Source organism: Phlebotomus papatasi, chromosome 2 (assembly GCF_024763615.1).
Source record: "Phlebotomus papatasi isolate M1 chromosome 2, Ppap_2.1, whole genome shotgun sequence".
NCBI classification, from domain to species: domain Eukaryota; kingdom Metazoa; phylum Arthropoda; class Insecta; order Diptera; family Psychodidae; genus Phlebotomus; species Phlebotomus papatasi.
In genome coordinates this window covers 104,442,658-104,500,665 of record NC_077223.1, presented here as the reverse complement: position 1 = coordinate 104,500,665, position 58,008 = coordinate 104,442,658, and the positions used below count along the sequence as shown (strand labels likewise).

The following is a 58,008-nucleotide window of genomic DNA, read 5'->3' as shown; positions in this document are numbered from 1 at the left end:
TCCACTTCTCATATTCTCCTATCCCACTCCTCACTCTTGGCGAAGAGATCTTCTCATAATGGTAATTTGGACTCACGGATGAGACCCAGGGAAGACATGTACCACAGATAACACATTTTCTATATGAATAGTGGAGCAGCATGAAGATCCAAGTGGAGAGACATTCTAGACCAAAGTTCGGGTTTGTCTGGGAGAAGAAGATCACATTGATGGGAAATAAAATGCGAAAGAACAAATGAGAAATATTTCATGAAAAACTCCCTCAGCGATCGAAAGACAAGACCCCAGAGAGATGGAAAAAGAAGCATCCGAAGCATCCCAGGAGTGAAAGAATTCAACGCAAGGTTAGTACAGAACAGTCCGTTCATATTATCTTCTTCTCTTACAATCACAATGCTCGAACATTGAGCTTGAGAATGAGAAATGGTACAGAAGAGGCAAAGACACAATAAACATCCCAAGCAATGGGAAAATTGAAGAGAATATTCGGTTTCTCTTGTGAAAAGAATTCTCAGGTGGACAAAATTGCTTCTCACTTTGATGCCCATCCCACAAATTTAACCCAAAAAAAAAAAATAAAGACCAAGTTCCATTCTTTGATCTGAAAGAGGAAAAAGAAGTTCTAAGTGACTCACTTCAGAGGAATTTTTCATACAAATAGATCTAAAAGAAAATAATTGAGAACTCAGCATTTCGCGAAGTCTTTTGCACTGTATCGATCCCTTGACTTTTTTATGTTTAATGCTTTATAAACGGCTTAATAAATGAGATAAAACTAGGAAAAAAGAAAAAAACGGTCACTAATACGGGCTTTAGACCTGAGACTTAGCCATATGGCTTAAATCCTCTAACTCCTTATCAGGCAAGATTTTTGAGGAAATTGTTGCTCCGGATTGAATATTAAGGGCAAATTATCCATTAGATTTTAAGGAATCGACAAAATCGTTGGTTATTTGGATTTTTGAGGCTTTCAGGAACTGGGTTAAACCTCCTATTCGAATTCGAAATCCAACGATTCTCCAAAAATTCTCTAATGGCCTCTACACATTGGGAGCAATTTTTGTCAAAAATTGCTTTTTTGAAGGAAATTCCCTGCAGCGTTGTAGGAGGAAACGTCAAATTTCTGTCAAAAACGCAATTTTTGACGAAAATTGCTCCCAATGTGTAGACGCCTTAATATAAAAAACTGGTTCATTTTTGAAACACGAGCAATTTAAAATTCTAACAGAAAGTACTTCTAACGCCTTGCGGAATTATCAAGTAGTAAAAACGTCATAGTTTTGATTTTAGAATCGATCTTCGAATTTCTCAAATTGCGCTTATATATACGGTAAAATAACTTCTTTAACCGTGCCGACGAAAATCCTGAAAGGCAAAGTCCAAATTAGGTCAAAATCCCGAAAATCGTAAATTCCCTAATGGGCTAAAATCCCGCAATGGGCCAAAATCCTCATTGGGATACATTCCAAATGGGTCAAAATCCGGAATAGATCAGATTCCCGGATGGACCAGAAATCCGAATTGGTCAAAATCCCGATTAAACCAAAATCCGAGTCAAAATCTCGAATGAGCTGAAATCCCAAATGGGCCAAAATCCTGAAAGTCAAAATCTTAATTGAGCCAAAATCCGGGTCAAAATCCCGAATGAGCCAAAGCCCCAAATGGGCTAAAATTTCGAAAGTGCCAAAATGTCGTCAAAATGGCGGGAAGGTCAAAGTGTCGAATGGATCAAAATCCTGATTGAGCTAAAATTCCCAATAGGCCAAAATCCTGAAAAATGAAAATCCCGAATAGGTCAAAGTCCCGAATGAGCCAAAATCAGGAAAGGTCAACATCCTGAGTGTGTTAAAATCCCGAATATGCAATAATCCCAAATAGGCCAAAATCCGGAAAGCCAAAACCACGAATGAGTCAAAATACCGAATAGTTCAAGATCCTAAATGGGCTAAAATACCGAAAAGCCCAAAGTCATGAATGGGCCAAACTCCTGAATGGACCAAAATCCCAAATAAGTCAAAACCCTAAATAAACCAAAGTCCTGAATAGTCAAAATCCCGAAAGCCAAAATCCCAAAAACCAAAACCTTGAATGAGTCAAAATCCCGAATAGGCCAAGATCCCAAATGGGTTAAAATCCCGAAAAGCTCAAAATCCCGAATGGGCCAAAATTCCGAAAGGCAAAATCTCGATTGAGCAAAAATCCGGATCAAAGTCCCGAATGGGCCAAAATCCGGAAAGGCAAAATCTCGATTGAGCCAAAATCCGGATCAAAATCCCGAATGGGCCAAAATCCTGAATGAGTCAAAATTCCGAATGGGCTAAAATTTCGAAAGCCAAAATTTCGAATGGACCAAAGCCCGAATCAGTCACAACCTATAGAGTAGCTATGTTACTTTTAAGAATTCGAGATTTTAGCCTTGTCGGGATTTGAGGTTTTCAGGGTTTTGGCCTATTCGGAATTTTAACCTATTTGTGATTTTGATTGTTTGGGATTTTGGCTTTCAGGAATTGAGCTTTTGGTAGTTTGACCAGGACCCCTTATTACGAAAATTTGGTTTGAATTTCGAAATTCCGTTTGATTTTTTTTAAACAAACGACATTTTGTGCCATTTATCTTTCAGTTACTTTCTTATTAAAAAAAAACGGTAATTTGAAAATCCGAAATTGCATTTAAATTTTCGAACATCAACGAGATTTTTTGCAAATAGAGTTCAATATACCTTTTAATTGGAGAATCAAACTCTATATGTAAGTGCGCCCATGCAATGATCCAAATGATTTTAATTTATTTTAAAATGTAGGCTTTTAAAAATAAAAGTAGAAAATATTTCAGCTACCACGCGGGAGGAAGGAAAATTAAAAATGTCTTTTCTTTGGCTTTTGAAATCTTTCTTCCAATTTGTTTTTCAGAAAATTAACTGAACACAATCAATAAAAAAGTGTACCATTTTTATTGCGGTCACGTTTATTAATATTACGAAATCTTAATTAATTGCTACTCATAATAGGTTTTCGAAAGGGTTTAAAATGAGTGAAACTCATTACATCCAGTCAATTTTAAAATGATACGTTCAATCAGTTTTTAAAAGCCTAATTTTGAAAGAAAAAATGAAGAATATCGTATTATTTTCACTTATCTTGATTTCATCTATTTGTACAAGTAAACCTCTTTATTTTCGAATACTGTTTCGTAAATCATTTCGAAATATTTTTTTTAGTACTAATGTGCATTTTTTGTTTATTTAGCTAAAGGATTTCGTTGTACAAGGGAATTTGATCCACATTGCTGTTTGACTACTAGTGGGTGGGACTATGGAGCCGCTAACTTGTGTATCATAAGATACATCGAGTCCCTCATTCCCAATCGTAAATATTAAAAATTCTAACATATTTTTTTATCAAAATATTTCACAAATGACTATATAAATATATTTTAACTTACAGCATGTCGTATTATAAGACGAGGATTTTGTTGAATGTAGAAGAAATAATAAAATAAATTAAATTAAATATTAAATCATTATAATGCAGTAACCAATATGTCTAATTTTAAACTATTTTACACATTTTTCTTGGGCACTCAATGGGTCAAGTGGTAGAGTACTCGCTCTATGAAGCAAGTGTCCCGGGTTCGAATCCCCTTTAGGTCACCAGGAATTTTTCTGGCGTTAAAGGTGTTCGAATTGCATCCAGTGAGCTTCACTGCACTTAATTCCACGGAGCATGGGACTGACAACCCCCATCCTTGTATAAGATACAGTAGAACCCCGCTATAGGTCATCGCCCTATAGTCCACTATTTATCGACCGTTGATTTCAAAACACTGATTTTAAGTTTGGTTATGTTTTTTAGTACGCGACATGCAATGTTGTCATAATTATTTTAATATTTTTGGCAAACTTTATTGAGTAATTGTGATAATTGTGATCCATAATGAAGAGAGCGAGGACAAGTACCACAGTCGCAAAGACAGTGGAAGCCGTCGAGTAATTTCAATACTAAAAGTCGTTGATCATTTTAAAAAATGACATGGACTATTGTGCGACCCAAGTATAATTCCAAAGGAACCATATATGGCCTATAGCGAGGTTCTACTGTAAAATAATAATGGATGTCCCGAACTCCCTCCCCTTGTAGGAAGGCCTAGTTCCTCTATGAAGCATTTTGCCACCATTATCATTATATATATTATTATTATCTCCGGTTCTAATTAACATTTTTACCTAAATTTTGGGCTCTCGGTTTCGTCTCGATGAGCACTTTCAGATGGAAGTTCAAAAGATCACCACAGGTGGCGTTACAATAGTGTCAAAATTTAAACTCGTATTTCTCAAAAATGCCATTGAACATTTTCATCAAGAGAACACAATCAATTAAAAAAGTGTACCATTTTTATTGCGGTCACGTTTATTAATATTAGGAAATCTTAATTAATTGATACTCATAATAGGTTTTCGAAAGGGTTTATAATGAGTGAAACTCATTACATCCAGTCAATTTTAAAATGATACGTTCAATCAGTTTTTCAAAATCTAATTTTGAAAGGAAGCATGAAGAATATCGTATTCTTTTCACTTATCTTGATTTCAACTATTTGTACAGGTAAATCTCTTTTTAATTTCGAATACTGTTTCGTAAATCCTTTCGAAATATTTTTTTTAGTACTAATGTGCATTTTTTATTTATTTAGCTAAAGGATTTCGTTGTACAATGGAACATGATCCACATTGCTGTGTGACTACTGCTGGATGGGGCTTTGGAGCCGCTAACTTGTGTATCTTAAGAATCGTCGAGTCCCGCATTTCCTCACGTAAGTCATAAAAGCCCTAATCTATTTTTTCTTTCAAAATATTCCACAAGCGACTATATAAATATATTTTAACTTACAGCATGTCGCATTATAACACGAGGACAATGTCCACGAGTGTAAAAGAAATAATAAAATAAATTAAATTAAATATTAAATCATTAGAATGCAGCGACCAATACAGTAGACTCTCGCTTATCCGTGGACTCTTTTTCCGGGTGACATAAAAAAATCCGTGAGACAGTTGAATTTTAAAAATCTTGTTGACATATTTTCCCCGTTTTGGGTTTTTTTTGTTAAAGCAAATGTGCTCTATCTTGTTAATTCTTTCTCATTGTAACTTTTTTTGGACAGTACGCATGTTTAGAGAGAATGTCGATTCAGTCAGATCAGAATTCACTCCATAAATTTGCAATGTAAACGAAAAAATCGTTAGATTTCAAACAATTTGATGTGTATCACTCTCAAAATCCGTGTGACATTTCGGTCCCGTTCCACGGATAAGCGAGAGTCTACTGTATGTCTAATTTTAGACTACTTTACACATGTCATAAATCTCATTTGTAGATTCCTTTTTAAATAACTTAAGCTAAGAAAAATCCGGAGGCATTAGTATTGCCAGATACAAACGTCAAATTGACAATTAAGCGTAATGCCCTAGACACACTTACGACTTAAGCCGAGAGACGACTTAGTGGAAATGGAAAATGATGGAAATGTAGTTTGACTACATTTCCATCATTCCAGTCATCAGTTCCAGTCTTGGTGGAAACACTTCAGGATATGTGGGCAAAGTTCCTTCTAACATTTTGGAGAAATTGATCAACAGAATGCCCCGAATTTGTGAGGCGCTTATCAAAGTTAAAGGAGGATTCTTCGAGGAAAACTAAATTTGATGATTTTATTCATGCTTATTTAAATAAAATAATTAAGTAAAAGAAATGAAATTGCAACAATAATAAGAAGAAATTTGAAAAATAATAAAAAATATATAAAAAAGTAGAATTTGGGCTGAAAATTTCAATATTCAAAGAAGAACCCCCTTTCAGAACACATCACACAGGAAACCGACCACAATCCGTACCAAAAATATTCCCTCGGTATTATTTTCAGTTTTTCTGACTCTTAATAATATTTACTAATAGTATTTAGCTTATATTAAATGATTATTAAAAGATTAGATCAGTTTTAGAATGTGGGGCTACTTTTGAATTTTTTTCGAAAAAGCTAATTTTTGACTGATCCTCAAATTATAAATTTTGTAGCTCATATATTTTCTCAAATCTTGTTTAAAACTGTTCTTAGGTTTATATATGAAACTATTTCAGTCAATAGAACTGGATATTACAGCGTTTTCCCGGTCCAAATCACGTGTATTTAAACTTACGAAGGGTGTATTTAATGTTTTGGCCGTTAGTGTATATCAACATTGTTTGATGTTAATTTTACACCTTTTTAAGGGTAAAATTAACATGAAAAAGGGCAACTTTAACCCCTAATACACCAAAAAAGAGTAATATTTACACCGATTTAGGATCAATATTGCAGGGTAAAATTAACATTTCCGGAATGTTATTTTAACTTTTTTCGGATTTCTCTCGATCATCTCTCATTTTGTTTTAATTCACATGGAGCTTTATCGTGAGTTCGAGTACTCCACAAAGGTGGGACGCCTTACTATCTCTTTTTGAATAAAAATTTATATATAAATCTGAATTTGAGGTTTAGTGTGTTTGAACTTAACCGCTTTTCAAGGGAATTGACAACACTGAGAAAAGAGGGGTGCGATTAACTTTTTTTCCTCGTAATTTTAACACTTTTTAGGTGTAAAAATATATCAACATTTTTTAATGTTAATTTTACACCTTTTGAAGTGTAAAATTAACATGGAAAAGGGTGACTTTAACCCATAATACACCTAAAATCATAATATTTACACCGATTTCGGATCAATAACTCAGGGTAAAATTAACATTTCCGGAATGTTATTTTAACTTTTTCGGATTTCTCTCACTCAGTGAAGGAATTGCGGTTATCCGAATTACTTTTTGATCAATTTGGAATAAATTCATGATCAGCCGGGGATTAACCAAATTTTGAGGAGGTCCCAGGGTGGATGGTCTGAGGGGAGCAAGACGATGTCTTTGTGCATATTTGCTGATTGCTTTTGCCGGGCCCGAACAAAAAAAAAGAGGAGACACCAAAGAGTGTGAGATGAAAAATTCATGGGTGAGAAAGATTGGCATAAAATACGCGCCACCGCAGACTCCTCTCTTTCTCATCTCACACAATGCCCAGCCAGTCCGGCCAGGGAGAATGAGAGGAGACTGAGCCAGAGAGAGCGATGTGTGTGAATTAAATGCCGACGATCTCGAAGCCACATAGTATTCCATGGTCCAGTATCGTATCGGATGCAGGTGTTCACCCGACACTCTGTCGCCGAGCAATCGTGACGTCAGTGCCTTGGATTGTCCATGAGGGAATATCACGCTATGTCTCTATATCTCTGTTGCTCTCTCAAGACGCTGAAATCCCCACAAGATTGGGGCGCACTGAGAAGATGAACCAACAGAGGAATGAAAAACAGCCACATCATTCATCCTTCTTCACTCCTCACCTCCTACCCCTTGGTCCCTGCTTCCTGCCCTGCAGGCATGATGCAAAATCTCTGTCGGTGTGGTCGGTGTCCCTGAGAGCTGTGCAGAAAAAGCTCACGGTTTCCGACGAGATTTGGCTTCTTGAACGCACTTTGTTCACGGCCTTGGTCAAACCAAACCTCATCTCTTTGTCTCAAGCATTACTCTTACTCCACATGAGATTTCATCAGGACTTTTGTCATCACCTATAAATTGTCGCTTCGGTCTCAGGGAAAGAATTTGTCATTCTTATTTATTTATCCATAAGACTGATTATTTATCTTCAAAGTACTACGAATAAACGAATTTGCACGCAATGCAGGTCACAAGAACTGAATTCATGGCTTATCAGCCTTATCAGTGGTCATTATAATTTGTTTAATTGATATAGACAGACGATGAAATGCTCTTAAAACTCAAATCTGTCTTGTAAACATTTCTAATTAAATAGGCAGAAAATGAGATTTTTTACTTATAATACTTTAAAAATTGGATAACTTTAACACTTTCCAGGTGTAAAAATATATCAACATTTTTTAATGTTAATTTTACACCTTTTGAGGGTAAAATCAACATGAGAAAAGGGTAACTTTAACCCATAATACACCTAAAAAGAGTAATATTTACACCGATTTCGGATCAATAATGCAGGGTAAAATTAGCATTTCCGGAATGTTATTTTAACTTTTTTCGGATTCCTCTCAGTGTTCTATTATTTGATCAATAAGTGGCAATATCCACAATAGTTTGAAAACTTTCAGGTTATATCAAGCCTAACCTCAAAAATTCATAGCGTATAATTCTCATTTAAAATATTCTCTTTAAAAATCTGCTCTTAATTGAGCTGAAAGACATCAATCTACACTGAGAAGAAAAAGAGGGTGCGATTAACTTTTTCTTCTCATAACTTTAACACTTTTTAGGTGCAAAAATATATCAACATTTTTTAAAGTTAATTTTACACCTTTTGAGGGTAAAATCAAAATGAGAAAAGGGTAACTTTAACCCCTAATACACCTAAAAAGAGTAATATTTACACCGATTTCAGATCAATACTTCAGGGTAAAATAAACATTTCCAGAATGTTATTTTACCTTTTTCGGATTTCTCTCAGTGTTTTAGCGAAATTAGTAAAGATCATCATCAATGTTATTATTTTTTAATTCCTCTTAGGTTAAAAAAATTGTGACCGACAATTTTCCCAACATTACAAAAATCTACAATATTTTTATTAAAAACTTTAACATAATACATCAAAAATATTTCAATCCGGAAGGATCTATTTTAGGTTAGAATTCGATGCATTTTAAATACAGTAGACTCTCTCTCAATTGAGCATTTCGGGCGAAATGTCATCCGGTTTATCGATAGATTTGGGCGTTAAAGCCTTTGTAAATTCCACAAAAAGCGCTCAATTATAAAGAATCACGATAAAATAGGAAGGACTACAACAAATTTGAACAAATTAGCTTAATAATTAAGCGTGAAAATTGTCAACAAAATTTGACGCCCGATTAAAAAAGAGCCGATTGAGTAAGAGTCTACTGTACAGTAGACTCTCTCAAATTCGGGCATATGGGACCGAAATGTCAGCCGAATTAGACAGAAATTCGGGCGACAAACTTTTTGAAATGCAACGATTTTTTATTCATGTGCATATAGATATTGAGTTTACACACTCATATATAACGTAAATTGCATGAAAATCCCTCAATAATGCAAAATCACATCAAAACTAAGACAAACCATGCCAAATTTGGGCATATTTGATTCATTTAATAATCATAATCAAACTTGAAAAATGACAACAAACTTTTTTCAAATGTAACCTGCCCGAATTAAAAATGTAGCCCGATCTTTAAAGAGCCGAATTTGCGAGAGTCTACTGTCATCATAGGCAGAACAAATTTTCGATTTCGATTTTTTTAACGATTTGATCAAATTTAGATTTAATTGAAAGGTTTTAAAATTTTAATCCGGATTACATCAATCTTCCCAACGGTCCTAACCAATAATGCAAAGATAAATTAATATTTCACCGACTTTATCATATTATATTAAGCGGTCTTCAGATTAGAAGTTTAGCCCAGTTCTTTAACTTCTTAAAATCCTAATTAACAACCAATTTAATTAGTCTTTCAGAATCTCATTCTCATGGACCATTTGTCCTTAATATCCCACCCTAGAAACAAAAGCATCATGACATAACCAGACTAAACAGCAACCATAATTTTACAATCAAATTTCGGTGGAAAAGTTCTTTTTTTCTACTGAAAAGCAACACTGTAGAGGCAAAAAGCTCTTTTGGCCTCTAACTGCTGAAGGTTTTTGACCCTTGGGGGGCATTAAGAGGCATGTATGGTGGATATACATATTGACAAATTTGACAATTATCTGACAGAACCTAGTCATTTTTCTTAGTTCCTAAGATCCATCCCCACAAAGACTTTAATTTTTCCCTTATTGGCCTCTACACATTGGGAGCAATTTTTGTCAAAAGTTGCTTTTTTGAAGGAAATTCCCTGCAGCGTTGCAGGGGGAAACGTCAAATTTCTGTCAAAAACGCAATTTTTGACGAAAATTGCTCCCAATGTGTAGACACCTTATTTTTGTTCGTTAAACATTTTTCCTACGATATTTCGGTTAAAAGTTAATGCAAAACTTTAGAAAATGGACCTTAATTTACTAATTATAGTTAAAAATGAAATTATTAAAAGATATTAAGCTAAATTTGGTCAAAAATAAATACCCTAGCGCTCAATTTTTTGAGTGGAATTATACTTATTTCCACCCTAAAAAAAAAATCCTATTATATTTCTAAAAATACTTAGAATAAAAAATCAAAATGTCGATTTTTATGTTGACGAAAGGACGTTATGGTGTATGTATGAGCTTTTTTGACATTTCATTTTTTTGTTGAGTTTCTTTAAGGATTAATCGTTGGAATTATACTTATTTCCACCACTGTAGGTTGAGCAAAACATATATCTAGGTTTAAAAAAGGTTAATAAATTTAAAAAAATAAACTTAAAGAAGACTTTGTTGCCTGAATCAGCAGTCGTTTTAGCTTCCTCATCATCTAATCAGCAATCCTTGCAACAATAAGGAAAAATAGGGGGAGGTGGAGCTACTTTGAGCTGTGGGGCTAGATTGCTATACGACTTTTTCGCCTATTTCTAAATCAAGCTGGTCCTTACAATTATTTTATTTAGATCCACAATTGTCTTATTTATTCAAATTGCATCGTGTTAGAACTCAGTTTCCTTGAGAAATATGCAAAAATATCGTATAACAATGTAGCCCCACAGCTCAAAGTAGCCCCACTTCCCCCTATAGATACGAAAATTGCTGATTTAGGTGACGAGTAAATTATTACGACAATTGCTGTTGGAAGTGACGACTTTTCTTTAGCGCCACTGACAGTGGGAGCTTGAAGACTACAGTTTCGACAACTCGGAATGGGAAGTTCTTGGGAAGAACTTCCGGAAGGATAACCTAATGCTTCAAATCCTTCAAATAGACCAATCGTCCAAGGAAATGGCATGAAAATCTCTGAATAACTTCGAAGAGAACAAGTAGAACCCTTTGAGACTGTCCGGAAGCTCAAAATTCCTCATTTTGAAGGGATATTAAAGGAGCTTATGGGTAGATAATATTGTTTGACTTACCTCAACGCTGATTTTTAAGGCAGAGATGCTCTGGTGGCTCAGAGTGACGGTTTTTTGGCTGTCCAGGATGAGAAGCATCCCAGAAGAAATTTCCCGCCTCTCCTTGTCTGCACTCTCTGTTGAAGACAAGACACCATTAATCATTCTGAACATAAGAATAAAGTTGATTCAACCTTTCTAAAAAGGATAGCCAGAAATTTTGGAATTCCAGTAATATCCTGCAAATTCCTTTCGGCTTCCGGAAATGGCAACATAACGGGGAGTTTTTCTACAATAATTTTGCATCCCATTTTTACCCTGAAATATGCTTTCCCAAACTTAACTCTTAGTATTAAAGTAACATAACATACATACCCTATCAGCAGATTTCACAGATTCTGCTGATAAAACACTTTTCACTTAAAATTTTCACAGAAACAAAACCACGAAAAGGACAGTTGGAATTGGAAATAAAATTGAAACGGGTGGCGCTGATGTCACGAAAAAGAAACCTTATAAAATATTCCGAGAGGTGGTGCTGCTAGTCAAAATTGGCGCGCAGTTGGTTTTTTTGCAAGATCCCATGTCGCAACTTTTCCAGCTAGTTTTTTTCTATTCATTGGCTTATAAAACTATTAATTTTGCATGTAAGTAGTGTAATAGGTAAATTAGTGCTCAGAGTGAAATTTCTGGATCCGATAAAATAGGAACAAAAGGTATTTTCAAAGGAATTTCACAATGTTGTGTTTCTAACCTCAATTTCTCGTCTTTCGCAGAGTGAAAGGATGTCTTCTGGAAGCCCAGAAAGTGATTTTCACGTTCAAGATCCACCGTCATCAGTTCCTGGATCTCTCGCATATGTACTGAGGCAGGAGAGATGTGATTCACCCCTGGATGAGTCGCAAATTGTGGAGAGAGAAAGAATAAGGCGAATATTGAGACACACGGAAAACTCACAGAATGTCTCTCAGTCCAATTTGTCCTATTTGGAGGATATATCCAGGACTCAAGACAGTGTTCCATCACCAGCGGATAAAACCTCATCTGATGAACAATCAAAAGTGGAAGATCAATCGAAACAAGCTGGAGATTCGACAGAAACTTTGTCTTTTCCGGAAGATGAAAAGGCGGAGGAATTGCATCAGGAAAGCCAGGAAAACACAAAGCAGAATCCAGGTGAGTCTGATAAATTGAAAGAAAATATTCCTAGATGTAGTGCCAAGGGGATATCTACTGAAACAATGGCAGATATTCTAAATGAAGTGCTTCAAGGATTATATATCCAATCAGATGAATCCCGGGAGGAAGTAATTGGAATCCCTGAGGTCACTTTCGTGACAATTTCGGACATAGGGGTAATTGAATCGAAGGAGGATGAAATGGATATTGACGAGGTGATTGTTTATGGAGATCCTTTGGGTTCAATGAGAGATGCGGTTGATATTCAAGATCCGGAAGAGCCTTCCGGAGGGTCTGTAGAATTAGAGAAGGGTACTATCCCCGAAGAGAGCCCTTCAACTCTGGAGACAGATACTGTAGATGAGTTATTTGAGGAAGGATCCGACCAGCAAATGCTTGATCTCTCAGATACTTCCCAAGCTCCGGAAGAGCTTTCCGGAGGCAGTGAAAATGATCTTCATGAGCTTCCTGAGCACTCACAGCAAGGAATAGTCCAGGAGCATCTTTCACCGCCAGAGAAAGATACCGTGGATGAGTTATTTGAGAAAGGATCCGACGAGCAAATGCTTGATCTTTCAGATACTTCCCAGGCTCCGGAAGATCCTTCCGGAAGCTCAGAATATAGGCTTTCGGAGCATTTAGAGCAGGAAATAGTCCAGAAGCATTTCTTACTACCAGAGAAGGATACTGTAGATGAGTTATTTGAAGAAAGATCCGACGAGCAAATGCTTGATCTTCCAGACACTTCCCAAGCTCCGGAAGAGCCTTCCGGAGCAACCGGAAAAGAACTTCATGACCTTCCTGAGCACTCATGTCAGGGACTAGTCCAGGAGCATTTCTTATTGCCAGAGAAGGATACTGTAGATGAGTTATTTGAAGAAAGATCCGACGAGCAAATGCTTGATCTTCCAGACACTTCCCAAGCTCCGGAAGAGCCTTCCGGAGCTATCGGAAAAGAACTTCATGACCTTCCTGAGCAATCACGTCAGGGACAAGTCCAGGAACATCTTTCGCCGCCAGAAAGGGATACTGTGGATGAGCAATTTGAGAAAGAATCCAACGAACAAAGGAATGATTCAGTGGGCATTTCCTCGCCTCCTGAGGAACCTTCCGCTTCAATGGGAGACATTTTGGATGAGATGGCAGGAAATTCAGAAGCTCCAAGAGCAACAAATTCTTCTTCCGGTGCCATCCCGAAGACTCCAAGGCCAGGAGGATCTTCAGAACGAGCTTCCGGAAAAACCTGGATGAATATGGCTGACTTCATGAAGATGTACAAGAAGAAGCAAGGAAATGCTCCTCAGAAAAATTACACCAGTCAGGAGGAGCTTCTGAAGGACCTGAAGAAATTGGCAAAGTGTCTGAAGATCCGGGAAGGATCAAAATTGAAGCCTGAAAAGTTTTTCCGGGGTCTGCTTCCGGAGTATCCAGCTGAACCGGGGTATCTGGAGAAGAAGTATGGAAGTGCTTTGAAGACTTCCAAAGGAGGTTCAGGAAAACTTCCGGAAGAAAGACTTCATGCTTGGAATATGCAAGGCTCTAAAGAGGTTCTTGCCGAACCTGTGGAATCTATCCGGAACGCTCCAAATGCCTCAGTGGGAGAGATTTTGGAGGAACTTATTGAAAGGGATGAGGATTCCAGGGCTGAAGGTCCTGTAGCTTCAGAGAAAGATACTGTAGATCGTCTGTTTAACGAGGATTCGGAAATGCAAACAGGAGATACCCCAGGGACCCCAGGCAATGTCCAAAGCTCTAAAGGGCTTCCGGAAGAATCTGTAGAGTCTGTACAATCTATCCGGAAGATCCGGAATGCTCCAAATGCTTCAATGGGAGAAATTTCGGCGGAAGTTATTGAAAGGGATGAGGATTCCAGGACTGAAGATCCTGCAGCTTCAGAGGAAGATACTGTAGATCGACTCTTTAACGAGGATTCGGAAATGCAAACAGGAGATACCCCAGGTAATGTCCAAAGCTCTAAAGGGCTTCCGGAAGAATCTGTAGAGTCTGTACAATCTATCTGGAAGATCCGAAATGCTCCAAATGCCTCAGTGGGAGAGATTTCAGAGGAACTTATTGACAGGGAAGAGCATTCCAGGACTGAAGATCCTGCAGATTCAGAAGAAGACACTGTAGATCGGCTGTTTAACGAGGATTCGGAAATGCAAACAGGAGATACCCCAGGCAATGTCCAAAGCTCTGAAGGGCTTCCGGAAGAACCTGTGGAACCTGTAGGCCCTGTCCGGAATGCTCCAAATGCCTCAATGGCAGAAATTTCGGTGGATTCCAGGGCTGAAGATCCTGCAGATTCAGAAGAAGACACTGTAGATCGGCTGTTTAACGAGGATTCGGAAATGCAAACAGGGGATACCCCAGGCAATGTCCAAAACTCCGAAGAGCTTCCGGAAGAATCTGTAGAGTCTGTACAATCTATCCGGAAGATCCGGAATGCTCTGGGAGAGACTTCCAAGGAATTTATCGACAACGAAGATCTTTCAAGAGCTAGAAGCTCTTTTTCAGGAACCATTCCGAAAATCCAATCCGAAAAGGTCGCCCCAAGGTCAGGAGGATCTTCAGAACGAGCTTCCGGAAAAACCTGGATGAATATGGGTGACTTCATGAAGATGTACAAGAAGAAGCAAGGAAATGCTCAGAAAAATTACACCAGCCAGGAGGAATTTCTGGAGGACCTGAAAAAATTGGCAAAGTGTCTGAAGATCCGGGAAGGATCAAAATTGAAGCCTGAGAAGTTTTTCCGAGGTCTGCTTCCGGAGTATCCGGCTGAACCGGGGTATCTGGAGAAGAAGTACGGAGGTTTTCTGAAGAAATCATCATCGAAGGCTGAAGGAAGTCCAACAGAAGAGCCAGAGACGGTTTCTGAGGAATCTCAGAATTCTTCGAGTAGCTTCTGCAGTGATGAGACAGTAATCTTCAGGCCACTGTGTATCCTTCCGGAAAGCGAGGAGCTGTCTGATTCAAATTAAAACGGATAATTTCGAATCAATTGAAATTCCCTACCTTCCGGCGCAGATCATCTGAGTGAGAAGAGTGAGAGAGACGGAGAGTGAATTAGTGATAAAGAGTGTGGAGTCGCCGGGGGAGATCCGAAGAGTTGGCCTTCATTTCACGTTCTCTGGCTGATTGAGCGAGAACATCGCGGCAGTGTGTCAAATTGAGTATTAAAGAAGGGTGTCAGGAAGTTTCTAGTCTGTGAAAATGATGGCTTTCCGAGTGCGCAATGTCCTGCAGATCAGTGGATGTGTCCTGCAGAGGAATATGTCCAGTGGAGCTGGCAAACGTGTAGGATTCATCGGCCTGGGCAACATGGGTGGTCATATGGCGAGCAATCTTATCAAAAAGGTAACGCTTACATAATGCATCTTACATATTTGCACTTGACTTCCATTCAATGGGGTCTTCTTATCTCATCCACCTCAAACTCCCCGGAAATTTCTCTGCCCACCCAGTCAAAAAAAATCCTCTTTCGAAGCTCTCGAAGAGCCAATGACTTGAAATTTAATGCAAAATCCACAGAGAGCGAAAGTGCCAATTAATTTACCAACACACCGATCCCATTAAACACGTAAGCTATTCTTGAGCTCCCGCGCCACGGATCTCGTCACTAACCGCGTGATCGGAAAAGTCTATCGAGAATTTTCGTCACGGAAAAAAAATCCTGACCTAGCAAATTGTGCCTCGTGCAGCAAAGGTTTCTCAATTCCATTAATTATTTAATGGATTTATTGAAATCACAAATGCGTTCTAATTCCTCTGTTTGAAATAGGATTTACCCCTGCAAATCACTTGTTTTCAGATTATAAACCTTTTAAGAGTCTTATCAGAAGGAGATTATTTATAGAATATTATCTACAGAGATCTTGGGAGGTTCTTCAAATACTGTTTTTTCCTGCAAAGAAATGAATGAGAATTCTATTCATGCCTCTGACACTAGAGTTTCCAATGAGGGATCCCGGGATCCCGAAATCCCGGGATTTCAGACATTTTTTGGATCGGGATTAATCCCGGGATCGATGCATTGATAAAACGGGATTTCGAAATCCCGAAATTTCTAAATATTACGATCCCGAAATCCCGTCCGGGATTTTCGGGATCCCGGGATTTTCAGGGTCCTGGGATATACGGGGACCCGGGATTTTCGGGATCCCGTGATATACGGGATCCCGGGATTTTCGGGATCCCGGGTATACGCAAAACGTTCAAGAAAAAAGGGATGTGAATTTTAATTTCATGAAATTTTCCTGATCTAAAAGGTGTGCTGGAGCCATTAAGAAAGAAAATGATGTGAATTTCGATTACAGGAAATTTTTCTGATCTAAAAGGTGTGCCAGAACCCTGGCACACCTTTCAGATGGCGAAAATTTCATAAAGTAAAAATTCACATCCCTTTCTTTCTCAAAAGTTCTGCACATGTCTATCATATTCTTCCGCACTCTTCTTCTTCTGTTGAACATCACACTAAATTAAATTTGGTTTCAGTTCAATTTTGTGTCCGAAAGAATGGGATATGCAAATTATTTTGAATAAAAAAAGGACATAAATTTTGGTTTCATGAAGTTTTACTGATCCAAAAAGTGTGCCAGACACAAAAATTAAAATTAAAGTTTTCGGCACACCTTTTAGATCGGGAAAATATCATAAAATCAAAAACAGTGTTGCAGAAAAATAGATATTCTAAAATCGAATTATAAAATCGGAAGAATTTTATTCGTGGAATACTATTTATAGAATGCTCATGAAAAAAATGATTATTTAGATTTCGAATTTTACTGTCTTTCGTCTTTGGTTTCTTGTAGAATATTTTTTAATTTTTGAAATACTTTCAGAGTTTTCGATATCAAAGTGCAGTTTTGCAGAAAAATAGATATTCGAAAATCCAATGATATGATCGGAAGAACTTTATTCGTGGAATATGCTCAAGAAAAAAATGATTATTTCGATTTCGAATTTTACTCCCTTTCGTCTTTGGTTTCTTGTAGAATATTTTTCAAATTTTCGAAATACCTGCAGAGTTTTCGATATCGAAAAGTAGTTTTGCAGAAAAAATAAATATTCGAAAATCTAATGATATGATCGGAAGAATTTTATTCGTGGAATACTATTTATAGAATGTTCAAGAAAAAAATTATTATTTCGATTTCGAATTTTACTGCCTTTCGTCTTTGGTTTCTTGTAGAATATTTTTCAAATTTTCGAAATACCTTCAGAGTTTTCGATATCGAAATGCAGTTTTGCAGAGAAATAAATATTCGAAAATCTAATGATATGATCGGAAGAATTTTATTCGTGGAATGCTCAAGAAAAAAATATTATTTCGAATTTTACTGCCTTTCGTCTTTGGTTTCTTGTAGAATATTTTTTAATTTTTGAAATACCTTCAGAAATTCTTCCGATATGATCGGAAGAATTTTATTCGTGGAATACAATTTATAGAATGCTCAAGAAAAATAATGATTCGATTTCGAATTTTATTGCGTTTACTGCCTTTCGTCTTCGGTTTCTCGTAGAATATTTTTCAAATTTTCGAAATACCTTCAGAGTTTTCAATATCGAAGTGCAGTTTTGTAGAAAAATAGATATTCGAAAATCCAATGATATGATCGGAAGAACTTTATTTGTGGAATACTATTTATAGAATGCTCGAGAAAAAAATGATTATTTCGATTTCGAATTTTACTGCCTTTCGTCTTTGGTTTCTTGTAGAATAATTTTCGAATTTTTGAAATACCTTCAGAGTTTTCGATATCGAAATGCAGTTATGCAGAAAAATAGATATTCGAAAATCCAATGATCGGAAGAATTTTATTCGTGTATGCTCAAGAAAAAAAATATTATTTCAATTTCGAATTTTTTGGTAAGGCTGGGTGATGGATTTTTTTTCAATTTTATTTTTTTACGATGGTTTTGCCACATGACAGTAAATTTTATTTTATCTATTTTTAATCATTTAATTTAATATTAAAATAATTTTTTGTTTTTGCTTTTTCGAATTCGAAAACTTGAATTTCGAATAAATAAAATTGTTGATCATGGTTAACACTTGGAAGGACCCTAGTGGCAGCCGCTGCCAATTTAGTTTTCAATGTTATTTTTTATAGTGAAGAATATATCATTTCGCCTGGACGCCTGATTGAATGCGTGCAGAATTTATCTGGCTATTTTTTCGTTATAAAAGTTTTAATAAAAATTAAATATTAATGTAAATATATTGCAAAAACAAAAAACTGCACTCGGAAGGACCAAGTGGCAGTAGCTGCCATATGCATTTTATATGGCAGTTTGACGTTCTGCAGATGTAATTTTCTTGATTGTTAGTGTATAAAAGCCTTAAAAGAACAAATTGAAAGTGTTTTTGCAAATTATTGAGAAGAATTATGGGAAATATTGAATTGGGAAATATGTATGAAATATGAATAATTATGGGAATTATTCATTTTTTCTCTTATTTACCAAAGCTCAAAATCCATTTTGTTAAGCGATGTTAATAGAAAATAGTTAATAGTATTAACTATTGTTCATATGTAGAATTTTTGCTTTGAAAAATAAGAGAAAAATTGAAATATTCAAAGGCTGCCGCATTCAAAGGCAGACCACTTTCCCTGACGCCATGATTCTGATAAAAATGAAAACATCGAATGGTTAAAAATCTTTAGATACAGTACCCAAGGAGGTGAAATTTCTGATTCAGACACCAGAAAAGAACTGACTGAGGCTCCGAATGTTAAAATATATGTAAAAATATTAAAATATTATGTAAAATCCGATAAGTGGCAGCGGCTGCCACTTGGTCCTTCCGTGACACTTTTAGTTAGGGTTCTTCGAAGTGTTAAAGACCCAGTAACGCAAATTCGGTGTTTGTACAGTAGTACGACAAGTAGTACTCTGTATAGTACTTGCCTTATGGAAATTTTAATGACCGTGACACAAGACGTTCCAGGAACTTTGTTCGGGGTTGAGTGGTGAAAATGCTGTGGGGAATTCGCAATTTTTGAATTTTAAAATAACGACATTTTTTAATTTCAACTGACCAACGGTTTTTTACCGGTTTTAACCGTATTTTTAATAATAAATCTAAAATATATACTAAAATTAAATTTATTTGCATTTAAATTTATAAAATACAATTAATTAATTTAATTACAAATTTTTATGTTATTTATATCGTACTTTCGCGATTTTAGTGGCATTTTGAGGATTTTTTTAATTTTTCATTACATAATTAGATAGAAAATTGTGTACATTTTAAATCCGGTTTTATCTTAAAAAGGTTTATACTGAACATTTTCCTTAATTTTAAATTTTCATAAATATGATTTTCTTAAAAAGATTATTAAAGAATGGCGTTTCATTCATTCTAGTGATAAAAATTAAATGATAATTAGGCACAAAAAACTATTTCTTTTAATAATAATTAACTATTGATTAATATTTTATTAAAAAAGTGTTCTCGTATTAATCCATGCAAAGTGTCACATTTGTGAAAAATCTGAGTCAAATCTCCAGAAATATTATGTGTAACTGGTATTTTCTAAGAATAAGAGTGGCGTATCGCGCTAAAATAACATGTTTTGCATCAAAGATTCATTTTTTCTCAAATATAGAAACTGTTTTCTGTTATGTTTTAGAAAGTTGTATAATATAAAATTATTTACATTTAAACGCAAAAACAACGTAGGGAAAGACAGAAAATATGTCCAGGAAATGACATTTCTGAATCTCAATAAGTGACGGCAATTAAGTTACTTATAGAAATAAAAACAAAAAAAATAAATATTTTAGAACGAAAGTTCTATATGAGCAGTCCAATCTAAATACTTGTAAAAAGTTCCACTTGAAATATTAATTATTAAAATACGAAAGAAGTAGAATGTTTTAGGGTTGCCATCTCAATATACCCAAATGCAAAATGTGCTACTTAAATCGTGAAAGTGCGAATACCATACAAAATCGAGAAAAATTTGAAAAATTTATTAAAATTAATTAGAAATTATGTTTTCTGCCGATGTTTTCCTAACCGCTTATGTCCGTCCTTCTCGTCATTTGACGTAAGTTTATAGTTGCTGGCTCTCAATAAGTGCTAACTCGGTACACTCCAGTTTTTCTGTAACGATGATACAAAATAGTTTTAAAAATCCCATATAAAAATATTTTCTTATTAAAAGTAAATAACGAAAAAAACTCTCAAATAAATTATTTTTAACATTTTAAAGACGATTGGGTCACCCGTGTGACCCGTAGATAAAATATTTTTTCCTGACTACCTAAAGTTATTTCTTTTTAATGTTTGTGCCCTTTTTTCGCTATTTCTTAACTTTACTCTTCAAAAGTTAAAATGAAAGGAGGGGAGTGAATGGGTAAAATCAGAGGCATGACATTTCCTATGTTTCCCATATGTTTCTAGCACGCCGAAAAAAATTTTGCGTTTATTAGATGTTTTCTGTCAATGTAGAATGAATTAGCAAAAAATATAAATCCAAAATAAAAGCCAACTTAATATTGAATAGGCAACCGAAAACCCCAAATTGGCAACCTACGTAGTTTTGGAGATATCTCGTGAAATGTGTACGAAATGAGGGAAAAATTTAAACTAAAATCGGTCGTATTTTTCAGAGCTAATGTCACGGGTAAAATTATTTGTATTCAGTTGTTAGTGAATGGATTTTGTTTCATTAGAATTTATTTTATAAAATTTTACTATGTAAAAAATTAAGAAAAAAGCTTACATTTGAGATAATGTGCAGGTGGCTGCACTTTCTGATAAATATTAAAAAATCAACAATTTTTAATAATAAACGACATTGAAGATCTTCAATCTAAGGGTAAGATGCATGAGATCTATAAGATCACCTGTAACTCATCCGATTGGGCTGAAATTTTACTATGTTGTAGCTGATGTCAAGACCTTTTCAGAACGTATATATGTTTCAGTCTACGTCAAGCATTTACCTAGGCTCACAGTTTTAAATTTTGAAATATTCATATTTTGGCGGCCTTTATTTTTTAGTCTTAATTATTTGAGACCTAAATGAAATATCTCAGTAATAATTAAAAATGGTGAAGACTTTTATTTTAAATATTTATTTACTTTTACATAATTGAAAAGATATAAACGAAAAATTCATATATTTATATTCTTTATTTTTTAATCTTTGCGACAACAGTTTTTCAGATCCTCAAATAATTTGCTGTTATAAGCAAAAACGTTACTTTTCTTTTTCTTTGTTTGTTAGACCACATCTTCTAACAATAGTGCTGTCTTTTTGTGATGGTTTCAATATTGGAAGCGCACCGTAGTTCTGTATTCATGAGAGTATCATATTTTTTAAAGTTGTAGGAATTTAGGATATTTTTTACAAATGTCCAGCTATTTGCTATATTTAAGCTCAAAATTGAGCAATTTTCAAATTACTTTTTTTATATTCCAATTTTTTTAAGCAAAACCCTTTTGTGAATAGAAAGTTACTACGCTCATATACATTATATTTTTCATTAGAGTGACAATTATCATTCATTGGTATCGTCAGAAAAATTTCTTGATTTTTTAGGTTATTTTTGTCCCTATCATGTAGAGGTAAAAAATGCACCGAATCAGACTGTTAGATTTTACAAGGTTAGATGTAAAACGTGTCACTGATTTTGATTATCGGTTTCATTTTCATTGTTCATTTTCGGCCAGTTAAAAGTATTTCGTCCTTAAAGGGTTAAACCTAACACGCAGATCCACAAGGATTGAGGAAATACGATTATTTCATCCTTAATTACGATCTGAAACCCTAGAAAAGATACTTCCGGACAGAAAGTGTTTGAGAAATGAAAACATGTTGCCCTAAATTACCCTAAAAAAAATTAAAGAAAAAATCCTATCAAAGAAATTCTTTTTAAACCCAATACACTTATCCATGGAGATTGAGGAAATTCTCACACCTTATTATAAATTGAATGTGGGGCCCAAAAAAGGCTTCCGGATGGAAAATGAATTAGAATGAGGTTAGAGCTTCCTAATGGAACCTTTTTTTCATCTACTGCCCAGATATTTTTTTTTCTTATTAAACAGCACTACTAACTTTGAATTTGGGACTCTTCAAGAATATTTTATTAAAAAAATTTGCCTTGGGAGCCCCAAAAACCAAAGGACGCTCACTAAGCGTCACTTTTATATTTCAGTGTTTTTAAGACCTAAAAAATGAAAAACTCTACAGAATTGCAATCAAATTATCACGTACCTGTACTGCTCTCTGGAATCCTGCTGGTCAATTGCTTGAAAAAACACTAATTTAGCATTTTTCACTAATAAAAAAATCACAACTCTGAGGATTCAGCCATCTGACAGACGAATCCGGAACAAAGTTCCAGGAACGTCTTGTGTCACGCTGTACAAATTTTCCATAACACAAGTACTATACAGAGTCCTACACGTCGTACTACTGTACAAACACCGAACTTTTGGTGGTGAATGTGGGGAAAATACCGTAGCGCCGCCGCATTGGTGGCCACCGCACAGAATTAAATTAGTTTTTGATGGTGACCACCACGCTCTGAAGAAATTGGGGGGTCGCCACCGTCAAAATTTTTCGAACCCAAAACTCTTTCGTTACTGGGGATTTTGTGTAAAATTCCAAAACTTAGATTTTCGAAATTGAGAGAAAAACTTAATTTCGAAAATAACCTCTTTATTCATATTTTCTTTTTTACAAAAATTATGGAATTTTTTGATATTAATTTTTGTCCAGGGCCACAAACTCAATGTATTCGACATTTCGGCCCCAGCTTGCGAAGCCCTCAAAGCCAAGGGCGCCACTGTTAGCAAGAGCTATCAGGATGTGGCCAAATCGTCAGACTTTGTCGTGACGATGCTGCCAAACAACGATATCGTCTCCGAGACGTACAAGGAGATGGTATCGTCCGGCGTCAACAGCAGCACCATCTTCATTGACTCCAGCACCATCGATCCCATGGTGGCGCAGGCTGTGCAGAAAGTGGTGAAGGGTCAGGGAGCCACCTTTGTGGACGCTCCGGTATCCGGAGGAGTTCCAGGGGCTGCTGCAGCCACATTGACTTTCATGGTGGGGGGGACAGAAGCTGAGTACGAAGCTGTCAAAGGACTTTTGGAGGGAATGGGCCAGAAGATCACTCACTGCGGAGGTTACGGAATGGGTCAGGCGGCCAAGATTTGCAACAACATGATGCTGGGCATTTCCATGGTGGGTCTGTCTGAGGTCATGAACCTGGCTATTCGCCTGGGATTGGACCCAAAGACCTTCGGAGACATTGTCAACTCTTCCACGGGAAGATGCTGGTCCTCAGAGGTCTACAGCCCCGTTCCCGGATTGGTGGCAACAGCTCCGGCCAATTTTGACTACGCCGGCGGTTTTGCCACAAATCTCATGACCAAGGATTTGGGATTGGCCAGTGGAGTGGCCACATCGTCAAATACCCCAATTCCACTGGGAGCAATGGCCCACCAGGTCTACAGGACAGTAATGGCACATGGACTGGGAGACAAGGACTTTTCTGTGGTCTATGACTTCCTGAGGAATCAGCAGGAGAAGAAATGAACGCCACCACCATCGGATTTCCCCCACAGAAAACACTCGAAAGAAAAGCTTTAAAGCCATGCATTTAACATTTTTCCTCTAAAATGAATTTCCTCTGATTTTTTCTTTTTGTGAAATAAAGTTCTTATAAAATCTGTTACAATCCGCCTCTGACTCTATTCCGGCGACAAAATGTCCTGCTTGTGAATATATTCCCGGACGTAGCCGTCAGAGACTTCACAGCTATTGACGCAGGTGTAGATGGCCAGAGTACCCCAATCCAGCGTAAGGCCATCCTCACGGAGGTAGTTCAGGAGCTGTGGCATAATCTGAAAGCAAAATCATCTGTTTAGTACAAGGGGTAAGTCATTGCAGAAACCTAAACCCCATAAACTTGGCAGCGGAACTAAAACGTTAGAAACACCGAACCACCTAGAAAGTTTTGAAACTACAGTAGACTCTCTCTCAATTGGGCATTTGGGGCGAAATGTCATCCGGTTTATCGATAGATTTGGACGTCAAAGCCTTTGTAAATTCCACAAAAAGCGCTCAATTATAAAAAAATCACGATAAAATAGGAAGAACTACAGCGAATTTGAGCGAATTAGCTCCATAATTAAACGTAAAAATTGTCAACAAAATTTTTCGCCCGATTGAAAAAAAGCCGATTGAGTGAGAGTCTACTGTAAAATGCAAAAAGAATGTTGCCAGAAACGAGGAAATGTTTTCAAGGAAGCGAAATTGTAAACACGAGAATGTTTCTGCAACACGGAAATATTATGAAAAATGCGGAATTGTATCCTGGGATATCCTAGAAATTAAAAAATTCAAAAAACGAAAAATATTTTCTATGGACGCAAATTTGGATCCAAGAAACACGAAAACTTTTCTAGAAACCCGGAAATGTTCCAAAAAAAGCAAAACCTCAATCTAGAAACAAGAAAAGCTCTTTAGAAGCCCATAGAAATATTTTGAAAAATGAAAAAAAGCTTCCTACAAGAGCGTAGAAACGGACCCAAGACAAATACGTTTCTAGGCTTTCTAGAAACACGGAAATGACGGAAATATTCCAAAATCAGAATCGCATTTTATATGAACAAGAAAATTTTTTTTAAAAAAAAATCGGTAATATTTTGAAATATACCAAGAAAGCTCTTTATACACGCAAGATCGCATAAAAAAAACAGAAACACGGAAATATTTTAAAAGAAAAACCGGAAATGCATTCTAGAAACAAATTATAAATGCGTAAATAGTTTAAAAACAAAAACGAAAAATATTTTGTATAGGAACGCAAAATCGGAACCAAGAACAGTAAAAAACGTTTGTACCGTTTCTATAAACTCGGAAATATTTCGAAATAAAGTGGGATCGCATTTTAAAAAATAAAACAAAACTTCATTAGAAACGTGCAATTTTTTAACAAAATGAAAAAAAGAACTCAAAAACGCAGAGTCGGATCAAAGAAACACGAAATCGTTCCTAGAAATACGCAAATATTTCGAAGAAAAGTTGAATCGGAATCTAGAAACAAGAATCCGTAGAACTCCTTAAATTTATTAAAAAAAAAAAAAAGCTTTCCAATAGGAACGCAGAAGCGTATTCACGAAATATAAAAACGTATTTAAACCAGGAACTCATTATGGAAACGAAGAAACCTTAGAAACGTGTTACGAAACGAAGAAACCTTAGAAATGTATAACGAAACGTAGGGGTAACTCATTCCCATTTTTTCTGACAAGAGTTTCACGATGCAATTTTCAGAAATACGAAAACGTTTCTCCAAATACGGAAATATTCCGTAAAAAGCGAAATCGCATTCTGTCAATAAGAAAATTTATTTAAAAATGCTTACTTAAATATTTTTAACACCGAAAAATTATTTTCTATTATAAACACAGAAACGGATCCAATAATACGAAAACGTTTCAACGGTTTTAACGGTTTTAATAAATACAAAAATAATCCGAAAAAAAAACGGAATCGCATTCTGGAATGAAAAATTTCTTAAAGGAACGTAGAATCACATACAAGAAACACGTAAACGATCCTACATACACGGAAAAAATTTAAGGAACTGCGAAATTATTTTTAAGAAACAATAAAGCAAAAGCGTGCAAGAACCGTTGAAACCGAATAAATGTCAAAAGAAATATGCACGTCAATGGCCAAAACGCTACCAGAACAAACTTATTTTGACGTTTATTCGGTTTCAACGGCTCTTGCACACCTCTGCAATAAAGTGTTTCGCTTTCGAGTAACGCGTAAAGATGGAACCTATGGATCCTAGAATTGCATAAAAACTAAAATCGTTTGTCATATATTACGTTAGTACGACAAACATAGGAAAATGCTTCCTATGTTTCCAGAAACAGGAATCATATCTCAATATATTTTCTTATAAGTTTCCCTAAGGCCTAAGCTCTTATAAGTTTCTAGGTTAGGTTCTTATAAGGTTATGAAAAAAACGCCTCGTGTATAGCCAGGTCTCCCTTTAACTTAAATATGTGAGGTTAAATTAAAATTTAAGAGATCGCAGATCTCTTACAGTTAAAAAGACATATTTTAAATTATGATTTTGAATTTAGATTTAAGTATGACATCGCATACTTGACCTAACGTCATATAACTTTAGGAGACTAGAAGATATTTCTTATAAATTCACTTTAATTCAAGGTATTTACAGTTAACAAGTTTAATCGCCATTTTAAACACGTCTGAAATGTAAGGTTATGCTAAACCTAACCTCAAATGACACTATTTCATTTGTACTGAGAACAGAAGTCTTTGCCTTTGAACAATAGAACTGATTTATTTTTGTTCCAAAAATTTAATAAATTAAGACTGTTTCATGTGAAATCTAATTTTATGGTAGTCCAATATTAAATTACAAAGTGATACTTATTTTCTTAATTTTTTAGAAAGAAAAACCTCGGTTTTTAGGCTATTAAATACCAGTTATTTTACTTTCTCTGTTATCTTTAAAGAATTTCATTGGGATTATTGAATTAGAAATTTGTGCTGACCCAGCGAGCACACTTAGCTGAAAAAAGTAGCGTTTTCAGCATATTTTTGCTGAATCGACTAGCAAAAATTTGCTGACTGGTCAGCAGTTGTCGAACAAAAAGTGCTAACCAAATATATGGAAATGGCACTGAATCGCCAATTTTGTTTCAAGATTAGCAGAATTAAGCTGAAAATACATATATTTTCAGCTGAATTGCAATCGGTTAGCATTTGGTGCTCGCTGGGGACTTTGACAGATAATGTTAAATTAAAACTGTCATTAAAAATCTGCAATATTTCTCATATAAAACACCACTAATGGGAACAAATATGTTGAATATTAATCCCTGTCTGAATTTCTATTGAGCCTTGTAATAAAATTATTTGAACCTCAAGATTGTCAGAAAATTTAGAGGTTATGAAACCTTCTGAATTGGCATGCATAATTTGAAATTTATCACTCAATCCTTTTTAATATTTTTCTACGAATCCTAATAAATTGTTGTGAAACACTTCTTCCTATTTGTAAAATCATTTAATTATTAGTTCCTATTTATATTTACTTATTTATATTTTACCTACACTTCTTAAATATTGTATAATTAGGTCACTGAAATGTAATAAAAATTGTATGAGCCGCTTGATTCAGCGGTGTTGTCTTGGAACTGTCGTGCAATAAACCACAGTGAACACTTCAAAGTATTTTTTTGTGTCCATAACAAAATTATGTTACTTTAAGCCTTATTCATTTTTTAATCAAAAACTTGAAAAGTGAGGTTATGTAAAGCCTAATTTTAAAGGTTTTTAAGACATTACTATATTTTGTATTGCAGAATATCTTCATCTGCAATCTATAAAGGCATTTCAGACAGTAATTTACTCACTCTAAAAAAGCGATCCAAAAGATCTTCAAATTTTAAGTGTATTTAATACTAATCCTTCTAACCTAACCTTGCAAAAATCCAACATCTGGATTATTTTAAAAAAAATCTAGAGCTTTGTTGAATTCTAGAATAACTTATCGACTAAGAAGATTCACAACAGTTTTCAACAGATTTCTAAATCACACAAAACATTGCCCAAAATATCTCATGAGCAACGTAATTGTATTTGGGATAAAAATTAGTTATCGGTTATGAACCGGCTCACCATCGATTCCAAACCGATTGGAATCGCTTCAGCCTTGTCAGGAATTTCAAGACCTTTCCCAAATTACTGAAATCTTGTATGCACAATAATTTAAAATAAATTTTTAATGAGTTTTTCATCAATAAAATCAAAGATTTTTTTTCAGAAATTTGTAAATAATTTGAATTTAGAATAAATTTGTAAATGAGGTTTCCAAAGATTAAAATATTACAACTGAATAATTTTTTTGAGTCCCAGAAATTTGAGGTTAGATTTAACATAACCTCACTCTCAAAATAACTAATAAAAAAACCACTGAAAAAAATTAAATAAATGTAATAATGAATTTTCTCACGAATTTGATAAAGAACTTACCTAAATACAGTAGACTCTCGTAAATTCGGCTTTTTTAAGATCGGGCTACTTTTTAATTCGGGCCGCGGTTACATTTGAAAAAAGTTTGTTGTCATTTTTCAAATTTGATTATGATTATCAAATGAAGCAAAAATGTTTAAATTTGGCATGGTTTGTCTTAGTTTTGATGTGATTTTGCATTATTCAGGGATTTTCATACAATTTACGTTATATATTTATGAGTGTGTAAACTCAATATATGCACATGAATAAAAAATCGTTGCATTTCAAAAAGTTTGTCGTCCGAATTTCTGTCCAATTCGCCTGACATTTCGGTCCCATATACCCGAATTTGAGAGAGTCTACTGTAAAATCAAAGATATTTTTTCCAGAAATTTGTAAATATTTTGAATCTAAAATAAATTTGTATATGAGGTTTCCAAAGATTAAAATATTACAACTGAATAATTTTTATTTGTGTCCCAGAAATTTGGGGTTAGATTTAACATAACCTCACTCTCAAAATAACTTATAAAACCACTGAAAAAATTAAATAAAATGAATAATAAATTTTCTCACGAATTTGATAAAGAACTTTCCTAAATATTGAGAATTTTGATTTACAAAAATTCAACAAAACAATTTCTAAGTGAAAATGCTACTTGGGTACCTTACCTGAAACTCAAAGACTCGATCATCGCCACAGCTTGAACACTTTGGGATGGAGTCCGGTGATGGGATGTTTGCAGAACTGATCCACAGTGGACTCCCCTTGCGACAGTACCTGAGAACCTGATCAGGTTCCCTGGAAATGACTTTCTGAAAGTGCGAAAATGCCTCATCCTCCTCCTGAGCAAATTTCAGCAATTCCGACTCTGGCACATCCTTGAACTCTCCAGCTTTTCCTGCTTCCACCATCTTCTCATATTCTGCCATTTGGCAAGTCTCCTGGTCCTCCTCTTCACTGGCATCTTGAGGAGAGGGCGTCTTCTCTGTCTCCAGGACAATTTCGTACTCTGGAAAGAGCGGTGATGCCTTTCCCATTCCACACTTTTCCCGATGTCCACTCTTCCAGTCCAATCGCTGATGAGCTGGCCCACAGTAGAAGGTGCTCTTGCACTTTGGACACTGGAATGGACCCCGACAGCCACAAACTACACACAGAGTGCAAAGATGCACAGTCTCAGCCTTCGTGTCATCCTCCTGGGGTGGTTCGAATGAGTAGAATTTGTTGCTCCTGGGCAGTTGATTGCGGAATACGATGAAATTATCATTCCGGTTGGCCTGACAACAGCCCGGATTCTTGCACATAAAAACATAGATTGTCCGGTGGAAAGTGTCTGGCTCATCCAGTGAGGCGTACATCTGACACAGAAATATACAGGGTTCCTTGCACGAGGCACATTTCAGCTCATCTGGCTGTGGGAGATTCTCCAAATCCAGCCACGCCGGACGTCCTCCGACTTTACTGGGAAAATATGTATTTGTCAGCAGATAGTCTTCACTCTCCTCCACAAATCCCAAATCCACATCATCCGCCCTTGCAGCTTCATCCATCCTGGTCAATTTTTAGGGCTCCGCTAGCACTTTAAAGGGGCTCGAATACCGGAAAACTTAACCAAAATCACCAAAAAAATTGACGTCTCGCGGAATTGAGGTTAGGTTTTCTGTTTGAAAATTTTTCTGTCTGAGAAATCTGGGGCATCCAGGGTTCCTGGTGAGTGTCCAAAGTGGCAAAATGAGCCCCCATGAGGAAAGGTACAAGACAGTGAAGAGTGCTTTTGTGAGGACCCTTGGAAGTTCAAAAAATCTGCAGGAAGTCAAAGAAATCTTCAGTCCGGAAGTCAGTCGTCGAAGATTGGAGCTGATTGAGACTCCTGAGGACTTGATAGCCATCCTGGAAGCTCAGTGTATCATTGGGGAAGATACAATCTATGGATTTCAGAAGATATCAGACGCATTGGATGATCCTGGTCTTGTCTGTTTGACACAGAATTTTCGCCAGAACATTTCTCAATTGCCTTCCGCTTCCTGCCCAGCAACTCCAGCAATCAATCAGTATGCTGCCCTGAGAAAGACTCAGTCCCTGAAAACCCTGGAGAATCAATCCAAAGCCAAACCTGACAAGGAAGACACTGAAAATGCCCTCCAGGAAAAGAGAGACACGATCTTTAAGCTAATCAGTGAAGAAATTGGCAGGAAATGGATGGACTTTGCCCGTGGCCTGAAAATGCGTCAAGGGGAAATTGATGCAATCTCTGATAATCACAGTAGCATCCCAGCCAGAGTTTACATAGTCCTAGAACGTGTGGAAGTGGAAAAACCCCGGGAATTGTTCAATCTCATCTGCCAAGCTTTGCAGCAGAGTCGCCGGAACGACCTTCAGGAACGCGTCAGGAAAATTCTGCTCGAACAATAAAACAAATTGTTTTTTTTTAATAAATTGATTTTAATTCAAATAAATCCCATGTGATATCGATTGCAATTGTGAAATACACCTAGAATTTTCCTTTTTTTTTTGGGTTAAATACAATTCCAGAATGGACTTCGAGATGGGGGTCGCTGAATTAAAGGGGGAGCTGAAGAAAAATTAAATGGGTATTCAGGGGAGCTTATAGTTCATAGATAGCATTGGGAGTTCCGTGCTTGCTATTGGCAGATGTATCATTGTGGAGCACGTACTGGATCTTCATGTTGGGCGGAAGTCTCATGCGATCGCGGATGTTCTGTCCAATCTGTAGATTCGCTGCCTTATTCTGACTCGATCTCGTCCAGACGCCTGAAAAATTACACATCATCCTGCTCAACAATCCTTGTAACTGTAATAATCCTAGATTTTTCACTGAAAGTTTCAGTTTTTTTAGGCAGATAATTAGAGGTTATTTTGAAATTTGAGGTTAGATGGTACCTAACCTATAAAAACATAAAGAGCTTCTGGTAAAAATCTGCATGCTACTGAAAAAAAAACAACCTGGAGCCTTATTAACACTTGAAAAAAAATCCAAAGGTTACCAAAATCAGTTGAGAAACTAACCCTCCAGATTAAAATGAAAATCGATATCTCTAACCTCTCTAACCCTTTGGTCTCCCCATCTTGGTGACAAATTGAATTTCAGTTCGAGTAATTGGTCCTCAAAATAGGTCTTGTTAATTCCAACTTAAGGCAAAGTTTAAAAGGGCAGTAAAAATTGAAAAAAATACCAGTATTTTAATAAAAACCGGGCAGCAAAAAACTAAAAGGGAGTTAGCACAATATTAAAAGTGAAAAGTGAACATTAAAAAATGAGCAGTAAATATTCAAAGTGTGCAGCAACAATTAAAAATGAACAGTAAAAAATTCAAAGTGAGCAGTAAAAAATTAAAAGTGAGCAGTAAAAAGTTAAAAGTGAGCAGCAAAAATTTAAAAGTGAGCAGTAAAAAAAATTAAAGTGTGCAGTAAAAAATTTAAAGTGAGCAGCAAAAATTTAAAAGTGAGCAGTAAAAAAATTAAAGTGTGCAGTAAAAAATTTAGAGTGTGCAGCAAACATTTAGAAGTGAGCAGTAAAAAATTCACAGTGAGCAGCAAAAATTTAAAAGTGAGCAGTAAAAAAAAATTTAAAGTATGCAGTAAAAAATTTAAAGTGTGCAGTAAATATTTAGAAGTTAGCAGTAAAAAATTCACAGTGAGCAGCAAAAATTTAAAAGTGAGCAGTAAAAAATTCAAAGTGAGCAGCAAGCATTTATAAGTGAGCAGTAAAAAATTCAAAGTGAGCAGTAAAAAATTAAAAGTGAGCAGTAAAAAAATCAACTGTACAGTAAAAATTGAAAAAATGAACAGTAAAAAATAAGTGAGCTGTAAAATATAAAAAGGGAGCAGCAAAAAAGTGAAAAATGAGCATTAAAAATAAATGAGCTGTATAAAGTGAAGATGAGCAGTTAAAATTAAAAGTGAGCAGTAGAAAAATAAAAAGTAAGCAGTAAAGTATTCTAAATGAGCAGCTAAAAATATTCAATTTGATCAGACAAAAAAATTAAAAAGTAGTTAATTATTTTTTAAAACACAAGAAATTTCCCTTTTTGACTCTATAAGTGAAAATAATATATTTTCTAAACAAATTAATTTGAACTGCTGGTTTTTTAATCTTTAGCTGGTTATTTTAAATTTTTTGCTGGCCAAATATTACTTTTTACTGCTCAATTATTCGAATTTTCAATCTCTAGAACGTTCTACATTTTGAGGTTAGAATTTAATCTTTATTTAAATTTGCAATGAACTTTTGAATTAGGATTTTGTTCTGTCTAAATTATTACTCAAATATTTCTCTACTCTAAATTGCAGAATTTATATTCCTGTTCCACAAAATATGGATTAAACATTTGAGGTTATGTTTCTCAAGAAAATTAATTTTTCTAATTAATATTTGTCTTAAAAGAGAATGAACCACGGTAATTGAATTCCGTCGTAAAAGTCTAACTTGCAAAAATTAGTTCGTTTTATTTTATTTAAATCCTAGTTTTTGAGGTTATGTATGACTTAACCTTAAAACAGAAATTGATATTCAGTTTGTTTACTGTCTTTGAAAAAGATCTAATGAACGATTATAGAGAGCATTCAACAAAGAATTATAATCGGATTTTTTATTAATGTTTTATTTAGTTTATTATATTTGCTACATTTCTTTTTGTTTATTATTCACAATTTGATTTCTTACAGAGGAGTCATTGTTTTTTGTTTTCCTTTATATGCTTATCCATTCGAATTCTTCGTGTAATATGATATCGCTTTATCATTTTCTTTGTCTCCATTGCTTTTCTTCAGCAATTTTTTGTACAGGAAGCCGCAGGGGTTCATAAGTTACGTAAAACGAACTTTTCAATTTTTCTGGATTGGATTTTAATTTTACCATAGACACAGGAAATTCGATAATGAACTTTAATCAGCTTTTTAACCATTCTAACAGGACATTTATTCGCACTTTTTTTTTAATTTCTGCTTAGTTTTTAGGTTAATTAAATAATTCATAAATAATAATTAATACTTCAGTCGAGATGCTTTTCATAGAACAAAATCCTAATTCAAAATTTCATTGCAAATAGGGGTTAAATTCTAACCTCAAAATATAAAACGTTCTGGAGATTCAAAATTCGAATAATTGAGCAGTAAAAAGTAATATTTGGCAAGCTAAAGATTAAAAAATGGGCAGTTCAAATTAATTTATTTTGAAAAAATATTATTTTCACTTAGGGGAAATGCTTCTAATTTTGTCCAGTTTCTTATTTTGGACACTTTGAGGATAACATTGGACACTAAAAATAAATTGATTAAAATGATGGATTTTTATTCCAATATTTGATGAATAATGAATTCTATCTAAATATTTGTTCTTTTTGGAATATTTTAACACTAAATACGTTAAAATTTGAATATGATTTGAGTTGAAATTGCTTTGTTGAAAATTCAGTGTGAGCAATTGCTTACGAGAAATATGACAGAACTTCGTGGCTTACTTCAGTCTTATTTAGTTTTGGTGAAGTACTAACAAAGTTTGTTCGCTGTTTTTGAGTGATATTATTGAATATTCATTGAATATTGTGTTGATTCACGTTACTGATGATTTGTACATTTGACCTGAAGTGAGATTTGCCTTGTGAATTATATTTTTCGTGTGAAAAATGGGAAATTTTTTAAGACATTCACCAGTGAGGTGATGATTCTTATTTTGGACAGGTGTTTTTCTCACGAAATTTCGTGAAGTTTTAGCTTTTGTGATGACTAGGTTGGACAAATGCCTGGAGAAACAAAGGAGCATCATCTCTACGAAAGAGATGCAGTGAGAAATGCCTTGAAAGGCTCCCGGAAAGGGCAGGGAATGAGCGAATCCGCACGTACTTGGAGTACCGAAGTCAACTCACTTTAATGAATGATATGGAAAGTTTCTGGGCGTCTTGTGACATTCCACGTTTCCCTTACATGACCAGGAAGAGGACTTGGTAAGATTGGTTCATAAAATGAAGAACAATGGGCATCCTGTTGAGGCGGATTATCTGTCCAAATTTACAGACAAGTTGTAAAAATTAATAACCAAGTTGTCCAAAATAAGAGTCAAATTCACCTCTACATATCAATTCATTTTTAAACGTATTAAAACTAATTTAGTAAAAATGAGATGATAAATAGCTTGCCAAGTTTCTAAACAATCCTTCTGAAAAGAGAGTAACAAGAAAAGTCAATTAGTATTGAAAATATGGCACTTCAATCTTAGGATATCGATGCTTATATGCAGACTGTCCAAAATTATAAGCACTTCCCCTATAGAGTCAAAAAGGGAAATTTCTTGTTTTAAGAAGTAAATAACTACTTTTTAATTTTTTTTCTGATCAAATTGAATATTTTTAGCTGCTCATTTTGAATACTTTACTTCTTACTTTTTATTTTTCTACTGATCACTTTTAATTTTTAGCTACTCATCTTCACTTTATACAGCTCATTTATTTTTAATGCTCATTTTTCACTTTCTGCTGCTCCCTTTTTTTATATTTTACAGCTCACTTATTTTTTACTGTTCACTTTTTTCACTTTTTACTGTTCAGTTGATTTTTTTACTGCTCACTTATATTTTTTTTACTGCTTACTTTTAAATTTTTGCTGCTCACTTTGAATTTTTTACTGCTCACTTCTAAATGTTTACTGTACACTTTAAATTTTTTACTGCACACTTAATTTTTTTACTGATCACTTTTAAATATTTGCTGCTCACTTTGAATTTTTTACTGCTCACTTCTAAATGTTTACTGTACACTTTAAATTTTTTACTGCACACTTTAAATATTTCTTACTGCTCACTTTTAATTTTTTTGCTGCTCAATTTTAATTTTTTTTACTGCTCACTTTTAATTTTTTACTACACACTTTAAATTTTTTTTAAAGCTCTTTTAAATGTTTGCTGCTCACTTTCAATTTTTTACTGCTCACTCATAATATTTTACTGCTCACTTCTAAATGTTCACTGCACTTTAAATTTTTTACTGCACACTTTAATTTTTTTACTGCTCACTTTTAAATTTTTGCTGCTCAGTTTTAACTTTTTACTGCTCACTTTTAAATGTTTGCTGCTCAGTTTTAACTTTTTACTGCTCACTTTTAATTTTTTACTGCTCACTTTGAATTTCTTACTGTTCATTTTTAATTGTTGCTGCACACTTTGAATATTTACTGCTCATTTTTTAATTTTCACTTTTCACTTTAAATATTTTGCTCTTTTAGTTTTTTGCAGACCGTTTTTTATTAAAATATTGGTATTTTTTCAATTTTTTACTGCCCCTTTAAACTTTGCTTTAAGTTGGAATTCATTTTGATAATTTTCATTTTTCGAGGTTAGGTCATGCATAACCTCAAAAAACGGTTTTTTTTTTGGAGTTAGAATTTGTTGATGAATATGTATAACAATCATAATTTTTGAAGCTTCACCCACTATAAATTTGGCTTTGTTGGTTATGTCAACAAACCTAAGCTCTGTTTAATTTTTTTACTGGTCTAACCGTAAATTATCTTCATTTGATCTTTTTTTTCTTTACTTTTTTGGCTTCATAATAAATTTTACGATAATTTGCAATCTTCGCAATAAATCAAGCTCACCTGCAATTCAACTTTAGTTTGAGGTTAGATCCATCCTAACCTCAAATTTTAAAATAACCTCTCATATATTTTTTTCAAAATTCAGACCTGGGAAATATTTTGAAAGAATAAATAAAAGAGAAAAACTTACAGATCTTGTCTCCTTTGCCACGTATGCTGGCCACAGCTCCACAAATCTCATCCGGATGATCAAACACTTCACCGATCAGACACAGCAGCATATCCAGCCACAGACGATCAAATTCCGTGTGTCGCTGGTATTTATCCAGGGTAATCATCCATTTGCCACCGCGCTTGTTGTATTGATCCTCCCACATGGGCTTGATACCTTTCTTGAAGAGATTGAAGTCCGTGCCAGATTTCATCTCACTCAGCAATTTGACATGGTTATAGAGACTCCAGAAATCCTCCACCGTGTCAACACTCGTAATCTCCACAAGATTGTCCTCCCACTTTCTCGTACGATTGTTCTCCATGTACCACAGGCACCAGGTGTGCTGAAGTGGATGCTTCATCTGGACCTCTTGCGGCAATTCAGAGCTAGAAGTACTTGAGGAATCACCTCCATTCTCCACATTCTCCTGTTCCTTCTTCGTCTCACGCTCTTCCTTGACGTCAGAACTCGTGGTCTGATACATTTTCAGCCCCAATTTGAAAAAAAAACAGCGTCAATTCCACAGCCAACTCAGACTTGACGAAACATTCCGGGAGGCCTCATTCTAACCTCAATCCCACGCCATTTACCACACAAAATCTCAATCAAAGCTATCTAAAGCTTAGCAAAACTCACATCCTGACCCTTCCCCAAGCTTTGTAGTGCCCCAAAAGCACAGAAAACGTTAAAAATCCGCTATTGCAAGCAAAATGGCAGAGAAGCTGCTGAAGACTTTCTCCCCACACATTTCCCTTAAATTTCCCAATTTCCCGACAATTCCAGTAAGTAAATTTAATTTTATTCATTTCAATAGGATCTTGGAACTCACCAGTGTATCCTCAGTCGCTGATCCAGCCATTATCTTCCACGAGAATTCACAAAATATGAAGAAATTCCACGAATATGCACTTTCTTGGGGTGTACAAAAATGTACTAGAACGCCTCGAACTGTCAACCCAGTTGACCATGCACCCTACCCAGTGGCCAATCCACAGCATTCCCTGTTGCGCCTGTTGCTGTTATAAAGTGAAATTATACCCCTTATGCATAATAAATAGTAAGGTCTATTCGAAACTAATAGGAAATTAGACATTTTCCTAACCTAGATAATTTAGTTTAGATAGTTTTAAAAGTACAAATTAATAAAGATATAAGAGTGTGTAATGTTTTCAGCGGTCATTGCCATCTTAGTGTTGATGATCAACTTCCAGAATGAAAGCGATGGAAAAATCATTCCTTTTTTTACTTTAAAGCTAAAGAATGAGTCTAAAGACTTAGGATATTATCATCCTATTGTGGTAACATATTGGTATTCTAGTAATATAATAAAAAAAACCTGTTTGGTTAACAAACAAACATGTTCAGTGCCCGCCTTGTAATACGGATGATTGGGTGACAATATGACAGATGTCCGCTTCATAATCCGGACGGATTTTTTGAATTTGTTCAACGTCTCGAAAATATAATACAAGTTTTTTTGTAGATTAGAATAAATGTTTTAAAGAAGCTTATAAAGACATAATTAAATAATTCAATGCTATTATACCTCATTTATTAAACAAAACCATTACAGAATAATTCATTTTCATTGCTGAACACATATGCATGCATAACCTCAAAATGATTTTAAATGTAGCCGTCGAGAACTCGTCTGGATTACGCCGATCCGGATTAGAGAGCGGGCACGGGCACTGTATTTACAAATATATTTCGTCTTTTTTTTAATGATGTAGTTGTGTCAAGGGAATACAACAGAAAGATGAATTTTTCTACGTTTTGGCAATGGTGAACAAAACAATGTGTGTCTGAAAAACTGCCTGCTTCAATCAAAAATCCAGAACTACAATGTCCAGGATTATTTCAGCAATGAAGAAAAAAAATGAACGTGGTCGGGATGGTGGCTTGATTGCTGAGCTTGAAATGGAAATTTGAAAAAAAAGAGAACCGCACCGACTCATGTTTACTAAAAGTCAAAATGCAAATAACGTCAATTTGAAACAGTCACGAATTTCAAAGATTTCAAAGGAAAAATAATATTCGCGGAAAAATTAGGAAGAATTTGAGAAAACGTTAACAAATGATTTTTTTAATCTTTAACCCTTTAAGGACGAGACACTTTTTCCTTATCGAAAATCAATTATTAATTAATTAAGCTGTCTATTGTCATTTAAAATCTAGATCTAGACTTTTTCTATATTGATATTTTTAACTTAAAGTTTATAAATGACAAAGCTGTTAGGTTAGTTATTCTCTAGGGGAGACTGGGGCAAAAAGTCACAAAACGGATATTTTATTTTTTTTACAAGTTACTCGAGCACTTCAAAAATTTCTAATTAGCGCAGTTTTATAGGAAATTTACCACTCTACAACTTTGTGAAAGAATTTTTCCTCTATTTTGTAAGGAAATACGTTTATTGAGCCAATTTCTAAAAGGTAATTTTGTGACTATTCTCAAAAATGCTGGGGGAAATAGTACCAGACATTGGGAATTATCATATTTCGATTCGCTTCATTACGGGCTTCCGTAAATTTGAAAAAATACCTAGAGGACATATTTTCATAGAACATTTATTCATCTACACCTTTGTAAAACACCGTTTTCTCTGCAAGAAAAGTGAGAAAACGAGAAAAGCGCTTTTCAAGCTATTATAGAAAAAAAAACAAAAGAATACAAATCGTTTGACCAATTTAAACAACAAGCGGCGAGATATGATAATGACGTTTCTTTTCGCCGTGAGACATCGGAAATTACTTCGCTCTTTTGTTACTTTTTGCTCTATATCTTTTGTTACTTTTTACCCCAAGTGGCCATTTTTAATAAAAGGATTTCTGGAGAAAAGAACTTTTATGAAATTCTAAAATAGATAGCGGATTGGTATTCAAATAATCCAAATTATTTAGAAAATATTCACCAGTGCATCAATTTTGGAATGTAAGTAGGTAATAATTGTTATCTTCTGCAAGGAAAATATTTCAAAAATAGGGCTGAAAATTTCGATATTTTTTATCTTTTAAATTCCATGTTCGAATTCTAAGAAACTTACGACATTGAAGAAGGTCTATGGAGGCTATCTATAGAAAAAAATTTGAGCTGCTATCTTTTTTACCTTGGAAGATATTGAATTTTGAATTTTTCGTTTTGTGACTTTTTGCTCCAGTCTCCCTTAGTGTTAAAAACATGTCAGAAATATTGAATATGAAAAAGTATGGCAAAACATTCGCCAAATTATTATAAAAAAAATTCTATTTAAATTTAATTACAAGAATTATTAAAAAAAAAAATAAAAAGAATTACGATATACATGAATTTGTAAATGGAAAAATCTAAAAACTAAAAAGTACAAAAGTGTATTTAAAAAAATTTAGGTCTTACGATGCCGAACGTATTTTACATTTCGTCTCCTGTCTTTCAATAAAAGGTTAATTTTATAAAAGATTAACTTTATTGCAAGCGACGAAATTCTCATAGAAAATGCATCGTAAAGGAATTTCTTTTTGTTTTTTCGTTAGAATTTGGATTTTCAATTTTAAGGACCTGCCTCGATCTGCCCAGCAATGTGTTGACCACTGGGATAAAAATTTTCTAGCATATTTTACAACAAATTGGTTTATAATTTTTCTTATTGGCCTACAAATTAGAATTTCCAAGCATTTTTGAACTCTGCCACTCTCTTGGTCCTTGTAAAATGTAAATTTATAAAATTGTTTATTATTTGTTTTATTTTTTTTTAATTTTTAAAGGAATTTAAAAACGAAGTACTAATCAGTGGGCAGTCTAGTACCTCAGTCGCCTGCTGTTCTAGTCCAACGTCTGAGTGCATTTTTCTGAGCAAGCTGTCATTGGGTGTTGTGTGTTTTCTTGTGAAAATTCCCTGAAAAAAGACAATAAAAGGGTGATTGCAGTGAATTAAGGAGCTTCTTTGTGAAGCTGAGTGTTTTGACTATCAGACTGCAGCAAGATATGGATTGCGCATGCAGTGGTATTTGATAAAAACTCAAGTGTTACAATGAGGCGTCAGGAGTTTTCACAGGTGAGGAATTTGGGTCTTTCCTGGGGTTTCTGGTGTCTTCCGGATATGTTGGGGTTGGCCCAGGAAGCTGATGATTTTGACGAAGGGGTTGGGGATTGGGAGGATTGGGTGGGAAAAATGCTAACGCCCAGTTTGACGAAGGTGAGGTTATGTCTGTTTATTGGGTCACTATTTTCTCATAATTCTTCACATCCGGAGGGCTAGTTATGAGACAAATTGATGGGCAATGGGTCTCGTGATGTGAGAGTGTCATTTGTGGGCCTGTACTGGGTGGTAAATTGAGTCAGCCGCCAAGCTCAATCGGGAAGCGTCCATGTCCCCCTCTTTTCAAGTGCTTTGTTTCCCAACCAATCGCTCACAAATCTCTTCCCTCTTGCCCTCCCCTGGACGTCTCCCATCGTTGCAGACGAGAGAGAGACTGAAATTGACCATGCTGGAGTCTCCGAGAGTGTCTGAGGATGAGGTTATTGTGGTGGATGCAGGTTCGTTTTGAGGATCAGTGTTTTTTTTTCCTTACCTTGATCAGTGTCTTTGACCTTGTGCCCCTCCACTTTTTTTTTGTTGTGCTCCAGACGATGCCACAGACAAGGAAGATGAGATCCGACGGAGACGCTGGAAGAGTCTCCTGACAGCCACGAGGAATGTGCTGTTTATGCCAAATAGTCTCCTGGGAGCAGAAAAAGTGCCCTACAGCTACCTGAGGGAGTTGATTGAGGTGATTGGAAGCACCTCGAAGGGCTCATCGGTGGAATATGTGGCCGATATGTGGAATATTGTGCTAAATTTGGTATCACTGATGAAGGCCACGTATGAGGAGACAAAGATTGACCCAGAGTTCAAATTGATCACAATCGATCTCCTCACACATTATGTTAACTATAAGGCCAGAATCACACAGATTGAGATCAACCATCGATCAATCACAGCCAATGAACTCGAAAGAAAGCGGGAGGATCTCTACATGAAGATTTTCCTTCTGCTTGATGGTGCCATTGAAGATATTCTAATGCTTCTCATGAATCTCGATGTCAAAAAGGAATACGATGGAATGCTCTATCCTCTTTTCAAGTTAGTCCCTCACATAGCAAGCATTTTTTCTCTTGAATTCTCCCCTGACTGTTGCCCCCTTTGCCTTTTTTTCAGAAATATTCTGACCAATCCCAAGTTCCACAAGAACATCGACAGCATTTCCTATGTCCGCAGGATTTTGTGCTTCCGCAAATGGAAGATACTGACGCTGCTGAGGAAAGAGAAGGAGATCATCTATGAATATGCTGATAAAATCATTCCACAGGTCATACCAAAAGCCAACAATGACTCAAGGATGTTCTTTGAGATCTTGTCTCCAGTTGCCACCAAGCGAAAGACGCAGCCGACAAGGTGAGTCATTACAGAAATCCATGTCCTTCAATCCAGCTCAAATTTTGCCAAAGTCTATCTCGGAATTCCCTCATCAGGTGGCTAGAAAACTTTCCTGGTTATAGGTCCTCCAATGAGCATTTATCGCTATAAATGAGTAGAGATGTCTGATATCTATACGAAAATAATGGCGAAGATTTTACAAATTTCTTCTATATAACCGTATAAAAGAGGTCCATATTCGGGTGAATGGGGAATTTTTTACATCCAAAATATAACAACTTTTTATTTTATACATAATCAATGCATTATGTACGGCAAAATGTATCGATTATGACTTAACAAAATATAATCACTCAGTAATGTCAGTATTATAACTATCGGCTGAAGAGCTGTCATTTCGTTGGAATTTTTCTTTAAAACTTGCTCAAATATTTTCCTCGAATCAATTATTATTTGTCCTCAACAATTTAGTAACATTTTGTATGCCTCGTGCACTTTTATCGCGTATGAAACTTTAATGCAATGAGTGTTTTCCGTTAGAGGATACAATTTTAGTGAACAATATTACATTCCCGACTTGAAATTCGTAATAGAAAGCTGGGAAATTTAAGAAAATAAAATTGTGTGGTTTTATTGTTTTTTTCAGCATATCATTAAAAAAAAACTTATAGATCTCAGGTTTTTATTGAGTTTATTGATAGAATACATCACTTTAAACACAATTCTGGACAAATATCGGTGCTCGTCAATGTTTTTTGCATACTTTTTCCATTAAATTGAGTTTGCCATCACCTATTTTCTGTAATTTTCCACGCCATAATCCTATTTTAGTTCCGATAAAATAAAATTAAGATATTATAACCTGATAGAGCAAGAAATGCGGAATAAAATACGTCTTTACACATTTTTGCTATTTTATCTACATTATGTCGTACAGTATATTTACAATACAGATTATTTACAACAATAATGTAACTACACAACATCAAGTGTCAAAACAGGCCAATTTTATAATTTTGGTGAACTTTTTCGACATTTCTGGGCACATTTTCTGCAACTCAGTTTTACAACAAATGATTAGAAAAGTGAGTTCTAACGCTTTCACTCCCGCTACACACTGCAATTAAAGAAAGAAATTTTTAGCAAACAAACACAGTAATAATTGACTATCCGTGAATTTTCCTTATCTAGCTAAATTTTATCACTTCTAACTCAGTACTCCACTCTACTGCTGACATTGATGCACTTTCATACTCTAATTTTGTGAAACACATCACATTTTTCACAATTTGAACTCAGAGATGTATCTTTGATTAGCAAATAAAGCAGATTTTGACAAACTGGCAGTGTTATATAAAAAGAACACAAGTTGGACATAACTTGTCTCCTTTACGGAACAAATGTAACTAAAATATATCAAAACATGATGTTCATACAATTTAACGACATTGTGTGAACATAACAGCAAGAATATGTAAAGTAATTATACTTTCGATATTTTCGACATAGATTTACACATTTTCACTCAAAAATGGATTATATTATGACTTATTTATGGATTATAAAAACATGTAGTCATAATTTTAAGGGGAAATACCAATATATTAACTCGAATTTATCAAATAAAACGTATTGTTCATAATAATAGAAAATAACTGATATTTTCTATACATTTTTTAGTTAAATTATTTTTATAGCATACAACGCACAAAGATTAGCACTGAATTTAACTAAAATTAGACATAAATATGACGTAAATGTTAAACAAAACGAATAAACAACACTTTATAGTGTTTTTCATTGGAAAACATGGTCGATCGATGAAAAATTCAACTGTGAAAAGGTACACTTTTAATTTTTCTGAGAATTTAACAAATTAAAATTTGTGAATATGAATGGATTTTCGCTTTATTTGGAGCCAAATTAACTAAATGATAAAACTGTGGTATAGAAAATATATAAATATAATAATTTAGTACTGTATTTACCATGAAAACAGTGATGTTTCCTTTTGGAGTAGCGAAAAATTTCCATTTAGAGCCGGTTTTGAATTAGCTTAATTTACCCTACAGACAATCACTCAAGAGTAAAATTCAAAATTGATATGTTTTTTGCGGAAAGTTCTAGACATTATCCGTTTTTTTCTATTTAACGTGGAGTATTTGAAGAAATTTACGCCAATAAAAACTTTATGAACCTAAAGAAAAGCGTTTCAAGCATTTTAAATTGTTTTTCAATACAGAAGTTACATTTTTCAAATCCCACTCAAGATATTTTTTTCTAATTTAAGATGTCTACACATTACAATTTTCGTCAAAAATTGCTTTTTTTGAAGGAAATTGGCTGCAGTGCTGTAGGCAGAAACGTCAAAATTCTGTCAAAATGCAATTTTTGACGAAAATTGCTTCCAATGTGTAGAGGCCTTTAGGAAGAACACGTAACTACACTGTTTTTAAATATTTGCTTAATTATTATCCATTCATTAATTTTATAATAACTGGCAATATTTTGCTGTTTTAAATATTTGTTTTGTTGGTTCTTGAGATATAAGAATTTCAACTTAATAAAAAAAGAACCTTTTCCCGTTAGACTCTCTATAAATTATGCGATTTTTTTCTCCGGTTTTAGTTAAAACAAACATTAAGAGTTTTAATGAGTTCACGGCCAAGTAAACTGCTAAAAATCTGTTCAATTTCGTATTTATTTAGAATATAAATAGGTTAATCAAAGATCTAATCATTAAATGGCCACAACCGTTTTATTATTTACGAGAGCTGAAACAAAATAATATTAAAATAAGAAACAATTTTGAAAATGATTGGTATCAAACTCAAAAAAATTAGACAAATAAAAACAGATAATTAAAAAAAAAAGTTCGAAATGCCTGCACAGTTTATTAAAAAAAACTTCATTGAAATTTATAATAAATTTACGGAAGTTGTATTTATTAAGTGAAATAATCATTTAAAAACCATTTAAAACTTAAAAAAACACGATATTTTAATTTATTTGCTTATTTTCTATGTAAATTAATCAAACGAATCAAACTCTCACCGGGAATACCACTCGAAAATTCTCCTCGGTTTTTGATGAGAAAATTTCGAATCGAAAATTTCGTGGATACCAAATAGGCGAGTTCCACACGGAGAGTTGGCTTTTCCCACAAAATCAAACTCTCACATCTGGAGAATATGGCCCCATGAGCACGGACTTATTTTAAATGAATAATTTTAAAATACTAAAAAAAAACTCAAAAAAACTGTCTTGGCTAAACTGCGATTTTTATATTTTTTTGTTATCATTTAGCATTTTTGACTCATTTTTATTGTTGTTATTGTATTTTTTTCCACGTAATACTTCAAGATTGTGCGAAAAGCAAACCTTGTAATTGCGAATTTGTCTGACAATTATTGTGATAAATAAAATACGGAAATACTTGTTTTCATTTTTCTTTGTTTATATTATGCCTAAATATTGTTTGGTTTGTTTCTTAATATTGTTTTCTCTTTCGTTTCTTAATTTGTCACGCATTTGTCAGGCGGGTTATTTTTGGATAATTAAATAATAATAAAAGTATTACTAAATAAAAATAAACTTGCGTAAGACGGTGAGGCTTTGATTTTATCAATGATACTCTGCTTTAATTCCAGAATTAATTATAATGTTAGCTCTACAACTGTTTGAAAAATTTATTTAAATTAACTTGAATCTTATTAAGCAACTTTATCGAATTAAATGTCTGTCTAGACAAAAATTCATGAGGTACAAGAAAAAAGCTTCTGGATATCTCTTTCGTGACAAATTTAATAATGAACAAAATTTGTATTGAATGATCATTCATAAGTTAATTCTCGAATTGCTTTCAGTATGAAAGCCATTTGAAGAACAAATAAATTTTTGAAGTAGGTTTACATAACAGTTAGAAAATAATGTGTAAATCTTTATGCTGATTTTATTTAAATAAAAATGAGCAAATAAAAAAAGCTAGAGTGCCTATGTAATCTGTGTTGCGAATTGAACAATACTTTTCCCAAAATATCTATTTTATTTTGTCAATTTAAAAATTATTCAGAGTTCCCACAGTGCAGAAAATTTCCGCGTATTGTGCGTATTATGTTGAGCTCTAAATTTCTTAATATTTTGCTCTCAAAATTAAGAAAATGGGTTCTTGTTGCAGAAAGTTAGTTCTCACAAAATGCAACAACTTTTTAGAATAAACAAAGTACCTTTAGTTGACACCAGGATCGTTTTAGTCGCAAAAGGGAAGTTTTATTCAAACTTTTCGACTCTTTAACAAATTCAAATGATATAGCCAGGGGGGGGGGGGGGTGGGTGACATTAGCTCTGAAAAATGCGACCGCTTTTAGTGTACATTTTTCCCTGTTTTCGCACACATTTCACGAGATATCTTCAAAACTATGTAGGTTGCCAATTTGGGGTTTTCGGTTGCCTCTTCGTTATTAAATTGGCTTTTATTTCGTATTAGAATTTTTTGCTAATTCATTCTTCTATGACAGAAAACAGCTATTAAACTCAAAAGTTTTTTCGGCTCGCTAAAAACATATGGAAAGCATAGGAAATGTCATGCCCCTGGATATAGCTTTAGACGGGATGGCCCAAGTTTGTTTTCGAATGTCTCTATTTTTTATTCAATAAAAGAGCCATTCAGTTAGATCAACATAATTAACTTAATTTTTTTAATTGTAATTCGCAAGGTCATTCTTGAAGAGCAAGTACGTAGATGTGCAGAAACAAGTGCAGGATTTCTTTAGACTATGGAGAAGAAGCCTCAGTGATCAGGACATGATCAATGAACGATTCTCCCGGGATATTATCAATTCGCTGCCGGAAGTTGAGGAATCTGTAAGTACAAGTAGTTTTTTAGGCATTTTCAGATTTTTCCCAGCAACTTTCGTCTTCAATCAACACAAAAAGTCTTCAATCAACAATTTCTTCAATCAACACATTATCTTCAATCAACATCTTTTCTTATTTTCTTTTCAATTTGCTTAAAATTTAACGTAAAATTTCAAACGAGAGATTCTTTCAATGGAATTTCATTTTTTCTTGCATTTTGTTTTTCATTTAACAAAAAAAAAATATCAAACTCAATTGCATGATTCAGGATCTTCAATCAACATTCTTCGAAGAAAGGAGTGAGAAGAGAAAGGAGCTGTCGAAAGGTGGTGGAAATGGGCTATGTAAGGCACAGGGAATAAGATTAGTTAAAAATAGTGTAGAAAAATCTAAAGCAGGAAGTTGGAATTGTAGATCAAAGAGTGACTCCATTTCGCATGTTCCTGTGATAAATTTATGTGATGGAGAAGACAAGATAGAAAAGCCCATGATTATTGTCGAGATTCTGGACAGTGATGAGGAGATTGAAGGGAGAAAGGCTGATGATACAGCTGAAATGCCCACAGAGACAGCTAAACAGGTTCCTATTGAAGATATTCATGAAAATTATGTAGAACGGAAGGATTCTCTGCCGGCTGTTCGGCAGAAAAGGGAGCAACCGAAGCGACGACTTCCGAAGAGGAAGATGCTAAAGGTTCCCAAGAGAAGAATCCACCGGACACGGAGGAAAAGAATCTTGGTGAGGAAACGAAAAGTTGAGACTACGTCTCTGCTTGGTTCAAGTGAAGTTGGTCCAGAAGATCCCAGTGAGGTATATTCCAATGTCAGTGATACCCCTCTAGATGATGATCTTCTGGTTGAACCAATTTCTGAGCATGATGTGCCAGAATCTACAAGGGATTCTTGCAATGCAACTCCAGTTCTGGATGAACATCCTATTCATGAAGATGAAAATACTCAATGTCTCGATGAACAGACAGATTTGGGGAATTCCAGGGTTATTTTCAGTACGTCCTTCAAAGGACGACACTGGAAGGATTTCTATTCGAAGGATCTCGAAGAACATCCTCCGAATGGGGCAAGAGTTTCAGTAAATCATTGTGATTTTGAAGTCACTACAGTAGAAGCAGGCAGAAAAGAGTTCGGCAGTGAGAACAATGAAGTCTTATCTGAATCTTGTGAACCCTGTCACAATGCAGAGAGCTCGATTGATAAGACATGCAGAGCAAATTCCAGTGAATTAAATGATTCGAGAGAATGTGAGAAAGAGGAATTTGAAGTAGCAGAAGAGGGCAAAAAAGTAATGGTAGAGAAGTCTGCAGAATCTTCACCGAGGAAGGCGGAAGTAAATATTCCTGAACAAGAGATAAAAGAATTGTCTCTTGAGGAAAAAGCTTCTGAAAAGGATCCAGAAGAGACAGTTGAAAATATGGAAGTTTGTAAAGTGGTGGTTCCAAGAGTTCCTGAAGAGGTTCTTCCAGAACTCTCTGAAGAACTTACTCCGAATGAGTCTGAAAAATTTGTTTCAGAAGGATTCGAAAGGTTTTGTAAAGATCTTGCTTCAGAAGTTCCTGAAGAGATTTCTGCAGAAGTCTCTGAAAATCTTCCTCCTTCGGTCCCTGAAAAAGTTAATTCAGATATTTCTAAAAGTCCTACTTCAAAAGTTGTTGAAGATCTTGTTTCAGAAACCCCTAAAGATTCAGCTGAAGATCATACTCTTGAAACTCCCAAAGAGCATCATTCCGATGCACTTGAAGAGCTTCCTTCAGATGCCTTTGAAAAGATTGCTCGAGAAGTTTCTGAAGAGTTTACTGAAGACGTTGCTGAAGTATTTTCTCTAGAAGTTTCTGAAGATCATACTGAAGATCTTTCTCCAGAAATATCTGAAAAGATTCCTCGAGATGTTTCGGAAAAGCTTACTGAAGATGTCGCTGAAGAGCATGCTCCAGCAGTCTCTAAAACGATTGATCGAGAAGCTCCTGAAAAGCTTATTGAAGACACTGCTGAAGAGTTTATTGCAGAAGCCTATAAAAAGATTCATCCTGAAGTTCCGGAAAAGCTAACTGAAGATACCGCAGAAAAGCTTGCTGCAGAAGTATCTAAAATGATTGATCGAGAAGTTTCTGAAAAACTTACTGAAGATACCCCAGAAAAGCTTGCTCCGGAAGTCTCGAAAAAGATTGCTCGAGAAGTTTCTGAAAAACTTACTGAAGATACAGCTGAAAAGCTTGCTCCGGAAGTCTCGAAAAAGATTGCTAGAGAAGTTTCTGAAAAGCTTACTGAAGATACCCCTGAAAAGCTCGCTCCGGAAGTCTCGAAAAAGATTGCTCGAGAAGTTTCTGAAAAGCTTACTGAAGATACCCCTGAAAAGCTTGCTCTGGAAGTCTCCGAAAAGACTGCTCGAGAAGTTTCGGTAAAACTTACTGAAGATACCACTGAAAAGCTTGCTCCAGTAAAGTCGACTCAAGAAGACAAGCCTTCAAATGAGAACACAAAAGTTCTAGTTGAAAAACTTGAAGATAGAGATAAGATGGATTCTGAAAACAAATATCCAGAATTTAGTGACATTTCAGACAATGAAATGAATGTTGATGAAATAGATAGGGCAGATGAGGAGCTTTCAGAAGAAGTTTCTCTTGAGTCTGGTCCAACAGAAGAAACGACTGTGGAATCGACAACACATCCAAATGGTGAAGATGACGATGAAGATGATATTCCCCTGAAGAAATTGTCCTCAAATAAAAATGAAGCGTTGAGAATAACTTACAGACTTCAGCGAACGAGGAAATACAAACCAGCAGGAACATACTGTGAAGATTCTCCACTTCTGTACGAGGAATTCTTTTCCAATGGAGAGATTTTTGAAGATCTGCCAAAGGAGACGGAGCCCGAACCAGTTGAGACTCAACAGGATTTCATGAAGGTTATGAATTTAGTACCACGTGAAATAGAGCCTGAAGAGGCAGAAGTAAATCAGGAAGAAGAACAGGAGATTACAAATGAAGATTCCCCTGAAGATCATGCAAAGAATGGTTCACTAGATGAATCTGAAGCACTGCCTACTATCCCGATTGAGAATGGATATGCGTCTGAAGATCCGGAGAAGATACCAACAGAAGAACCTCCTGTTCAAGAATCCAATGTTTCCAGTGCCCTTGGTAATAATGAAGATGACTTCAAAATCAACAAAGAAAACTCACTAATTTCTTTCTGCACTAAGCCATCTCTTGAAGCTCCAAAGCTCAAAATCCTATCACCTGAGGCTCTGTTTTGTGTAGAAAAACCCTCCAGTATACAAGAAGAGCACCTGGAAAAGAGCAAGAGAAAAGGTTTCAGTTACGGAAAGAAGATAAAGAGAAAACGACACAAATCCTTCCCTATACCAAGCAAGAATAACATCCTAAAACCGCCTTTTCTCAAGTCAGCTCTCAAATCCTCAAATACCCCAACATCTCCTATCAAGCGTCGAGTATCGTTCAATTTGGAAGTCACAGAGGCTGATACGGATGACTTTTTCAAATGCTACAGAGTTCGGAAACGAAGAGAAGATTCCTCCGATGAATCAATATCTGGACACTCGCACAAGCGAAAAGGTGGAAAGGAATCCAAGAAGAAGAAAAGACATAAGAGATCTCCTCTGTATCAAAGCAGTGCAATAAATGATTTAGATACTGAGTTTCAGGAGAGATTTTCACAATGTTTATCAATTGGAGATATACCAGAAGATGCTGAAGATGATTCTAAGATAGAGAGTTCAAAGAATTCTGAGAATATTCCAGAAGTTGCAGAAGAAAATTCATCTTCTCAACCTGAAACTGAAGATACGAATTCTTCAGAAAATGTACGAAGTATTGAGGATAACTCTCTGAATTCCCAGGAATACGATGATTTTAGGGAAGCTTCAGCAGAAATAGGTGAAGGTAGTGAAATATCGACGCCCGAAGGAGCAGATTTTATGAATGAAGATGAGAATGATGATGCAGGAAGTATTGAAAATGTTGAAACTTCTCACAATCAAGATGAAGATGATAAAAATGAAGATGATGATGTATTTGCTGAGAATGATGATCCATCCAATCCTATTGAGTTCGGAGATATTTCAGGAGATATCTTTGTTTCGAGTTCTTCAGAAAATGAAGATGATATGGAAGATCGGATGGAGGTGTCAGGCAGGAATGGTCAAAAAATGATAATGATGCATGTAGAGGTGATGTTGGAGAAGATAATTGATTCAAAGAAATTCTGCAAGCAACGCGGTATCAAATATATTTCTAAGCAGGATTATCAGGATGGAAAGAAGAAAAAGTCCAAGAAGTGCAAGCACAAACACAAGAAACGTCGAAAATCAAGAAGAGAATCGAGAGATATGCCTCCTGAGGAAGAAGTGTTGGAGGATCAGATGAAAATTGAGAAGAAGTGTAATGAAACAACGGAGGAAGAACTATGCGAGATGTCTCCGGCAGAGAACAATCAATCAGCAGAATTTGCTCCGGCAGTTGTTCCTGTGTCGGAAAAATCTCCAGGACCGATAAAATTGAAACTGAGATCGCAGGAGGAGTTGATGATACCAGAAATGAAGCAAATGCAATCGATACAGCAATCGATTCAGCAAGTCGATACGTTGGATTTGGAGAATGTAACTAGGTTAGATTATCACTATCTAGACAATCATTATTTGTTTGACTCATCAGAAGCTCATTCAAATATCAAGGAAGACATTGAACAGACCATTCAGAGTCTGATAACCCTTTCGGAGCCGGATGACTTTACGAATCGATCGGAGTACTTTGAATATGATAGTGGAAAGTCGAGCAATGTGAAATCTACGAATTCTTCAAAGGGTTCTGATCAGAAGACGCCATATACGGAAGAATCACCAGGAGTAATAGGTCTTCTCAATGATGATATGACAATGATGACATCAGTAATGCCCATTGATATTTGTCCTCAAAAGAATGGACCAATTGAAATGGTACGGAGGCAGCAGCAAGTGGTCAGCATGAGTGATATTCTGGCACCGAAAAAGGCTACTCCCGAACCTCCGGCAGAATGTCTGAGTTTCTATGATAGTGGCAGTGATAAGAATATCACGGGAGAGTCCTTTTGCGATGAGAACCATTCAGTTCGGCAGGATAACTCCAAAATGCCCGGATTTAGCGAATCACCTAATGAAATCAGATCATCCAGTCCATATGTACGAGTTCTTTCCTTCGATGACATTCACATGGGCAAAGATATGTGCGATGAACCATGTGATGTTTTATCCAAATTTCACATGACTCCTCCGCGGCAAGACAATGAATTTGTCACGATCAACAAGAAAGATTTAGCTGACATCTCTTCGGTGTCTATCTCTCCGGAAATCCCACAGAAAAATTCAACAGAAACACTTCCCACAGACAAACAACAATGTCAGGAAGTTGTGCAGCAAGTACAAGAGCCAGATAAGAGCATTGATGTAAGCGATGAAAGTTCAAGTAGTTGGAATTCCGGAGGGAATTCACACGAAGTTGCAGAAGCTTCGCGAAAAACTGTCGCTACAGAAAAACCTCCAGAACCACCAGCACAACCCAAAAAGCCTCAAGATAAACCTCGACCCAAAGTGAAATCAGACAAAGTGACCAAGATTCCACCGAAAGAAGCTCAGGTCTTCTTCCCAATTAAATGCAACGAAAGGATTCCCGTATCCAAGCATACGCCCATTAAAAATCGGTCTACAGCTACTTACTCATCGTCCAAGACAACTATCATCCGGAAGTCACCTTCACCAGCCAGACGGACAATTACCTCGACAAGAGAATTTAGGGAGAAGCCATCACATAACCTTCTCGATATGCCACAGTTGATTGATGATGATGTGGAAGAGACAGAGAGATATCCCAGTAAATCATTTATAAACAAATCGTATACTCCAAAGAGAAAGCCCGAAGAGGTGCCAAAGAGCCCGGGGCAGCCCAAGATGACTGGGGAGGAACTCTTTGATCAGTTGAAGAAGGCTGAACTGCAGACAAAGTTGATCGGAAAGATTCCACTGAAACGAACAGAAAGTACTTCAACAGAATTATCAAAATCGTCAATGAATGATATCGAAGTGGTATCTCCTCTTGAAGCTGTGACCAAGCAACCAGAGACAATCCATCCACCTCCGGCAAAAATAGCCAAAATCCATCCACAAGTGGTAGATAAGGAGGAATCTCGGAGGAGGAAACATGGTCAAGTATATAGGAGAGATCCTTTTAGAAATCCCGAAATGACAACCTCATCATTGTCCCCAGAAATGAAAGCTCGTGAGAATCTTGTGAAAGAACTTGGGCTTTCCATGGGTGTTGATGATTCCACTCTTAAGGTTAGACTGGAGCATAAATTGAATGAATTGAATGCTCTGCCAACTCCTCTGGTGTACTCGGAACACAAGGAACTGAAGGCAAGAAAGGAGTCACTCCAGAAGCACCTTAGTATTCTAACAGCCAGATTGGGTAGTAGTAGTTTTAGATCGAAGCCAATAGCCCTTGTGCCACCTTCAAATACAAATCGTGTCAAAAGTCCAGTGGCGTCGTCGTCCTTTGATCGCTTCCAGGCAGACGTTTCGAGTTCATCGAGTTCGTCAACACCAACAAAATCTCGACCACAGTCCAGTAATCGACCACACCAGAATTCCTGGAATCCTGAACACATCCCCACAGAAGTAATAATAGCGACGTATCAACAAAAAGCTAAAGATAAACAATCAAAACGCCATCACTATGTCTATACCTAAGAAAATCTTTTTTTTTTAAATTTCAAATTTCGAGGGACAAAAGAATATTTTACAGTCAAAAAAAATCAAAAAATATTTGAAATTAAATGCATTTACCACACAAAACAACAGCAACACAAAAAATAGCAGAGAAATATTTAAGGATTGCTGAGATTTCTAGCACACAGATAAGTAAAGATATTTAAAAAAAAAACAAATCACGGTTAAAACATTTGGAAATGAATTTTGGGATAAAAGACTTTTCAGGGAATTTCTATGAGAAACTGTAGGTCTTTTTTTTTTGTAATTCTTAATATGCAAGGAAGTTGTATTGAACATTCAAAGGAGACTCCGCCCTAAAAGAAAATAGCCCATGTCTCCTTCAGTGGTTATGACAAATTGTTATTATAAAATTAATGTTGATATTGTTGTTCTTCAAATTTGAGGTAAGACCTTTCTCTTAAATTCGAATTTTCATAAGAGGTTACTGTAAAACTTTTGAGACAAACAACTACTAAAATTAAGCCACGCCCATAAATCGTGTCCCGAATTTAAATTCCAAGAAGACAAATGACTCACATTAAAAAACTATAGTACATACAAAAATACTATTTATATTTCTTGAAAGTGTATTTCATTGTGATTCAAATCCACTTTATGGTTTTTTATTCAAGCGGTTTCTCCGCGAAATCTTTGCACCATCTTCTTTACTCCCCTCATAAGGCTCTGAACAAGGTCGTCCCCACGATCTCTGACGACTTTCTTCCACTTTCGTGCGAAGTCATGCAAATTTTTGGCTGGATTAGCCTTCTTCTTCAAGTCTCCTTTCAAAATTCCCCATTATTTCTCAATGGGGCGGACTTCTGGAGAGCAGGGCGGCTTGACCTTCTTATCTACATATTTGACATTGTTGTTGGCAAACCATTCCAGGGTGGCTTTCGCGTAATGACATGATGCCAAATCAGGCCAAAATAGAGGAGGGATGTCGTGGCTTTGATATAGTGGCAAAAGTCGTTTTTAGAGGCACTCTTTATTGTAGATATCCGCGTTCATCGTCCCTGTTATGAAAAATTCTTCGCTGCGACATCCACACGAGCAGATTGCCATCCAAACCACATATTTCTTCGGGAACTTGTCGCAATCTTTGAACCTGTACTTGCTGGCTACACACGTACGAGTCTTCGCCGTGTAAAACTGTTGGCCGGGCAACTGAGTAAATTCACCTTTTACGACAGTTTCGTCGTCCATCAAAATGCATCCTTGAAAGCCTTTCAAAACTCGATCACTCAGATTTCTCGACCTCGTTTTGGCACTTTGCCTCTGCTTTTCCGTGCGATGGGGAACAGCTTGAGCTTTGTACGTTATCAATCCGTTATTCTCTTTGATTCTCTGCACTAAGCTCTTGGAGATCCCCAGCTTTTTGCCCACATCTCTGACTGAAAGACAAGGTTGCTTCTGGAAAAGCGCCAACACTCTCTTCTCCATCCTCTTGTTTACAGCTCCAGGTTTTCTGCCACATTCTGGCTTTCGAACAACAGTCTTGAGTTCCTTGAAGCGTAATATAACCCTTCGCACCGTGGATAGACACTTTCCGGTGATCCTTCCGCTTTCAGAATAGCTCGCTTTTGGATTCTTTAGGTACTTGTCCACGATCAATTTGCGCAGTTTCTCAATTTTTATCACTTTTCTCAGCCAAAACACAACCTTTTTCAATATTTTTTTCAGAAATGAAAAGCTGACGAAATTCTCTTGAAACGTCAAAAAAATCAAAACAAAACTCAATTCCTATTGTGACTACCTTCATGTCGAAAACTTATCATTTAAATCCAGGACACGCTTAAATAAGAATGTAATTTTGCTCTTTTCACTCTTTTTTTTTCTTCTTTTTTTATCAAACAATGTAAGAGGGGCGGACCCTATCTGTTTGAGAAAAATAGATATCAATATCAATACAAAAGAAGCCCAAAGGCACTTCCTCGAAGCATCCTAGAGTTGATGGGAGACAAATCGTGTTGGAAATGACTGCCTAACATGAAAACTTCTGTTCGATATGAAGGATATCAAGATATCAAAACATATTCACAATAAATCAATTCTCCTTAGAGAACATGGGATTCTGATACCGTTTCTTAGACTCATAATCCTCTCGTTCAGTAATAACCTTCCCGATTTGAGAGCTCTCTTCAGTAGAGGTTTTTCCTTTACCGATTCGAAGGTATATCAGAGAGAATTTACCTAAAAACCCGTTGGAAGTTCGAACGTTCAAACCGACGAGTTACACAAAAATGAGCAAGTTCCTAAAAAGGACATCTCTTTGAGTGAAAGTGCAATTAAGACGTTCTTCCATCCTGAATTTCCACAAAACTACACAAAAAATCACTTTTTGCAGCAAAAGTTTGCACACTGTTGCTGACATTGTTGACGATTGAAGTGTCAAGAATATCGAAATTCGAAATGGCAGAACAATCAGCGCTAAAGCGGCGAGTACGTGAACTTGTACTTTAGGCTTCCGGTAGATTTTCGAATGGGTTTGGCTTGGCTTTGGATTGGCATTGTCTCTTCGAAAGGTTATTACTGAACGGAGCCAATGAGTCAAAACAAGTTGAAGTGCACGAGGCAATTGGTTAAGATTAGTAGAAAAGACAGTCAGAGTCGGTGCCCCTATAGCGTAGCGGTCAGAACATAATCCTAAAGGTCCTAAGATCCGAAAGGTTCTAAGTTCAAGCCTAAGTGGGTTCAGGATATTTTCCTGTCGTGCTGAATGTCACCTCTCTCTGTGCACAATTACAAAAACTCTTGGGATTTCGAACCAAGTGAAGTCCTGCTCGAAACGTACTCTCGGTATCAAGATAGCACAGTAAGTGGAAGATTTGGCATTATCGTAGATGCGGATGACTTTGTCTTTCGTGGGTGACTTTGCCTCTCATGTTCAGAAGCTTTTCTTTAATTTTAGCATTTAAGAATGGTCTTTACCGATCCGAGTTGTCAATTTTATATAATGAAAGGAATCTTTCGGGTTCCGTCTACAACTTTTAGGTTTTCCGATCGGCTTAGTTTGTTGGAGAAGTTTTGCAGTACCTCCAATTGAATGTTAAAAATTCAAAAATTTAAAAATGTGTTGGATATAAGCGATATAAATTTTGAAGGAGGCGTGGCCTAAAATTTCTTTAATTGAAAAATAAGCTGAGAAAGTTCAATGGAACGTTTTTGCAATGAAGACGACTTAGAGAAAAAACATTACAGATTTTCGTAGTTATACGTCCCTTTTGGTAATTAAAAAGTTCGTTTTTATGAATTATTTTTTAGGGTTTTCTTAAAAAAAAAGAATAAAATAACATAAAAAGATTATATAGCACAGTTCTGCTTCAAAATATAATTTTTATTTGTGTTTTTCTCAAACACGAAATTAATGGTGCAAATCTAGGATTGTACTACTTTCTAGAATAGGCTTACATATTTAGTTTTCTTTTTTATTAGGTTTTTTTCTGTGATAATTTTCCACTCCTCGTGAAGATAATTTTGAAAACAAAAAAATAGTAACGTATAGAAATAAAAAGAGGCAAGTTAGAGCATTGAGAAAATGTAATTGTTCAGTCAATCGTACGTAATTCAAAGTATGCTATCCATTTATATTAATCCTCTACCTCCAGACCTAATAAGTTCGTCAATGATACATAATATTATATTTATAGAATAGAAATATCAGTAGATTAAAACAAAAATTAAGTCATGATTGAGATATATCACAAGGGAGATCTTATTTAAACGTTTTAAGTTTTCTTCATTGTAAATACGAAAAGATAGAAGGAGGTGAATTTAGTAATTTAAAAAAAAATGAAAACTAACAATTTTTCCTACAAAATACAAACGTAAGATAGTGACGTAATGTGACGTAATATAAAATATCTTAATAGAATTTATCAATGTCTAGGAAGAAGCTCGCTTTTCGGAGTAATTCAATTTTAGGATATTTCTATTGGTAACAATTTTGCAGATAGGTGTGTAAATAATTTATTATTAAAAGAAAAAAAACAACAAAAAATGAGAAAGAGGATGTTTAGTAGAATTTTATTTGCATAAACAAGTAATTTAATGGACGGATCCACACGAGCTCAAGACTTATTTCAAATATATATTACTTTATAGTCCTTCTCACAACTTTCAAGCAAAAGGCTGCAAAAGTAAGGGGTGTATATGGTGGTTAAAAATAAGTCTTAAATTTAGGAGTATAAGTTTAAAATATTCAGATTTATTTAACGTATTTGCAATCAGTTGAGATTTTTTTCCTGCCCATGAAGCACATAAGCTTCCCTCCTTCCTAGTTTCTTTATTTTTTGTCTTCAGGATTAAGAGCAATAAATTCAGTTTGTGTGCGTGTGAGAAAAATATAAATTAACTATATATACGATAAATAGTGTACTGAGAGAAAGTCGATAAGAGATACGAAATAAAATTGAATAATAAAATTTATTTACTGACTTTTTCTATGCAATTCTAAGATTATCACTTCATACCTGTCCTTTCTCTTGTCTCCTCCCATCCAGACACAATTTACCCTCGCGAGGAAAATCTAGATCAATAGAGTGGCTGCATTTGATGTGAAGAAGAAAAGTGAGAAAATAGTTCCAAGAAAAAAAAAATTAAGTGAAGAATGGGTTAGAAGAAGAGTGGTGATTGTGAATCATAAAGTGTCCCTTCAAGACTTTGTGGAAGTGGGGGGTGAATGTTCGAACGGCGCATTTTCGATGATGGACCCTTTGTGCGAAAGGTAAGTGCGCATGTTTTCTCCATCAAATTCACCCCAAGACGCTCCCCTATTCATATCCAAAACAAGGGGTCAATTGCACTTGAGAGTTATTGCGTGAAAAAACATAATTTCACAGCAATATCTCTTTCTAAATTTATTTCTAATGTGCGTGAGTAATTATTGTAATGCGTTAACATGCAA

The 58,008-nt window shown here is 35.4% G+C and overlaps 7 protein-coding genes across 10 annotated transcripts; 5 read left to right on the top strand and 2 right to left on the bottom strand.

Moving 5' to 3' along the window:
- The first annotated feature begins 11,647 nt into the window (after window positions 1-11,647).
- Window positions 11,648-15,249, top strand: LOC129800559 (uncharacterized). Of its 4 annotated transcripts, none has more exons than XM_055845041.1 (3): window positions 11,648-11,805; window positions 11,866-12,265; window positions 12,380-15,249. In XM_055845041.1, exons 2-3 carry the CDS (start codon window positions 11,875-11,877, stop codon window positions 15,247-15,249), a joined length of 3,261 nt encoding a protein of 1,086 aa, XP_055701016.1. In that variant the 5' UTR covers window positions 11,648-11,805; window positions 11,866-11,874. The 4 variants fall into 4 exon arrangements, with proteins under 4 accessions (XP_055701016.1, XP_055701013.1, XP_055701014.1 ...); XM_055845039.1 differs by having other exon boundaries at window positions 11,654-11,805; window positions 11,868-12,265; window positions 12,338-15,249; XM_055845040.1 differs by having other exon boundaries at window positions 11,654-11,805; window positions 12,362-15,249.
- Window positions 13,479-23,977, top strand: LOC129800569 (probable 3-hydroxyisobutyrate dehydrogenase, mitochondrial). The gene is made up of 2 exons (XM_055845058.1): window positions 13,479-15,625; window positions 23,014-23,977. The coding sequence occupies exons 1-2, from the start codon at window positions 15,482-15,484 to the stop codon at window positions 23,836-23,838; spliced, it is 969 nt and encodes a 322-aa protein (XP_055701033.1). The 5' UTR covers window positions 13,479-15,481; the 3' UTR covers window positions 23,839-23,977.
- Window positions 22,937-29,862, bottom strand: LOC129800568 (programmed cell death protein 2). The gene is made up of 2 exons (XM_055845057.1): window positions 28,981-29,862; window positions 22,937-24,146 (listed from the first exon to the last, which is right to left on the bottom strand). The coding sequence occupies exons 1-2, from the start codon at window positions 29,860-29,862 to the stop codon at window positions 23,994-23,996; spliced, it is 1,035 nt and encodes a 344-aa protein (XP_055701032.1). The 3' UTR covers window positions 22,937-23,993.
- Window positions 29,863-29,934: 72 nt separating this feature from the next.
- LOC129800576 (fas-associated death domain protein) lies at window positions 29,935-30,790 on the top strand. Its single transcript, XM_055845065.1, has one exon. The coding sequence runs from the start codon at window positions 30,044-30,046 to the stop codon at window positions 30,722-30,724; it is 681 nt and encodes a 226-aa protein (XP_055701040.1). The 5' UTR covers window positions 29,935-30,043; the 3' UTR covers window positions 30,725-30,790.
- On the bottom strand, window positions 30,734-37,088 carry LOC129800575 (eukaryotic translation initiation factor 4E-1A). The gene is made up of 3 exons (XM_055845064.1): window positions 36,904-37,088; window positions 36,051-36,549; window positions 30,734-31,084 (listed from the first exon to the last, which is right to left on the bottom strand). The coding sequence occupies exons 1-3, from the start codon at window positions 36,931-36,933 to the stop codon at window positions 30,918-30,920; spliced, it is 696 nt and encodes a 231-aa protein (XP_055701039.1). The 5' UTR covers window positions 36,934-37,088; the 3' UTR covers window positions 30,734-30,917.
- A 2,795-nt stretch (window positions 37,089-39,883) lies between these two features.
- On the top strand, window positions 39,884-47,612 carry LOC129800567 (uncharacterized). The gene is made up of 5 exons (XM_055845056.1): window positions 39,884-40,105; window positions 40,512-40,587; window positions 40,678-41,173; window positions 41,249-41,485; window positions 46,183-47,612. Exons 1-5 carry the CDS (start codon window positions 40,082-40,084, stop codon window positions 46,478-46,480), a joined length of 1,131 nt encoding a protein of 376 aa, XP_055701031.1. The 5' UTR covers window positions 39,884-40,081; the 3' UTR covers window positions 46,481-47,612.
- Window positions 46,584-57,530, top strand: LOC129800557 (titin-like). Its single transcript, XM_055845031.1, has one exon. It carries the CDS (start codon window positions 46,584-46,586, stop codon window positions 53,079-53,081), a length of 6,498 nt encoding a protein of 2,165 aa, XP_055701006.1. The 3' UTR covers window positions 53,082-57,530.
- The last annotated feature ends 478 nt before the right edge of the window (window positions 57,531-58,008 follow it).

Coding starts and splice junctions, on each gene's coding strand:
- LOC129800559 (XM_055845038.1), top strand. CDS start 11,875: ATGTCTTCTGGAAGCCCAGAAAGTGATTTTCACGTTCAAGATCCACCG.
- LOC129800568 (XM_055845057.1), bottom strand. CDS start 29,862: ATGGATGAAGCTGCAAGGGCGGATGATGTGGATTTGGGATTTGTGGAG. Junction 24,147..28,980: donor ATCGAGTCTTTGAGTTTCAG/GTAAGGTACCCA, acceptor TTTTGCTTTCAG/ATTATGCCACAGCTCCTGAA.
- LOC129800575 (XM_055845064.1), bottom strand. CDS start 36,933: ATGGCTGGATCAGCGACTGAGGATACACTG. Junction 36,550..36,903: donor CAGCGACTGAGGATACACTG/GTGAGTTCCAAG, acceptor AAAATGTATCAG/ACCACGAGTTCTGACGTCAA. Junction 31,085..36,050: donor TGGCAAAGGAGACAAGATCT/GTAAGTTTTTCT, acceptor GTAATTTTTCAG/GCGTCTGGACGAGATCGAGT.
- LOC129800569 (XM_055845058.1), top strand. CDS start 15,482: ATGATGGCTTTCCGAGTGCGCAATGTCCTGCAGATCAGTGGATGTGTC. Junction 15,626..23,013: donor CGAGCAATCTTATCAAAAAG/GTAACGCTTACA, acceptor ATTTTTGTCCAG/GGCCACAAACTCAATGTATT.
- LOC129800576 (XM_055845065.1), top strand. CDS start 30,044: ATGAGCCCCCATGAGGAAAGGTACAAGACAGTGAAGAGTGCTTTTGTG.
- LOC129800567 (XM_055845056.1), top strand. CDS start 40,082: ATGAGGCGTCAGGAGTTTTCACAG. Junction 40,588..40,677: donor GGTTATTGTGGTGGATGCAG/GTTCGTTTTGAG, acceptor GTTGTGCTCCAG/ACGATGCCACAGACAAGGAA. Junction 41,174..41,248: donor ATGCTCTATCCTCTTTTCAA/GTTAGTCCCTCA, acceptor CCTTTTTTTCAG/AAATATTCTGACCAATCCCA.
- LOC129800557 (XM_055845031.1), top strand. CDS start 46,584: ATGATTCAGGATCTTCAATCAACATTCTTCGAAGAAAGGAGTGAGAAG.